The sequence below is a fragment of the Antechinus flavipes genome, chromosome 6, assembly GCF_016432865.1.
Source record: "Antechinus flavipes isolate AdamAnt ecotype Samford, QLD, Australia chromosome 6, AdamAnt_v2, whole genome shotgun sequence".
In the NCBI taxonomy this organism is placed as follows: domain Eukaryota; kingdom Metazoa; phylum Chordata; class Mammalia; order Dasyuromorphia; family Dasyuridae; genus Antechinus; species Antechinus flavipes.
In genome coordinates, this window is record NC_067403.1 from 258500502 (window position 1) to 258568702 (window position 68201).

Sequence of the window (68201 nt, forward strand, 5' to 3'; positions counted from 1 at the left end):
AACTGATCATCATATAGTATTGTTGCAGAAGTATATAATGATCTTCTGGTCCTGCTCATTTCACTCAGCATCAGTTCATGTAAGTCTCTCCAGGCCTTTCTGAAATCAGGAGGTTGCATTCTAATGGAAAACATACACATAAACATAGAAGAAAAGATAGAAAGAGGTGGGAAATGTTGTGGGGAGGAGCTGATCGGTCAGAGGAAGATGAGGAGAGGGAGAAGGAAGGAGGAGGGAAAGGACCTTCCAGGGACATGAGGGTTCAAGAGGGTACTGAGTTGAAAACAGGTACTGTGGTGGGAGCAATTGAAGGAGGAAGCTTGAGAATACCCTCCTGCTTGAGGTGGAAGGTGGAGACTGGGGAATGTTATTGGATCAAAGATTCTCAGTGTTCTCCTAGTCTATCTAGTCCAATCTACTCCTGAACAAGAACAACCTCCCTTCTTTAGCCCTTCACTGCAGAATAAGGTGGACTTGGTATCTAAGTCCCTTAGAGCTCTGCTCCTCTGAGTCCATCTTTCCAGCTTTTCCCCAGAACATTCCTCATTCCCATCACCCACATGTCCACTTCAGATGTCAGCCCCAGCTAACATCCCTATTTTCCAGCTGTCACTCATGCCTGGGATAATTCCCCTCCTCACATCTGCCTCTCTTGGAGCCCCTTCTGGCCACCATTTCCTTCCTCCCCCCAGCAATGCCTAAAGATTTCTTGGTCAGGGGCAAAGCAATAAGATCAAACTCTGCTCCTTTTCCCAATAATTCTTTGATCTGAATGGTGGCTCTTTCTTTGTAGCTTGAGTAATACAAGGCTCACAAATAATTATGAGTAATTAGAGACCTGAATGTGAGAAATTTAACCAGCACCTGCTTTCCTAGTCAGCACAAACTGAGTCCAGGGGGCAGGAGATGTCTCCAAGTAGCTTCCTCCAACATACCGGTAATGTGTGGGCCAGGCCAGGCCTTGCTAGAGGTGGGTCATTTCATTGTTATGGATTGGCACACTGGCTGAAGATTGACTGAAAAGTTCTTGAGACAATAGCTTCTTACATCGTGTGTAGTTAGAATGACCAAGCAGCCATTGGTTCATGCTAAGAAGACTGATTTGGTTGGAGTCCTACTCCCCCCCCAATGGCAACTGGGCTTCAAGTCACCAATCTGGCACACCAGGGAAACAAATGTATTTTTGAGAACTGCCTGGTCTGGTCCAGAATGAGAGGGGCTGATTCCCCACTAGTTGATTTGTTTATTTATATTGGATAGAATCACTGACTCTCAGTGGGCAGGGACCTCAAAGGCCAGCCAGTCAAAATCTACCCCCCCAAAAAAACCAAAACAAAACAAAAACAGAGTCCTGTCTGTTGATGAAGCACCCAACATGGGGTCATCTGGTCTCTGTCTCTCTGAGGGAGTTTGCACATTTTTGTGTTTTGGATCCTCTTGTGAAAAAGTCATTGGCCCTTTCTCAGATTAATGTTTAATGAATTTAATTAGTTAATAATAAGTTTAATAAAATTAATTTAATAAAATATTTTGGATAACAAAAGAAACCATATTGAAATATTATAATCAAAATATAGGTAGATGGATGGATAGACAGAACTATTGATATATTAAAGTTCATGGGCCTCTGTTAATAACTTTTATTCTACTTGAGAACCTTTGATGATAGGAATTCACTCCCAGTAGAGAGAGGACACTCAGAAACAGCGCCTATGATTAATTTTTCCAAAATCTACTTCTTGGTCATACCCCTACCTTCATTTTCTTTCTCCTATTTCTGCCCTTTGGGGCTGGCTAGAACAAGGATAATTTCTCTTTCAGGGACAGCATTCCAATCCTAAGAGATAGCTGACATGTCTTACCTGCATCTTCTCTTTTAAAATTTTATAATTAAAAAAATAAAATTTAAAATGAATAAATTAAAAAAAATGTAAACATGCATGGCACTTACTGTGTGCCAGTCTCTGTGGCACAAGCTAAAAGGGAAGATAGTCCCTGTCCTCTGGGACTTACATTTTAATTGAGGACAACAACCCCTCTGGGACAGTGGTGGCCAAGGAGGTGCACTTTGGGGAGGAAAGTCGCAAGGAAGGTGAATGTAAGTTGAAAGCAATTGGCTGACTCATTCTTTCCTGGAATGGGAGCAACAATTTGATTATAGGTTTTGGAGAAAGAGTGGGAGAACAGAAAGATGGCAGGGATATCTGGACCTGGGATGGTGGTGGGGGTGGTTCATTAGCTAGGGCTCCATTTGCCCGGGGACTCTGGTGGATGTCCAGGGGAGGAACCAAGTATTTCAAGCTCAATAAGGTTCTTTGCCAGTTCTTGGATCCCAGCCACTCATCTGGAGGTTTTCCCTGATCATTTGAGTCCTTTGAAATGCAACCTCTTGAACTTCACAGGTGTCCTGTAGGACTGTGTTCTTATATGATTCAGACATATCAGGGGCATTTGGTTCTGGACAAGACACTTTAGGAAAGACATGGACAAACCAAGATGGCGCCCACCTGCATGGCAGCTCTGCCATTTGGGAGCCTCCTGCTTCTAGTTCTTTCTCATGACACTGGGAGAAGGTTAATTTGTTTGTTTCCTGAGAGTTTGAGTCATAAGCAATGGTCACTGGGAATGGTTCTACCTTCAGGCTTTGGGGTCTCCATTGACCAGGTTTTGCCATCAGATTAAGGGAGCCTCATGTGGAAAGAGGAAAGCAGGATGGGCAGCTGCTGTGGGGACTCTACTGAGAATCCCATGGAGGAATGGGGGACTGAACACACAGCCGACCTGAGTTCTCTGTTCTTTCCTGATTTCAGACAAATGGAGGCAGGGAAGAGGGAACCTTTGATGGAGTTTCATTTAGACACAGTTTTGCTTCAGATTGGTCTGGCTTGAGAGAATGAGCCCCACGTCCAAACATCTCAAAACTTAGTTTTGATCTCTTTCAAAGCTGTGAACTTTCAAATGCAACTTGTCTAGAACCAAAGCAGGCCATAAAGAAAGGGAAAGGCTTCAGAAAATCCTGGAAGGCTTTTATGAACAGATATACAGTCAAGTGAGCAGAATAGGAAGAACCTTGTTTATAATGACTACAACACTGCAAAGGAAAAATCAAAAGAAAGTGAAGAGTGAAAGTGAAAGATTCCTCTCTGATCAGAGCACTGACCAGTCAGGACTAGATGAGCAAGGAGGGACATGTTTCTGGCCTCTTGGGAGAGATCTAGAGGGGCAAATGAGCCATTCATTTTCAGATGTGCCCGAGGCAGGGTGGATTTGTTTTGTTTTACTATATTTAATTATTACCTAGAAGAGCTTTTCTTTTGGGGAAGATATTGGGAAGATGATAATTATACTCCCCCCAAAAGAAAAAAATATTAAACATTAATGATAATCCATTAATGAGTGAATTAATTCATTAATGAGGCATTAAAATACATTGAAGAAGGCAGAGGGACATCTAGAAGGGAGCACAGATATCCTGGGAAGTGTTAGCACTCCTGGGGAAAATTTAATATATGCTTTAAAACCCTGAGCTGAATGTAATAGCGATGGATGATTTCTTTGAAGAACCTCCTTTAACTGCTTTGTATGAGGAATGTTCATGAGGGCGGACATGTATCAAGTCTGTAATCAAAGACATGATTTCTGAAGGGGAGAACCAAAGCCCGGCCCCAAATTTGGCACAGTGCCCATGATCTCCAGGTCCCAGGCTGAATTAACATGTCCTCTGCAGGGACAGTAAAATCCCATTTGGGTTATATTTAGAACTGGAAGGGATGTCCTCAGAGATTACCTGGCCCTCAGATCAGAGGACAGAGGGGTTTGTTCTATGACACACAGGTCCCTGGACTAGATCTTTCTCCAGGTATCACACTGGGCTTGGGAGAGAGTCAGGGAAAAGCTAATTCTGAGAAGACAGGATGGGGGAGCAATGGCCCTGAAGCCAGAGAGTCCATGTTTGGAGCCCAGCTCTTCCTCTCCTGGGCCTCAGCTTATTCATCTGACCTATCCAGAATCCTTCAGAAGAGGATGTGGGGACAGAAACAGAGATTTTCCCCAAGTGTCCAGGGTAATGGCAGTGCCAGAATACAGGCTCTGCTATTCTAACCCTAAACATAAGGACCTCCCCACTGGTGATTTACTCCTTCACCTTCACTTTGAGATAAGGTAAATAAGTTCACAAAATGAGCCAGATGTCATGGGACCTGAGACCTCATGCAGCGATGTGCCCTGACCCACGTGCCCTGTCCCCACTTCCCCATGCCATGCAGTACAGGAACTAACCCCATCTGCTTCTGCCCTCCAAATATCATCCAAGGGGTGACTCAAAGATCTCGAAACTTCTGAGGCATTTCTACTCAGAGAGCCTGGCAGAGCACACAGAGGTTCACAGGACTTGGACACCACACAGCCCAATCTCTGCATTTTGTGGCTGGGGAAACAGACCTTCAGGGTTAATTAACCTACAGAATTCTGAGATCTGAATACATGCTTTGAACCCAAATCCAGGCTGCTTGCATTGAACTACCCTTAGAACCGTAGAGGAGCAGACAAAATTCTCAGATGTAAGTCACTGCCTGGCCCACCCTCGCTCCCTTGGACTGCCTGGTAGTTCTGCTGTGATCCATTTTTCATGGGAATTTCCAACTTTAGTCTGATTTAAAATACAGAATTCCTGAACTCAATAAGTTGTGGAGGGAGACTGTGACTTTGGGAGAAACAATTCCCCAGAAAAAGCAACCTAGATGCCAAGCAAGAGATTTACTGGTTTGAATAAGTAGAGAGCCCGAGTTTGGCTAAAAGAGGATGAACCCACTGATTTTTGTCTTCAAGGAGGCCTTTGGCAATTGGAGAAGATCTCAGGAGAGGTCCGACCTTTAGGGCCAGAGGTTCGGTCAGAGTGAAGTGCAAACACTTCCCAGCCAACTCTGTGGGACTGACAAACAGCAAGTCCTGGGGGCAGCATCAGCTTATAAATGGACTTCTCATGGATAGGGTGGGACCTGATGGCAGAGTAGGAAAAAACTAAAGGAACTTCCACTGTAAAGGGACGCCAAGCAAAAGATGGGGATGGGGTTAGAATACCGCTGTGTGTAGGAAATGAAGGAGCCACTTTAGGAAAACATGGACATACTTACTTAAACTTATGAAGAAAGATGCTATCCACCTTCAGAGAAATGTGACAGGTGGAAACAATCAGAGTCCGATCTTACATATGTGTGTGTGTCTATAATATATATTTATACATGATTGATTACAGTCTTCTGTAAAGGGCTGAAGCTTAAGTTGATGCACTGAGGTCCCAAGCACGTGAGGCTAAATAATAATTGGACCATACTCTATTGATATATATGCTTGGAGAAAGAATGGCCCCCGCTCACTCTTTGTGCAAGTCCTGATGTATTGTATAGGAAATGACGATTTTGGTGGGTGGAGGCTGAGGGGCAGGAAGAGAGGCAGAGAGGGACTGCTGGCTGGCTTCTTGTAGCAGCTGCTCACATTGCTATGGCGATCCCCCTTCACCTCTGCTGGCTGGTTTCCTGTCGCAGCTTTGACCTCCACAAAGAATAAAGATTGAAGATTTTTCCCTTAACCTGAATTCCTGACTCCGGCTAATTTTAAAATACATGGTCATCTCATCTGGCGCCCAACATGGGGCTGTTTTTCATTCCCTGTGGCAAAACTGTCCATTCATATCTTTTATAAGTTAACACTGAGCACTGAAAAGTCAAATCTTTTCATATCCTCCTTATCCAGAAGGATAGAATAGAAACAATCCTTAATATCTATGACCCAAAGAGGCCATTCTCTAGGCAACTGAGTAGGAGATGGAAGTCCAGGCTGAAGAGTTCCCATAGTTTCCATCTGTTCATTCACCTTTCTTAAAGTAGTCAACATCCTCCATTTTCCAGATTTCCTTTTTACAACAAACACTGGGGAATTCCAAGGACTTAGAGAAGGTTGTAAGTGCCCTTGGTCAAGCTGCTCCTGTACTATATCTAATAAGGCCTGAATTTTATCACTACCTAAGGGCCACTGTTCTATCCACACTGGTGTAGTAGTTTTCCATTAGATAGGAACAGGTAAAAATATTGGCAGACCTTCAATAGCAGCCCTGCTTAAAAAACCGATGTACTCATTTTTAACCCTAATTGCTGTAAAATGTCTCTTCCCACAGATTGATGGGGATTTTTTCAACTATAAAAGGAGTAAAAACTCCTGTTTTACCTTCAAAAGTCTATCTCATAGGGGCAGCACTAACTTCAGCTGCTATTGATCCTCCTATGGCATAGCCTTCTTTAGGGTAGGGAGGACATTTAGGAGGGTGGAAAAAAAAGTGAAAAGTACACAGGGGAGAATAGAGGAAAACTAACAGGGAAGTAAAGAAAAGTTGGACAGTTCTGAAAACTATGCAAAGTATTTTTTATGTATGTTTTCTTGAAATGGAAATTTATTGCTTTATATTGAATATTCTCTTACAGTCTGCTGTGCACAGGGCAATGGGTTTTTCTTTTTCCACTGTGATTTTGCCCACTGGCAGCTGAGGATGTTGGATAAAAGTACAAACAAGCCCTGGCTAGCAGCCAGCACTGCTCAGGATAAAGAGCCAGGAGAGGCTAGGCAGGAGGACACAGCTTCACCTTTGGCTACAGACCACCATGTCGGCTCAAGGTTATCCACTGAAAACATAATCTGCTGTCAGGAGAGATTTGAAAGGAAAAATTTGTGGTTTCTAAAATTTTATATTGACTGAACTTTTACACATACACCCTTTGAATTGGTAGTTTAAAAACGACAGCAGGAAATCATTTTGACACCATTAACTTGTTCAGCTGACAAAGGGTGTCTCAGTCTTGTCTGTGTGCTTGCTTTCTCCCACTGTGATGGGTACAGGCACTGGTCAATGGCTGTGTCTTGTCCTAAACGAGATTGGGAGACACTGCACAACTCAGTTAAGTAGTAGGGCCAGAGTTCAAGATTATGGATGACACTTATAAAGCACCTACAATGTACCAAAGTGCTACTTTTTGCAACTGATCTCATTTAACTCTCACAATTTGGTGAGAAAGTTTCTCTTATCCCCATTTTATAGTTGAAGCAGACAATGGGCGACTCATCTAGGATGACACAATTGGCATCTGAGGCTGCATTTGAACCCAGGCCTTCCTGACTCCACACTCAGTACCATCCCCACTATACTACTCACTACTTGATGGTCTCTAGGGAACATGACTCCAACCCTAAACGGGGCATCTTTCTAAAAGTCTTTCTTGAATCATGTCTCTAGTTCAGGGAATTTCTCTATTTCTACCCCCTCTTAATTTTTGTTGATAACTTCTGTTGTATACAGTATCTCATGTATTTCTTCCCTTTCCTTTACCATCTGTTAAAAGTATTTTTAAACCCCTCGTTGCTAGTTTTTGACTCGATCTCTGTAACCCCTATTTCTGCTTCCACCTCCCCCCAATCGTGGCCCTCACTTCATGTTCTCCCTCATGGTGTAATGAAGTCCCACAAAAACAATGAAAAACCCCGATTCTCTTGTAGACAGCATTGTCTCTGATGCTTTCTGCCTCTTAGCTTTATCATTTATGATTTTCACCCCATCTTTTTGTGCATATACAGAAAGAAGTCTCTTCCTGATCTCTGCCCTCAATCTGTTATAGCTTTTATTCACTTCTGCATTAGTTTTTTGGGGTGTTTGAGAAGTAAATGATCTCAAGTTGGTTTTCTTTTTAAAAGTACTTCAAGTAACTCATTATTACTGAATGACCATTGTTCTTCAATTATGGTTAAGTTCAGATTTGCCCTGGAGGTTACAGCATCCTGAGCTCCAGGGCTCTCAAGAACATATTATTCCATTCCCTCTTACATTCCTGGTGGAATGTAGATTTTCTTGTATCACTAGAATTTTCTTTCCTTTGTATTTGGAAGTTTTTCTCGAGATCATTTGTAGGATTTAATTCTTTTTTTTTTTTTTAAATAACTTTTTATTGATAGAACCCATGCCAGGGTAATTTTTTACAGCATTATCCTTTGCATTCACTTCTGTTCCGATTTTTCCCCTCCCTTCCTCCATCCCCTCCCCCAGATGGCAAGCAGTCCTTTACATGTTGAATAGGTTACAGTATATCCTAGATACAATATATGTGTGCAGAACCGAACAGTTCTCTTGTTGCACAGGGAGAATTGAATTCAAAGGTATAAATAATCCGGGAAGAAAAACAAAAATGCAAGCAGTTTATATTCATTTCCTAGTGTTCTTTCTTTGGGTATAGCTGCTTCTATTCATTTTTGATCAATTGAAACTGAATTAGCTCTCTTTATTGAAGAGATCCACTGCCATCAGAATACATAGGATTTAATTCTGAACTGAACTGGTAAATTGAACCACAATATACCTTGGAATTTGCAGCATTGGGCTGTTTTCTGGAGGTGGGCTGTGAATTCTTTAAACAAGTACTTACTTTTCTATGTTCAGAAGTTTAGGACATTATGGAGTTTTGTCCTGTCATTCTTCTAGGAGTCTGATGATGCTCGGGTTGTTTTTACCCACCCTGACCTTGAGCTTAGTATGTTTCGTTTGCATGGTGAGCATTTTCTTTGGCTTCTCATCTAGATCATCCCTCATGTCCATGGATTTGCATTCCTAACACACCTATCTCTGGCTTCTCTGTTGACATTTGCCATGGCAAATTCCAGTTTTTTGTTCTTGTATTGCGCCCATTATTTCTGTTGTGTAGATTATAAATTCTGCTCTCATCATTCTCATTTTGAACCATTCAGGAATGGTGTGTTGTGGTTACATATTTTCCTCATATTTTACAGGTATTATCGGCAAGGGTAGGAAGACTTCCACTTGTTTTGCACTATTTGTCCACAGATACCAAACTCGTGGCTTTATTTTCCTCATTTATTTGTTTACTTCTATTCAGTCTTAAGTTTTCTTCTTCCTGAGATCTTTGGTAATGTCTTCTCTTGCACCACTCCTTCCCAATTCATTTTCTGACTCCTTCCCCTCTGATGGTGGTTTCCTTTTGGGTTGAATTTCAAAGCACTTCAGCTACCTCATACAAGGACAATTCATTGTACACCAACATAGGGTTCTGCCCCAAACAACAGCTGGTCCTGGCTGAAAGCTGTATTCTTTCCCTTAGCTTGTGGGAGTCCTGCACTCCCCTCAGTTCTTAGATTTCTGCCCATCTCCCACAGTTCAGAGCAGAACTGGTGCCCTTTGGGATTGTGGAGTTGGGGCAGAACGGGTGTCAGAGTAGGTGTTGTGAATTTGTTGAGTCTTTGGGTCTGCTAGTGAATCCTGGCAGTGTGGGAGGTGAGAAAGGAATGCTGAATGATGGTTCAGTGAACATCAGATCATTTTTATTTTAAACCTTCTTTTGGATTCTGGGTTATCTGAGACCACAGAGACAGTTGAAACTGTTTTATTTTTGATGCATAGTTTCTTTTCTGACCATGGATACCTTTTGATCTAACATTATTAAGTTTGTATCCCAAGAGATTAAAAAAAAAAAAAGACCTATAGGTACTAAAAATATTTATATAAGTTCTTTCTTTAGGGAAAATAATTGGAAATTAAGGGGTTGTTCATCAATTGGGGAATGAATGAATAAATTGTGGTATATGATTATGACAGAATATTTTTGAGCTGTAAAAAAATAATGAGCAGGATGCTCTCACAAAAACCTGGAAAGACTTCCGTGAGCTGACATAAAGAGAAATGTACTATATACAAAGTAGAAGTAATACTGTAAAATAATCAGCTGTGAATAACTATTCTCAGCAACACAATGATTTAAAAATTCTGAAGGATTTACGAAAAACATTATCAATACCCAGATAAAGAACTGATGGGAGTCTGAATGTAGATTGAAGCATATTTTTTTAAACTTTATTTTTCTTGAGGTTTTTTTTTTTGGGGGGGGGGAGGAAAGGGTATCTGTTTTCTTTCACAATGACTATAAGGGGAACATTGGACATGACTACAAGTGAATAATTTGTATTGAATTGCTTGTATTCTCAATAAGGGGAGGTGGAAAGAGAGGGGGAGAGAGAATCTGGAACTCAAAAGTTTTGAAAACGAATGTTAATAATTATTTTCACATGTAACTGATGATAAATATTTTTAAAAGTTCATGATAAAAAAAACAAGCTTTTTTTTTGGGAGAACTTTTGAGGGTTGTAGAAATCAGAGAATATGTCTAGTCCTCCATCTTGTTGCTCATTGTTCAAGTTAGTCCCTGGACAGTTCAGGGATCCCTATTCCTAAATGAGTTGGACCATTTCTTGGTTATGTTAAATAACTTTTCTACGAACAGTTTTATTACATAGAACCAATTCATAAAAACAATTATCAAGCGACGCACAAATAACTTAATATTAAAAAGCCATCAAATTAACCCTTCTTTAAAAAAACACCACAAAAACAACCCAGAGTTTATTTTCATACTTGGGCAAATATCAGCCAAACAATCATGACAAACTTGGAGCAATCTCTACAGTGTTTATCCGAAGGATAGTCTGTGGTCTTATAAAAACTGAAAAAGATAGAAAACAGGCCTTCAGAGTTTAATCCTCAATTATTCTTATTATTACTAAAATCAGCTATTATACAACAGGAATGTTCTGTTGGATGGTCCTAGAAGCAATGCTTTCAGATCTTTTTCATTAAAAACAACTGGTTCAGCATTTTTTTATGGGGGCTGGAAGTAACCCTAGTGTGGCACACGCTGGGGCCTGATCACTATGGGCTGCTGTCAGTAACATGCACTTTATATAATCTTAAAAAATAAAAGTGTCAGCCACAAAGCTGGCCTGAGATTATTATAATATATATATATATATTTTTTTGCTAAGGCAATTGGGGTGAAATGATTTGCCCAGAGTCGCACAGCTAGGAAGTGTTAAGTGTCTGAGGTCACATTTGAATTCAAGTGGTCCCTCTGAAGGGCGTGACATAAGGGTGGATAGTGTTTATCAGGACACATGACCAAGGCCCTGCATTAGATAATGTGCTTGAGGATGCTATAGGAGGGCCTGGAATAAAGAAACACTATGCTTTAATACAAATCAGTCATGGATGGGGGTGTTTCCTTGACCTCTTTTATTAAGAGTCTCATCTTTTCTGAGTGGTCCTAAAACTACCCTCCTCTTTCTTGATCCCTTGCCTCAGTTTCTCTGGAGATGGCACCATGTAGCCACTGGGCAGGTCAACCTTTTTCCAGCTGTCTCTGATAAAACCTGATCAGGGTTACCTCCTATTTTCTGGGGTAGAGGTGAGCCGAAGCACTGAAGATCAGAAAACAAGGCGTGTTTGGCTGAAGGCCGGAAGAATCCCCCGCCCTGGCTGGCGTTCCCAGGCCTGCCCTCACAGATGCACCGCAGGGTGCCCCACCGGGATCAGGGCTTGGCAGAGTGAATGACCTGGCTGGGTCAGGCTACCACAGGCACACCAGCTCAGGAATGCTCTTCTCTTCCCCCCTCCTATTTTTGCTCTGCCGTGGAAGGGACCCAAAGCCTTCATTCCACCTCCTGGAGGGAAGAGGGGCCATCCCCAGAACCTGCGGGCCTGAAACACAGGTCTGGGCACATGCTGTGATGACCTAGCCAGCTTATAGATTTCCTTCTGAGCTCTCGCTGCCAAACTGTCAGAAACTGTTTTCTCAACCCAGGGCTGCCATGTTGGAGAATGGAAGGGTCCTCTGTACTCCCCACTACACCAGGGACAGCATCCAAGCCCTGTGGCTTCTATAAGGTCCACAGTGGGGCTCTCACATGGCCCCTAGCGCTGCTAGTTCTGCCCTCTGGGGCCAAAAGAAGCCTCTCCTTTCCCCCATGAGAGTCTTTCAAGCAATTAAAGCTACTGAACACAAAAGCTGATGTACAGCTCCCCCAGGTGGCCATGTCCTCATCTGATCCTTGTGTGACATGAAATCTAGGCCCTCCTCGCCCCCACCGATTTTTCTCCCCATGGCACCCCAGGAGTCTGCATCCCTAGTTTTCACCCGGTGAAAAGGTCTCACTTTTCCTTGCAGTTTAGGAAGCAGGCATATCAGTGATCAATCTCTGCCTCCCTAGGATCCAGCCCGCACATAGTGCACGCTCAGTAACCACGAAGTAACAAGGGTAAGCTAAAATCTGATTCATTCAGAGGCCTGGCCTTCCTCCAGGGCCTGCCCCCTGAGTTTCCCCCCAATCCTGTTCTAGGGATCCCCAAAGGTTCAGCCCCTGAGCTCTGGGTGGGGGTGGAGCAGCCAGGGCAGAGTCCACACTCAGAACTCAAGTGCAGCTGGGCCGAGTTCACCAACAAGTTCCATTTTTTCCACTTACTTTTCTTTTTTCTGTAATTTTTCCTTTTCTTAAACTTCATGTAGATCCTCGGCCATGACTCGGTTTTTTCAATAACTGTGGCTTCTACGCGGACGAGATCCAGGCTGTAAAGCAAGCAAGCTCAGTTTATCTCCGAAGGCTCTTTCTTAAACTGAGTAACAACAGTGATGAAAGCTACGTTCACGTGTGGGACGACCCCATCGGATCCCCCATGGGATCCCCTGACAGACAGCCTGGTCAGGACTGTGCTTAGGGGCTGGGCAGTGCGCTTATACGGGCAAATACAAGAGCTGGAGCCCAGGCTGCTCCCGACTTGGCTCTGTGAGCCTGTTTCCTCACCTGTAACATGGGCCCGAGGGCCCTTCCAGGCTACAGAGGAGACAGTGAACCCAGACTAGCAACGACAGAAAAGGACGGATGGGCAAACCTGTCCCTCTGCCTCCTAAGCTAACAACATTCGCCTGCACAGTTATTAAATAAAGAGCAAATTACCCGAGGAGCGGCTTTCCAATTAAGGTGAAGTCTTCGGCACCGACCAGCAAGACCTGGAAAAGTCCGACAAAACACCCTCAGTGAGCAGCTCCTACCCGAGGCCCCAAGAGTAACGTAACACAGGCAGGCGGGGCCATGGGGTCCGACAAGCATCCTCATCCCCATTCTGTGGCTCAGCACTGCGGCTGACCTTTGCACTTCCTAGGTGATGCACAGAAGCTGGAGCCGCAGTTTCCTCTGGGAGCTGGAGACATCCCAAGAAAAGCTGCACCAAAGACCCCCAAGTTTCTGGGTCAACTTAAGTCTTTGTCAAAGGACCGGAGGACTGAGGACCCGCTTCTAAAAGGAATGTCTTTTCCTTTCAACAACCAAGTCTGAAGGCCTTCAACGCAAAGCGGGGAGAAGTAGAGGACAAAGGGTGTCTGACAAGAGGAAGGACGCCCCTAAACCTGCAGATTCACAGAAGCCCCCCGCGATGGCGCACACGCCCCTTGGAAAGCACAAGATGCGGAGTGTGATGCACCATTAATGCTGACAAAGGGGAGAAGTGGGCGTGGATACTCACCATGGGTCAAGAGGGCACAGGGTTTCATCAAATTTACAAGCACTTATTAGGTATTTACTATATGCCAAATACTGCTAAGTCCAGAGATTACAAAGAAAGGCAAAAATAGCCTCTATCCTCAAAGAGCTCCGAGGCCAATAGAAGAATCAACCTGCAAATAGCTAGAGAAAACCAAGCTTGAGCCAGAAGCCACCGGAGACGCTATCTGAGGGAAGGCGCTGGCTTTGTCAGAGGGAGGGCTTCTTGCAGAAGGAGCCCAGAAGCTGAGGCTTTTCCAGAATGTCTGCTAAACATTCACGTCACCAACCCCCAGTACCACCACCAATAGTTCTCCCAAAGTCTTTCCAACAACTGCCGTCGTTCTTTTTTAGCACCGTTGTGAATCTGACGAGTGTGAGGCTTTACTTTTTACAGTCAATAACGATTTGGAACATTTTCAAAAACATGGCCGTCGACTGCTTGGGTTTGTTCCTGAGAATTGCTTCTTCACATCCATTCACCTTAGAGGAGGACAACCGTCGTTCTTATGTGTTTGAATCAACATCTTGAAGATGAGACTTTTATCAGAGAAACCTGCTGCAGATTCCCCAGCAGAACAGCCCCGCTCCCGTGCAGTCCCCTCCCCACGCCTTGAGTTGTTTTCTTTCCTGTTTCTCCATGACCCGCGACACTGCGCTTGTTGGAATCTTTACAAACTACTAACTCGTTAGAGTTGATAGATAATTGATCTGACCTTACAAGAAGATGTTTTGGGCCAGAACCTGAAACAAGGTACTAAGTAGAACTAATTGACACAATGCTTGTGTTCACACCTTTACTCATTGGAGTTCACAAGTATGGGGGATTCACAAAGTAAACTTTGTAACTTTGTGAATTCACACCTCCCTTGAAGCTCTTAGGGCCAGAGAGCACTATGGGAGAAAACCCATAATCTCTCTCTCATATATAAGATACAGAGGCTCTCAGAGAGAATTCAGCCAAATTACACGAAGAGAAGAGTTTTCAGAGGAAGAAGCTACGAGTCGGGGAGAGTCAGAAGCCAGAGAAGGCAGGCGAGAGCTCTCAGAACCAAGATTACAAAAGGCCTCTAAGAATCTAGCTATCCGGACTCAAGGAAAGAGACAAGACTTGGAAGGAGAAATAAACATTTGTATTTTTACCAGCTGGCTGCATTTGGGGTAATTATTGATCTGAACTGATACTAAGGCTGCCCCCAGAAAACCTCACCCAAGAAACCTACTCTCGCTCCCAGAAAGAACCATCACATTTATTACATATTTTAAAGAAGGAACAAGAGCACCACAGCACTGACTACATCAAGTCCTGCAACGCTGCAGTGATTCTTGGATGACGTCTGCGATCCCTCAGGACTCTGGCCTGTTTATCCTTCCCAGAAAGACCTGGTAAATGCAGCCTGTCTAGCACCCAGGTTTCAACATGCGCCCGTTTGGACACCTCCCAGATCACTTTGGGCTAGACAACTGGACAATGAGCTGTGTGAACAGGAGAAGGGACTGGACTGATTTCAGGAAACTGCGAAGCCCTTTTGCCACTTTGCTAATTCTTGTGCAAGCTAAGGCCCAGCTTAATGAAAAGCCACCAGTATTTATAAGGTTCCGGCACTGTCACACAGTTTCGAGACATACGTGAGCTATGTGTCCAAAGCACTGAAGATGAGTAACGTGGGGGGCACCAGTGACCCAGCAGGCGTGCAACCCAGACCAAGGAGACCCTCTGCAGAACAAGTGAAGCATACACCATTGGGGCTGTATGCCAGGTGGAAGAGATGGTCATGTGGTCAAAGCCCCTCCCTGGTACCTTTGCAAGATGGGGGAGGGGGAGATGGAAGGCCTGTCTCCCCTGGACAAACACTGAAGGGTCGTGATCCACATCACAGCTGGGCCCTTCTGAAATGACGGGGCCACCAATCAAGTGAAGAGTCTGCAGTTTTTGTAACGAAGAAATCCTGCATCATATTCAGTGGAACTGCTGGGGTGAGCATGGCAGGGGTCACGGGGGAGTGGCCAAGGTCAGATATGACAATTTCAGATGGCTAAAAAGGGGAAGAAGAGGATGCTCTGGCCTAAAACTCTCTAAGGAGAATCCTCCTGGGAAGGAAGAGCAACTCTTCCTAGAGAATTAGAACATGAGGACCAGGGAGCTCCCAGCACTGTCGGCCCAGAGCAAAGGCCCTCAGGTTGCCTGGTCCCTGAGGAGTCCGGGTTGACCCCAGAGGCGCAGGGCGAAGAGCCTCAAGGTGAGCAGGTCTCCAGGGAGCTCCTGCAATAGGCCCAGGGCAGAGGCAAGAGGGGCCTGCACCTAGAGCTGGCACAGGGCTGGAGAGGAGGGGAGGGGTTTGGGTGTGAGATATGGAGCCCACGAGGAGGCTGGAAGACACCAAGCTGTGAGTCTGGGAGACTGGGAGGGTGAGGAGGAGGGAAAGTTCAGATGAGGAGAAATCTAGGGGAGACAGAAGGGGAACTTCCCACTTGGGCAAACGAAGACGCTACCTACAAAAGGACTGCACCTTTACTAGGGAAACTAGGTTCTAAACAGCTTCCGTGAAGTCCGGGAACCAAGCTGGCAGCTCAATGAGCCGAAGCTGGGAACGAAGGAAGTCAAGGACAAGCCCAGGGGCTTTCCACAGTCAGCTGGGGAAAACAGCTGAGCCGCCTGCGGTGCAGGGGACGAGTCCAGCCCAGACAGTCTCCGCAGAATTCCAATTTCCCTTCTCTTTTTTCTGCCAAGGAGAATGACCTTTTGGGTCACAAAGAACAGAACAAAAGTGACTAACTGGGGGCTGAGATAAGCAGGACAGGAGGAGAGTCCCCACGGTCTTTGATTCAAATCCCCAGGCCCAGAAGGTGGGTCTGAAAGTGGCAGGTGAGGCGATCTCTGGAAGAAGCAAAGGCAGCGCAGGCCCGCCCCTGCCCTGGTCTGAAGGGCCCTGACAGCGGAAGAGCCACACAGAGAGTGGGCAGTCGTGTAGGTGAGGGGGCCGCTCATCTAGATTTGGGGGAAGTTTCCCACAAAGTTTCTGGGTCAGGTAATTCTGCAGTGAGGGAGCCTTAGGACTGGCCGTGACCAGCCTCCAAATGCAGGCCTTCCTGGCCCAAGGCGGGTCTCTAGAGAAACAGCCCAGGGGTCTGCAGGTGGCTTGTGGAGGGAACCTTGTTACCATGGGGATATCTGGCTGAGCTGGATGGACAGTCTGGACATGAGCCTTGCTGGGCCACAAACCTTGAACCCAAATATATGAAAATGGATCAGACTCATCTGGAGGGTTTTGTGTGCCCATTTTAAAAAGATTGTTAATGAGAGAGCTCCTGTGCCCAGGGCAAGGTAACCAGGACGGGGAGAGGCCACGGGAGGATGAAGTGAAAAGCCTGGGGAGAGAACACTCAAGGGGATATTTAGCTCAGAGAATGCTCAAGGGGGACTGAACCCCGATATCTGGAGGGTATTTGTATGGGAGAAGCCCCAGCAACACAGTTTGGATGGGATCCTGCACTGATGGAGACCCAGGGAGGAAAGATCTCCCCCAGTCTTAGATCCTGGTAGGACCCAGCAGTGAAAATGGTGTTCATGGGAGGCAGGATGTAACATTGTCCCAAAGCACAAAGGTAGAGAGCTCCCCGTCCTTATGGGTCTCAGTGTTGGGTGTCTGGGTTCAGACAGGCCTTGGCCTCTGTGCCCCCTCGTGCTGCTGGGGCAGCTCTGCAAAGGGGCAGGGGCTGGCTCTGATATGAGGCAGGAAGAGACGCACAGGAAAAATAGGAGCCCTGTTTGGCCCAGCCCTGTGGCCCCAGCAGATGAGTCCTGGCCAAAAGGCCCAGCCTTGCCTGCTTGAACAAGTGGGGAAGGAATGTTCTCTAAAGCTGGAGCAAAGCCAGGCCCTCCAGGCCTCAGCCGGGATCCCTGAATCTCACCTTCTCCAATCGAATCCTTTCTCCACATTTGGCCTCCAACGTGTTCTCAATCAGAATCAGGTCCCCATCGGTCACCTTCCACTGCCGGCTGGCAAAGTGGACCACCGCGAAGAGCCGGCCATACTGTCCGGTGGCAATCAGTTCGTTCACCCGCTGGACAACCTCTGAAAATGAACCAACAAGGTCATGGGGCCCTGTGACGGCCCCCAGAGGCGGATGCCATGGCAGGCCCTGGGAAGTGCAGTGTTTAAGTGAAGGCCTTTCAGTGCGGACAATGGCAATGCTAAGAATGGGCAGCATTTTTTAAGGTGGGTGAAGCGTTTTACAAACGTGATCTTGTGAGGTGCTGGGAGACAGAAGCTGTGATGATCCCCATTTTGCAGATGAGGAATCCGAGGCTGACTGAGTCTGTGCCCAGGATCCCGCGGTTAGAATGAGTCTAAGGCTGGATTTGAACCCAGGCCCGTGGCTCTGGGCACTTTCCACAAATGAAGACGAGGACCCAAGTGCTTTTGCACGAATCCTCTAAGATGACCCCAAAGGCTCATCTCATGGGATGCTCTCCTGTGAAGACCTCTGCTGCACCACGGGCAGGGGCCACCAGGAGGCGCTGCCATGGCCAGCACTGGTCTGCAGGCAGGACCTTTGTGCAAATTCAGCCTCAGAAACCGAGGGGCAATGAGACCCGGGGCCCTTCAGGCCAGCTCCGTCTGCCTCCGGTTCTTCACCTGTAAAATGGATTTCATCAGCACGGCCTCCCAGCAGCACCTGCCCGGCACCTGATCACCCCTGGGCCGTGCGGGGAAACCCCGAGATGTGGCGGAAGCCCAGGTTCTGCTGGAAATAAACATCTTATTTTGTGAGTAAGACAACTTTTTTCACTGTCAAGAGCTCTGCGGCTGAAGAAGCCCCTCCACAGTGGGCACCCTCCTACACTGGGGAATCTGTGGGGCTCAAAGCATCAGCCCCTGCCCCCTCCCCTGGGGGTGGGTCACTAGGGGGCTGCAGGGGCCTGGCTCAGCCACTTTCTGAACACCTCGCCTCGCTCCTCTCCGAAAGGAGGCAGAAGATCAGGCTGAAGGAAACCAAAGGTTAGTGAGTCTTCAAGCCCCATTTGCCCGCTAGGCCCTGGGCACCGACCTTTCTCCCTCTCCTTCCTCACTTCTTGGCTGCCACCAGGCCCTCGATCACTCCTAGCTTTGGTGCCCCCTCCCTGTCTCCCCCCAGCACTGCAGGGTTCTTCCCCATGGAGGATCTCGATCACAGGTTGTTCACACCCACACAGCTGTCTCTCGTGTTAGACGGGAGCTCCCTGGGGGCAGGCCCTGGTTTTGCCTTTCTCTGCCTGCCCAGTGCCTGGCACAGGGCCTAGCCTACAGCAGGGGTTTAAATGTCTGCCGACTTGAAGCCTGGACCCGGCCTGGAACCCCCTGAATTGCAGGGTCTGGCCTGGAACCCCCTGAATTGGAGGGTCCGGCCTGGAACCCCCTGAATTGGAGGGTCTGCCTCTGACCCGCACAGCTCCGAGTCTTTCACTTCTCAACTTCTAGAGAAGCTTGCCTAAGAATGCTTCCGGAACTCCCTGCCCCCAGGACGGCCTGGCTCCTTCCTGTGGATGTGGGAGAGCTCATTGCGAAGATCTCAGCCCTATCTGAAGGAAACAGGCGCCAGCTCTAGGGGAGTTTTGGGGCCGTCGGGGGAGGGGGAAGGGAAAGGGGGGGCCCGCCGTACCAGGCAGACGCTTACCTTGGTGCTGCTGGGTCTCTTCCCTGGGATCAGGCAGCGTGACTGTGGTCCATGGAGGGGAAGTCAGCGACGTTTCAGCGAGGATCCTGCCGGAGACATTTGCAGGGGAAGCTGAGGTCGGTTCTGGCCTGTCCGGCACATGCAAAGGCAGATAAACATTCTGGAGGCTGACTGGGAAGTCTGGGCCCACCCTGTGGGCCTCCACCCGCCCCCTCCTCTCTGACTCTCTGCCAGGTTGTCCCCACTCGTGCCCCCGTCTCTGCACTGGCCACACCTCGGGTGTCCTTCAAACCTCCATCCAAGCTCCTCGTTCTACAGGGAGGCTGTTAGGTCGGGGCGTGTCTTTGAACAACAACAACATAAAAACCAAAAGCTGGTTCCTCTGCGTTTTGTTTGATGGGTTAAAAAACCTGGTTCTTTGCTAACAGTTTCCACAGCGGGGAAAAGCTGAGTCCCTGGTGCTAGAAGAAGCCTTTCCCGCTCCCCAGGGGCTGGCGCTGTCTCCCCACACGTGCCCCGGGCAAATGGGGCCGACAGTCTCAGGGCGACCCCCCCCCCCCCGGCTCTGTCCCGGATGCTCCTGCGGTTATTTTCTTCTCCCTCACTCGCTAAACCTGCCGACCACAGGAAGGGAGACGAGCACGGCACCGAACGGTGGTTCCCACAAAAAGGAGGCGACGATTCCTTTTCTGAAACGTGCACGTCCGGCACCACCTGCTCGCGGCAATGACCGAGGCGATCGTCACGGCCTCGGAGGCGGCAGAGGGAGGCGCCCAGCACGTCCCGGAGAGCCAGGGAGCCTCGGGAAGGGTCTGCGCGCCCTGGCTCTGACTAATGGCCCCCACAGACAGCCCCGGACCCGCCCCTCTCACGGTACCTTTCCTGCGGGCTCTGGGAACAGTGACGCCGGAGAGCCGCCCAGAGGGGAGCTGAAAGGCAAAAAACGTGGCTTACGAGAGCCGTCCCTGGCCCCGATCAGCTCCGTGGGGGAGGGGGCCCCGGACCCTGACTCTGCTCCCCTGCTTCCGGAAGCCTCACAGCCGCGGCCGCACACTCCACGGCCCGGGCCCTCCCTGACCACTCGCCTCTGGGGGGCGGGCGCAGAAAAGCACACACAGGCCCTGCTGACGGGCCCTTCCCCTGGAACAATTGGGTCTAAGCAACGCCCGCCCAGCAGCGAGGAGCCGAGGCCGGGAGCCCCCAGCGCCCCCAGACCTTCCCGGCTCTCTGCGTTCTGCGCTCCGAGGCTCCCCCTCCCCCATCAGAACAAATCCTTTTCTGAAACAGGGAGAAACAAACGGATCCGTCCTGCCCAGACCCGGTGCCACGCCCTGGGGGGTCTATCACTGGGTGGGGGAGAACTCCTAGAGCGAAACCCCCAAATTGGGAGGAGATGCCCCTCTCCCGGCTCCCCAACAGCCACATGAAGGCGCCCTCCTCCAAGAATGCAAGGACAGAGGGAGTACTCCTAACAGCACCTCCCCCCCCCATGCAAGGAATCTAGACAGATGCCAGGGGGCACCGTGCTGGGCAGCAAAGGACTCTTGTTTACTGGGGGTCTCTGGGCAATCCGTTCTTTCCCCTCCAGCTCCAATTACAGCACCCGGGGCTGCCCCGGGGGAAGCCACGTGCAAAGAGTCTGCGCCTCCTGTCTACAGCAGTGCCCTGCAGCCTGCCAGCCCCAGGACGGGCCCCTGCCCTGCGCCGGCGCGCCCCCTGCTGCCGCGCCCTGGTCTGGAGGCCCCCGCTGGGGCCTCTCACGTTAGACCGCAAACTCCCAGAGGGCGGGACCCCGTCAGTGCCGTCCTCGTTACCGCCGGCGCTGGCACTTGGCCTGCATGCCGTAGGGGCCGCATTAAAGCTCAGATCCGTGGCCTCCGACAGTGACGCGGCCGGAATCTCTCCAGGACAGCCTAAGAGGGAGCGTCCCGGGCCTGCTTCCCGGTCTGTGCTCTCGGGCCCCGGGCGCAGAATGGAAGCGCCCCGAGGGCAGGGGCGTGGCCAGCCGAGCGCGGGGACGCCTGCGCGGATGCCCGGCCCAAAGAAGGCAAACGAAGGCCGGGGGGCGCCTAAGGTCAAGAGGTCGGAGACCGCGGCCGGGACGTGGACACCCAGATCAACTGAAGGGAAAAGTGGGGCAGTCAGGAATTGAGGGAGGAGCTCACCCGCTCCAGAGGTTGTCCCCAGGCCTGTCACTGCTCCGGAGGTCGTGGGGAGGCGGAGGCCGCCGCCTGCGGGAAGGAGCCGGCGCCACACTGGGGCCCCGAGAGCGGCCCGAACCGCGGCGGCCGCCATACTATTCCCACTTCCGCTTCCGCCGGCTGCCCCGGAAACGGAAATGCGTAATGCGTGAGGGAGGAACTTCCGGTTAGGAACTTCCTGTAGGGCGGGACTTCCGGCGCTGAGGTCAGAGCCGGCGTCATGGAGTCTGTGGAGAGTTTTGTGACCCGCCAGCTGGAGCTGCTGGAGCAGGAGCGCGAGGCGGAGGTGCAGGAGAAGAGGTAGGGGTCCCGGGGGTCCTCTGCGGGGGGGTTCGGTAGAGGAGGAGACCGAAGCTCCGGGAGGACCCAGGCCCCCATTCAGCCCTGTCTCCCCTGGCCGGGGAATGGGGGAAGCTTCCCGGCTGAAGGGGCCGCTCGCGCCTGAACAGCTTCAGGAGGGGCTTTGGCGCCTTGGGCGGGTCAGGGTAGGGTGGGGGGAGGGCTGTCCTTGACAGGGGGAAACTGAGGCAGGAAGCGTGAGGTGACTTGTCCAGGTTCACTCCGTGGGACGAGTCTAAGCCCGACGCTCTGTGCGCCAAGGCGCCTCCTGGTGGCTGAGCACGGGCTAGACGCCTAAGGGGTTTCTGCACCGGCCTAGGGCACCGACCCGCCCCCTCAGGCTGTCCCGGAGGTAGTAATGGGGGGGTGGGAGGAGCTTTACCCAGGCTGGTTGTGGCTGCCCTCTGCGCTGCTGCTATTGGCAGCCAGTGTGGACAGGCAGGGCCGGCGGCCCGGGCAAATAACAGCCAGTGTAGACAGGCAGGGCCAGCGGCCCGGGTGAATGACGGCCAGTGTAGACAGGCAGGGCCGGCGGCCCGGGTGAATGACGGCCAGTGTAGACAGGCAGGGCCGGCGGCCCGGGTGAATGACGGCCAGTGTAGACAGGCAGGGCCGGCGGCCCGGGTGAATGACGGCCAGTGTAGACAGGCAGGGCCGGCGGCCCGGGTGAATGACGGCCAGTGTAGACAGGCAGGGCCGGCGGCCCGGGTGAATGACGGCCAGTGTAGACAGGCAGGGCCGGCGGCCCGGGTGAATGACGGCCAGTGTAGACGGGTAGGGCCAGCAGCCCGGACAAATAACAGCCAGTGTAGACAGGCAGGGCCAGCAGCCCGGGTAAACGACGGCCAGTGTAGACGGGCAGGGCCAGCATTCTGGGTAAATGACAGCCAGTGTAGACAGGCAGGGCCAGCAGCCCGGGTGAATGACGGCCAGTGTAGACAGGCAGGGCCAGCAGCCCGGGTAAACGACAGGCAGTGTAGACAGGCAGGGCCGGCGGCCCGGGCAAATAACAGCCAGTGTAGACAGGCAGGGCCAGCAGCCCCGGTAAATGACAGCCAGTGTAGACAGGCAGGGCCGGCAGCCCGGGTAAACGACGGCCAGTGTAGACAGGCAGGGCCAGCAGCCCGGGTGAATGACAGCCAGTGTAGATGGGCAGGGCCAGCATTCTGGGTAAATGACAGCCATCGTAGATGGGTAGGAGACCAGTGGCTGGTGTGAACAGGCAGATGGGGCTGGCCATTAGCGTAGACAGTTGGGAGACTGGCAGCTGGTATAGATGGGCAGGCAGGGGGCCCACGGCCAGTGTAGATAGACAGGAGCTTGCAACCAGTGAAGATGGGCCAATGGGTGGTTGGCAGCCAGAGGCGTAGACGGGTCCTTGCTTTGCCTTGACCCCTGACCTTGGTTGGCTTGCTTAGTGAGGGCAGAGGTCGAGGCGCGAGGGTCTGAGCACTAGGACTTAGGCTTGTGGCGAGCTCGCGCCCTTGAAGCTGAATGAGTGAGTGAAAGGCCAAGCAGACCCAGCCCCGGCCTGGCCCAGGCTCAGTGTTGGGACCTTGAGACCCCCTGCTGCTGGTGGGGTCCTGGGGGGGGGGCTTGTCCACACCAGCCCCCCAGTCCCCCCCAGGTGAGCATCCCCTCTGTGCCAGGGCCTGGCAGGAGGGCGTGTCCCCCAAGGAGCTGCAGCGCCGCGGCGTGTGCCTGCTGAAGCTGCAGGTGGTGAGCCAGCGCACGGGCCTCTATGGACGCCTGCTCGTCGTCTTGGAGCCCCGGACGTGGGACCCCGCGGCCGCCCTGCCCTCCAACAGCTTCGGGCCCGGTAGGTGCTGGGGGGCTCGGGCGGGTGGGTGAGGTCGGGTGTGTCCCCCTCCCCCAAGAGTGAGAGAGACGTGTGACTGGCCCCCTGCCCCACACGCCCACTATTCAGGACCTCCCCTTGGGGTCCTCCAGGCCGGGACTCCCAGCTTGTGGGGGGAGTGAGCGGCTGGCGGCGGATGCCGGGCTTCCTCCACGGCTGGCTCCGCCCCCACGGCTCCCCCCCCCAGGGCCCGTCTGACGGCGCCGCTGCTTGCAGGTGACATCGTGGGGCTCTACGAGAGTGCTCCGGAGTCCTCCCCGCTCGCCACCGGCGTCCTGACGCGCATCACGCAGCGGGCCGTGACCGTGGCCTTGGACGAAGCCCAGGAGGGGGCGCCGGCCTTGGACCCCGGCGGCCTTTACCGCCTGCTCCGGCTGGCCAACGACGTCACCTACAAGCGACTCAAAAAGTAAGGCCGCGAGCGCCCCCCGAGGAGGTGGGTTGGAGTCCGGCTCTCCGCTCAGGCGGGGCCCCGTGTTCCCCTCCCCCCCAGGAGCTCGCGGTCACTGATTCCAGGTCGGGGTAACTGGGAGGGTCAGATTCTGCCCCCGACGCTTCACCCAGAGGCCAGCGTGAGGTGCCTGCTGTGCCTCTGCCGGGGCGGGGCTGCCGAGGGCCTGAGGGAGGCACCGAAGGGCCAAGGGGGGGCCCAGGAGGTCACCGAGACCCTCACGGTGGCTCTAGAAGGAGATCCGGCTTCTTGGGAGGGGTGGGCGAAGGGTGGCCAGTGAGGCTGGGGGAGGGGGGATCCTGGGGGAGGGGACATCCTGAGAGGCGCAGAGCCGCCAGGGAGGGGTCGGGAAGGCCCGAGTGGAGAAAAATGGCCGGACTCTGGGATGCCCGATGGAAGCATCCAGGAGGCCGAGAGTGAGCGTTGGCCGGGTGCCCGCGGTGTGCCAGGCTGCCCTCGCTCTGAGGGGGCCCCGGGCTGTCAGGGTGGAGCTGGGTCTGGGCCTGTGGGCAGGTTCAGTCAGGAGACTGGGGGAAGGGCCATGACGTGGCACTTGTGCCCTCTGGGCAGAGAGTGCCCTGAGTGTGCTGAGGGGGCAGGGTTACAGGGAACCGCGGGCAAGCATTTATGGAGCACCTGCTGTGTGCCAGGAGGTGTAAGGTGCGGGTGATGCAGAGCAGGGAGGCTGATTCTCTGGGACAGTTTGGGGGCGGCTGGCAGCTGGCACAGTGGAAATGGGCATGGCGGGGGGCAGTGATGGGGAGGTATTAGAGAGACAACGCAGCGGGGTCCCTGTGCCCATCCCTCCTGCTTCCATGGCACCTTTTGCCAGGTTTGGTTTGGAAAGGGTCAAAGTGTGGTTCTGGCTCGTGTCCTTCCTGGAAGGAAGGGAAAGGATACAGGGAGGGCCGGGAGCCCGGGCCCGAGAAGGGGGAGCCGCGGAGCGGTCAGAGATGAGGGGCGTGGGGCTCCTCCCGCTGGGCCAGGGTCCGGCCTGCGCCATGTTCCTAATTCTGCTCTGCTCTGTTGGCAGAGCCCTCCTGGCCCTGAACCAGCACCGCCCGGGCCCGGCCGCGCCCCTCATGGACGTCCTCCTCTGCGCTTCTGAGCCGAGCAGCCCCGCCCCCCCACGTAAGGACGCTCGGTGCCCCTCCCTGGGCCCGGGTCCCCCTCCACAAAGAGACCCCGGCAGGAGCCGCGGGCTTGTCCTTGATCACTTTGGTCCTCCTCCTTCCCGGCCCCGGGGGCAAGGACAGGGTTCTTTGGGGAGGTGCCCAGAGGAGGAAGACTGTGCCCACGGGCACCGGCAGAAGGCAGAGTTGCTGTGGGAGGAGGTTGGGGGGGCGGGGAGCGGGGGCAGTGCCGTGGACAAGGGGGGCTGATGGGACCGAAGCCTGACTGCTCTTCCCCTAGAAACGCTGACGTTCTGCAACAGCAACCTGGACGCGTCGCAGAAAGAGGCCGTAGCCTTTGCCCTGGCCCAGAAAGAGCTGGCCATCATCCACGGCCCCCCCGGCACCGGAAAGACCACGACCGTGCTGGAGGTGGTGCTGCAGGCTGTGCGCCGGGGTCTGAAGGTGGGCCGCCATGGGGGGGAGGGAGAGCGTGAGCCTTGTTGTCCCCCAGACTCAGCCCTGGGTCAGCCCCGGTCTCCCCGGGGGAGCTGCTCCTGTCACGTCTCCGTCCCTCCGCTCCTGGGCGGGGCCGCACCTGCTCACACCTGTGGCTCAGACGTGGCTGCGGAAAGTGCCCGGGGCTGCCCTCCCCTCCCCCCACCCGCCGGAATCCTTGCCTTCCTCCCCCTGGCCGTGCCGCTGGCGCCCTCTGGGTCGGCTGCCTTTGCTCTCCAGTCTCGGGCAGAAGGGCCCCGTTCTGTGATGGCTCCGCCCTCCGGCCCTCGTTTCCAGCGCAGTTAAACTCCCTCAGGCCGCAGGGGCCTGGGCGTGGGGCGGCCTGTGTGTGGGGCGGCCTGTGTCTCAGTCGTTTGGGGGCTCGCGGTGGCCCCGATGTTTTGTACTTCCCTGCATGGGCCCGAGACTAGCTTTGTCACAGTTCGGGGGACGGGGTCCCCGCGTGGGGTCTCTCCTGCTCCCCACGGCCCCGCGCCCCTCCTGACGAGGGCTGGCTCCCGCTTCAGGTCCTGTGCTGCGCCCCTTCCAACGTCGCCGTGGACAACCTGGTGGAGAGGCTGGCGGCGCAGAAGCAGAAGGTCCTCCGCCTCGGGCACCCCGCGCGCCTCCTGGACGCCATCCAGCAGCACTGCCTCGACGCCGTCCTGGCCCGCAGCGACCAGGCCCAGATCGTGGCCGATATCCGCAAGGACATTGACCGGGTCCGTGGGGGTGGGGGAAAGGAGCGGACCAGGCTTCTAGAGACTTCTAAGTGTGATGTGCTGGTGTTGGGGGCCCCGGGGCCGGCAGGGATTTCCTTCTAGAGCCTCAGGAGACGGGTCGGGGGGGACAAGGGGCCTTTCTCTGATGCCCCGCGCCTCACTGTGCCCTGGGAGGTGGGCGAAGCAAGGGGGGAGGGGAGCTTCTAAGCAGAATCAGGAGCCAGGTCTTTGCCCTTGCGCCGCCTCACGTTACCTCCACGGGCATCCAGCCATCTCAGGGCCGACGCCGGGCCCGTCCTTGTGGGCAGGGGCTTCTGGTGGGCACTGACATTTTCTCAGGGAAGCCGGGGGTTCCCTCCCACCCTTCCCGTCGCCACAGGGGACACTGGCCCAGGCTGGATCACCCCATCTCTATCCGGGCGGCTCTGGGCCCCCGTGCCAGCGGTCCGCCAGAATCACCAGTGTCTGGGAAGGCTCAAGATGAAGAGGTTCTGGAGGGAAGCCGGCCCGTGGGCCAGAGAGGCGGGATTCCCATGAGCCCTCACTCTCACGATGGGCCCACGAGCTCTCGACAGGACACGTGGCAGGGAATTGTGGGGGCCAGCGTCAGAGTCCTGGCTGGGATTTTAGCTGGGCCCGGAAAGATGCCGGGTGGGCTGACGGGGTGGGGGGAGTGGTTCAGGAATTGGCCCCCTCCTCAAGGCAAATGCCTGGGGACTGGAGATGGAGGTCAGAGGGGAGCAGCAGCCCCAAGGCCAAGGTTGGCTGAGGCTCCCAGGTCGTCATGAGCCTTAGAGGACTCTGCGTCTGCCGTGATTCCTGCGCTCATGGCGGGGGCTGGGTGTGGGGGGGCTTCCTCCCGACGCTGTCAAAGACACGTGGGCCCCTCATCCTCTGCGTGATGGAGAAAGAGGCCGCGAGCCCTTGGGGAGCCGGTGGCTGGGGGGCGAGCTGTACCTGCCGAGGGGGTGGCCCTGCGAGTTTGAGGCCTTGAAGCTGAGCAGATCTGTGTGTTCCTTTAACAGGTGAAGGGCATGAAGACCTTGGACAAGAGGGACAAGAGCTGTGGCCGCAACGAGCTGAAGCTGCTGAGGAAGGAGCTGAGGGAGAGGGAGGAAGCCGCCATGCTCGGGAGCCTCTCCTGGGCCGACGTCATCCTGGCCACAAACACGGGTAAGAGACGCCTTGGCCTGGGGAGCGGGGGCGGGGGTGGGGGGGTGGGCGAAGGCTGCGGCCTGGGGGGCAGGAGGAAGATGTTGGCCTGCGGGGCTCCTCGGGATGGGGACGGCCCCTCTGCAGAGGCCCGGACAGACCTTCCGGGTCCTCGGCCCGGGATAAGGCGCCCTCTGTGCTCTGGGCTGTGCTGGGCTCCGAGGCCTCCAGAGCGTCCTCGGGCTGAGGGACCCCTTTGAACCAGGTGCCTCCCCCGACGGCCCCCTGAAGCTGCTCCCCGACAACTACTTTGACGTGGTGGTGATCGACGAGTGCGCCCAGGCCCTGGAGGCCAGCTGTTGGATCCCCCTGCTGAAGGCCAGGAAGTGCGTCCTGGCCGGAGACCACCAGCAGCTGCCCCCCACCATCGTGTCCCACCAGTAAGACCCCCTGCTCAGAGGCTTGGGGGGAGGGGCCTGGGCTGGGCGTCCTTTGGGTGCCTGGCACCTAGTGACTGTGAGAGTCGGGGAGCCTGGGGGGGTTGGGGAGGGGCTTTGGCAGGGCCATTAATGGGGGGAGGCTTATCTTAGAACTGACTGCCACACCCTCTGGGCACGTCCGGGAAGCTGGGGGTCCCCAAAAATATCATAAGAAGTGAGGGCAGCTAGAGGGAACACAGAACACATTCTGGGGTGTCCTGGGTGTCCCCTTGGCTGTGCCCATTCTCCCTCACGTGGCCCAGAATGCTTTGCTCACATCTCTTTAAGGCACTGATTGTGTCTCCTCCTGAGATCATAAGTTTTGTGGTGAGGGGGCTCTTTGCCCAGATTTTGTGACTCCCCTTCCCCGGCCCATCGCAGCCAGTTTTGCACACAGTAGGTGCTTTAGTGCTTGGAGAGTCATTGGAGTTGGCGAGGCCGGGGGTTAGTGTGGGAACGTCCCTCGCGTGCCGCGCCGAGCTCACGCGGCTCCCTCTCGGACGCAGGGCCGCCAGCGGGGGTCTGGCCCTCAGCCTAATGGAGCGCCTGATCGCGAAGCACGGGGACAAGGTGGTGAGGATGCTAACAGTCCAGTACCGCATGCACCGGGCCATCATGCAGTGGGCCTCGGACGAGCTGTACCACGGACAGCTCACTGCCCACTCCTCTGTGGCCGGCCATCTTCTGAAGTGAGTGGGCCTGGGGACGGGACGGGGACGGGGACTGCACGGCTGTCCCCTCGGGGGCGCGGGCCCAGGGAGCACTTCAGAGGTTTTAGACGGCCCAAAGCCCTTCAAGCCTAACAGCCCCAGGTCAGCGAGCTTGTTCAGCGCTCTGTGGTTCCGAGCATGTTTTAGGTATAATTTTCCTCAAAACAGCCCCTTGAGAAAGATCTCGCGTCTGTGCAGGCACTGCACAGGTGGGGAAACTGAGGCTGCCTAGGGTGCGGGGTGGAGTCTGGGCCTCTCCTCTAGTTCTTGTGCCCTTGTGCCCATCGTGGGCGGGTCAGGACAAGGTGGCCCACGCGGGCTGTGGTGACAAGGCCCCCGGGCTCAGCCTGAGCCAGACAAAAACGTAGGAAGTGGTTTTAAAAATGAGGGAAGGAGCAGCCGAGCAGTCAGGGCCTGTTCTAAAGCTGAGGACCCGCTGCTGTGGGGTCCTGACAGATGGCGTTGGGCGCCCTGGTCGTGGCTCTGCTGGGCGCTAACCCTAATTAACTTGCTGCCGTGCAGGGATCTGCCGGGGGTCGCGCCCACCGAGGAGACGAGCATCCCCCTGCTGCTAATCGACACTGCCGGCTGCGGCCTGTTTGAGCTCGAGGATGAGGATGAACAGTCCAGGGGGAACCCAGGTCTGGGCCTCCCCGAGCCAGTTTGGGAAAGATGCCCTTTAAAAACGGGTCTTTGTGTCCTGTGCCCTCCCAGGTTCTGCGCTCCCTCCGCCTCCCACAAACACCCCTTAAAGCAAAGGGGGAAAAAGTGAACAAACTCAGGAGAGCCGGCCAGTGCCCTGGGAAGGCCTGGCGATGCCCCCCGTGTTCTGCCCCTGCAGCCCCCCACCTCTGCAGAGCCCGGGCTGTGCCTCTGAAGGCCTTGCCCGCTCATCGCCATTCGGGGCCCTTAGAGGCCTTTGGGGCTTAGGAGCGCCCCTCTCGGTCAGCTCTTATGCTCAAGGTTTTGAATTAAGGATTTTCCTCCTGAGATTTTTGGTCCCCCCTTCTTGGGGTCCTCAGTATCAGGGATCCCAGCCCCCGGGGCTGGGCCTCGGAGCACGGATCAGGGATCCCAGCCCTAGGGCTGGGCTTGCCCTTTCTTTCTTTTCCCTCTTGTCCCATTTCTATTTAAAGTTTCGAGCTCCGGGTCTGTCCCTCCTCCCTGAGATGATCAGCGCTCAGACGTAGGTTATACAGGAGCCCTTACGTAAAAAAGGACAGGACCCGACCATTAGCGGGGCCTGCCTGGGTTTGGCCCTTGGTTCTCTCCTGGAGGCGGGAGGTTCAGCAGGAGCCCTCTGGGATTGTCTCCTCGCCGAGTCCTTCACAGACTGGCTTCTTTCCTTTGCACTCAGTGGGGCAGCACAGGGCCAGGGTCTCCGGGCCTTTCTCCGAGGCCACGGCCCTAGTCTGTGGCAGAGCTGGGCCGGAGTCTGGGTTCTGAGCCAGGGGCCTTGTCCTCCCGCCCACCGCCCACTGAGTGTCTGACGAGGGAAGCCCCCCCGTGCTCAGTGAAGCAACCCTGGCCACGCTTGCCTCAGTGGGCCCCTGCGTAAGAAAAGGAAAACGTTGGGTGAATGCTTTGCAGCGCGAGGCTCTGGTCAAGAATTTTTTAACAGTTCCAAACTGAACTGTGCCATGTTGCATTTAAACCCAGAACGCGTATGGCCAGAGAAAGGGGCTGAGAGTGAGAACTGGCAGACGGCGGCCCTGGGGCGGCCCTCGTCTCCATGACTGCCACCAGGACAGGAGAAGGCGCCAGCCGGGGGGAGGCGTGGTCCGGCCTCCTGGGGGACATTTTCATGAGACCTCAGGTCCAGGGGTCTTGCTGTCATGTCCCAGGCGACGCTCCCTGTGTTTTGTCACCAGGTGAGGTCCGCCTTGTTAGTTTGCACGTCCAGGCTTTGGTGGACGCTGGCGTCCGAGTAGGTGACATGGCTGTCATCACGCCCTACAACCTGCAGGTGAGACGCGTGCCGGGGCCTCCTCGATCTGCCTCCGTGGGCGAGTGAGGGGCCGGGAGTGGGGGGGGAGGGGGGGAGATGGCGTGGGCCCGCGTCTACACTGCCCTGGAGGTCTCGGCTGGAGCCCGGCTTTCCTGTGGGAATCCCGCCGAGAGCGTCGGCGCCAGACGCGGCCGGGGCCCGGCCATGGCCGCGAGCCGCCGTGACCCACTCGGCCCTTCCCGTGCTCAGGTGGACCTGCTCAGGCAGCAGCTTTCCCCGAAGTATCCGGAACTTGAAATCAAGTCGGTCGACGGCTTCCAGGGAAGAGAGAAGGAGGCGGTCATCTTGTCCTTTGTGCGATCCAACCGGAAAGGTAGGAGGCAGTTCTGGGAGTGGGAGAACCAGAACCACTTGGACCCACCCAGGACGGGTTTGAGAGGAGAGGAAAGCTGAGCTTGGAACAGTCTTGTACCGGCCCAGGAGGCCCTGCAGCCCATCCTCTGGGCACAAGGTGGGGGGGGGGGGCGCGGAGGAGAGTTGCAGTAGCTCCCCAGCCCCCACCCCAGGCCTGAGTCCCAGAGGATGTTTCTGGGCTGGTGAGTCCTTGCAGACAGTGCAGAGGCTGTGTTAGTGCCGAGGGCTGAAGCCCTCTCCTCACAAACTGATGTGTCCCCCTCCCCTACAAGCTGCCTTGGGGCCCGCCCAGACAGGCTCTCACTGCATTTGGGCCCCGTTCTGGGCTGACAGGGACCCCCCTGGACGAGGGCCTGCTGACCCTTCCCAGCTCCAGCCTTGAAGGCTGAGCCCCAGAAGCTCCACTTGGGAAGGGGAGCGCCCCCTGGTGGTTCAGTGCTGGGATGTCGAACCAGACGTTGTGATTGGATGAGTTAGGAAGTGCTCCCCTTACCTGCCCCAGGGCCGGGGGGAGGGCAGGAGTTTGTTCTAGTTAAGCTAGTTAAAGTGACTCGTCCTGAATGCCCGAGCAAGCCTCCGGGACCCCCAGAGTTCAGGGCCACCATCCCTTGTGGACGAGCTCTCACGCGGCGAAGCTTGGGGAGTGACCCCTCCCCTTCCCCCTCCTCCTGGCCAGAATGGCAGCCACGGCTGCTGAGGAGGGGCCTCGTCCCTGCTAGAGGGGGATGGGCCAGTTCCTTGGGCTGAAGCTGAGGGACAGGCCGAGGCTGGGGGATGCCCAAGGGAGGAAGTTGTGCCTTGCTCCGGGGGGCAGGAGGGGTCACCAGACGCAGACCTTGACCTTGACCCCAGAAAGCACAGGGAGACTCCCTGGAGTCACATCTTCCTTTGGCGCTCCTCCCGTCAGTGCCGGCCGCCGCTCACCCCCCACTCTGATTCTTTCAGGTGAGGTCGGTTTTCTGGCGGAGGACCGGAGGATCAACGTGGCGGTCACTCGTGCCCGGCGCCACGTGGCCGTCGTCTGTGACTCTCGGACGATCGGCAGCGATGCCTTCTTGAAGAGGCTGGTGGATTATTTCACTCTGAGAGGCGAAGTCCGCACGGCCTTCGAGTACCTCGACGACATCGTCCCTGACAACTACTGCCACGAAGGCCCCCAGAGTGGCCAGGCGGGCAGGAGGCCTGGAGACCCCGCCCGGCCCGGCCCCCGACCTCGCCCGGAAGGCCGGAAGGTCAAGGGAGGCCACAAGTCCGGCAGAAGCGGGACCCCGGGCCAGGCGCCAGAGGGCCCCAGACTCAATGGCGAGGGCCGGCCTGGGGCCCCCGAGGGTGCCGTGGACTCCTTCAGAACCAGGATCATGGACTTTCTGGAGAGCAGCGAGACCCTGCTCGAGTTTCCCGCGTCCCTGAATTCCCACGACAGGATGCTGGTCCACCAGCTGGCCGAGGAGCACGGGCTGAAGCACGAGAGCGTCGGCGAAGGGAAGAAGAGGTACATCTCTGTGCGCAAAAAGGGGGTCCCCGCCGTCCCCGCCCCGACTCCCGCCGCTGCCCCCGCCGCCACGGGGCCGCCTCCAGCAGGCACGGAGAGTGAGAGGCGGGCGCTCCAGTGCCCGGGCCCAGGACGGCCCGGCCTTTCCCCGGGGGAGCAGGACCCCCCCGGCAGCCCCGGGGCCAGTCGCAGTCAGAAGGCCCCTCACAGGCAAAGAGAAGAGACGGGGCAAGCCGGGCCTGGTCAGCGGCCCAGAGAACGCCAAGACCCTGCCGGCTCCGCGGCGCCGAAGGCGTCGGGAAGGAAGAAGGGAAAGGGGAGGAAAGGTGAGACCTGAGAGTCCCCGCAGGAGATGGGGAGCTCATCCCCTGCCCAGGATGTGCTTCGCTGGTGCCGGCCAGGAGTGACCTTGGGGCTTCCTCATGAGAGGGGTTGGGGGGGGGCAGAAGGCGGCGTCCTTTACCCCCGGCTCAGCTGGAGGGGCCTGGAGGGGCCTGGAGACGGGGACCCCTCTGTAGAGCTTCTCCTTGGGGCCTGAGATGAGGAAGGGGATCCCCTCCCCCGGACAAGAACCTGGGGGCTTGGTGGAATTGGGGTCTCCACATCAGTGTTGGCCTTCCCGCTCCTTGGGTCTCCTCGAGGACATAAACGCAGAAATGCCCAGAGCCTGATGAGGAAACTGAGGCCGGGCCCCTCGCCACTGCCTCCGCCGGCCTGCCCTGAAGCCAAGAGAGGTCCTGGGATCATAGGTCATAGGTCATAACGTCCTCACGCCCAGGGTCCCTTCGTCAGTCCTGGGGGGAGGGGAATGCCAACACTGATGTGGGCAGAGGGGCTCAGTTTGAGCTCCTTTTCTTGGGATGGCTTGCATGTGTTGACACCCAGAGGCCAGGAGGAGGCGCTGCTGAGCACACTTGTCATTGACCTGCCCTGGAGCCTCGGGCTGGTGCCCATGGGGTAGGGTCTGTGCTCTGATCCTCCCTGCCCTCCAGGGAACCGCAGCCCCCTCCCCTCCCCCCAGCCAAGGGGCCCGAGGGCCAGGGAGGGTGGGGACGGCAGCACCCAGGGGCACATCCCGATCCTCCCAGCTGGAGCATCTCTCATTGGGCATCATGGGTATGGCCGGTGACCTGTACCCTGGTGCTGTGACGTTTGTGCGGCTGAGCTTGATGCCGTGGGGGCCGCCCTGGAGCCTGCACAGGTGGGACCCTCCCCAAAGCCTGGGGCCTGATGGCGCCCGCCAGAAGCGGGACCCCCCGTGCCCACAGGAGGGCTGCGGGGCAGCCTTGGCAGGATGGGCCTTTGGCCCCCACACAGCTGAGAACCCCCCAGCTCCTCATTAAAGCGCGTTTCTGTCATTTCTGGACTTGTCCCCCCGAGAATGTGAAACCCACCAGGGAGCGTGTCGTGTCTGACCACATGGGGGCCACTGGCAGTCCCTGGGCACCGGGGCCCCTGGCAGGAGCTGTGCCCTGAGCCAGGCGGGGCCGGGGCTGCTGTCTGGCCCTTTCCCCACCTGACCATCTGCTGTTTTCCACAGGCCCCACAGGAGGAGACGGCGCAGTTGAGGAAGACTTTGACGCCCTGATCTCCGCCACCATCAAAGCCGACAACACCTGTGGGTTCTCTGGGTGCAAAGCCAGCGTGGTGACCCTGGGCCAGCTGTGCCCGCACTGCGCCCACCGCTTCTGCCTCCGCCACCACATCCCTGAGGTAGGGGACGCCTTGTCCGTGGGACTGTCACTTCCTGGGGGAGGTTTTCATCTATTTGTTAGAGGCTGGTGTCCGTGGGGAGGGGACTCGTGTCAGATGTGGGGGATCTGCTCTGCTTGGGCGCCGTGCTTGGGCCTCGAAAGGAGCCCCCGGGCAGAGGTGGAGGTGGTGCCCCCTGGGCAGAAATAGAGGTTGTGCCCTCTGGGCAGAGATGGAGGTGGTGCCCCCTGGGCAGAGATGGAGATAGTGTCTTCCCGGCAGAGATGGAGGTGGTGCCCCCTGGGCAGAGATGGAGGTGGTGCCCCCTGGGCAGAGATGGAGATAGTGTCCTCCCGGCAGAGATGGAGGTGGTGCCCCCTGGGCAGAGATGGAGGTGGTGCCCCCTGGGCAGAGATGGAGGTGGTGTCCTCCGGGCAGAGATGGAGATGGTGCCCCCTGGGCAGAGATGGAGGTGGTGCCCCCTGGGCAGAGATGGAGATAGTGTCCTCCCGGCAGAGATGGAGATGGTGCCCCCTGGGCAGAGATGGAGGTGGTGCCCCCTGGGCAGAGATGGAGATAGTGTCCTCCCGGCAGAGATGGAGGTGGTGCCCCCTGGGCAGAGATGGAGGTGGTGTCCTCTGGGCAGAGATGGAGGTGGTGCCCCCTGGGCAGAGATGGAGATAGTGTCCTCCCGGCAGAGATGGAGGTGGTGCCCCCTGGGCAGAGATGGAGATAGTGTCCTCCCGGCAGAGATGGAGGTGGTGCCCCCTGGGCAGAGATGGAGGTGGTGCCCCCTGGGCAGAGATGAGGTGGTGCCCCCTGGGCAGAGATGGAGGTGGTGTCCTCTGGGCAGAGATAGAGGTGGTGCTCCCTTGGGCAGAGTTGGAGGTGGTGCTCCCTTGGGCAGAGTTGGAGGTGGTGTCCCCTGGGCAGAGTTGAAGATGTGCCCCCTGGGCAGAAATGGAGGTCCCGTCCATTTCCCATGTCGACTTCCTGGCTCAGCTTTTAAAATTTCTGTGGGTACCCTGAAGTGTGATGGGAAATATCCTCTGTTCGAAGCACAGGGAGGAGTGAGGGGCTAAGTCTTGCGTCCCTGGCAAGGGATCTAATGAAGGCAAGCAGTTAGTGTCCGAAGCTCCCAAGGTGGAGGAGGAGGAAGGCAGGGTCACAGCCGGCGGCCCCAGCGGGGAAGGCACTGTCGGCAACCTCGGGGAGGCCCGTTTCAGACTTGCCAAGGGCTGGAGGGTCATAGGCTCACTTGGCAACACCAGGATCAAGATTCAGGACAAGAGCCTGAGGGATTGTGGTCCGAGCCAGGGCAGAGATGGGGGGAATGGGGCTGCTAAGAGAGGGGGCCAGCTTGGGTGGGCGGGGGGTTAGGACCAGGTTGAGTTTGCCTTGGTCGAGCAGAGGCAGGAGGAAGGCGGGGGTCTCCACGAAGGAGGGCCAGAGAGGGAGCTCCTGCAAAGAGCAAGGAGGCCTCGGGGGCTTGGCAGGGGCAAGGGAGAAGTTTGGGAAATGTCGAGGGGAGTGGGAGAGTCGCCTAAGGATAAAGGGGAATCTTGACGCTCGGTGTGGGAACTTGGGCAAGATGGGAGAGGAGCTGGCAGGGAGACTTCTTCCCAGGGCATTCGGGGGTCTGAGCAGGTGGGTGGCAGCGGTGATGGAGAGCGGCTGGTGGACGGGCAGTGGAGGGGAAGCAGTGTGGACTTTTGGGAGGTAGAAGGGGGTGTGGCCTCGGCCTTGATCCGTAGCTGTGTCTGCAGAGCGCCAGCCCCTGCCTCCTCCGCACTGGGCACTGCCAGGCTTCATTGGGCTTGGCGCGGGGCATGGTCAGGTTCTGGATGGGCAGGGCCAGATGTCAAAGTCCCGCAGCCTAGAAAGGGCCGTGTCTCCCCAGGTGCACGGGTGTGGCGAGAAGGCCCGAGCACAGGCGCGCCAGAGGATCAGCAGAGAAGGGGTCCTGTATGCGGGCAGTGGGACGAAGGCCAAGGGGCCGGACCCTGTGAAGAGGGTCCATCTCCAGAGGAGGCTGGACCAGAAGCTCGTGGAGCTGAGTAGCCAGAGGAAAAGCAAAAAGAAGGACAAGGACAAGTGAGACGCGGCGCCCCCAGCACCCCTGCTTTGGAGAGAAGGACCTGGGGCCCAGGCCCGGCTTCTGGGCAGTGGGTGCTGGCCCCGACACTCAGGGAAGGGGGGGTGACAAGGCGCAGCCGGACTGGGGATAGTGATGTGTGCACACATGCACGTGCGAGTGTGAGTGTGTGAGCGTGTTTCTGCGTGTCCGCGTGTTTCTGCGTGTCCGCCACAGCAGCCGGCCGGCCTTCGGCACCTTCAGGTTTCTGGGCATCATCCTCACTGCTTGGTGGGAGCTGAAGGAGGAGAAACTGCCCCAAGTGAAAGGAACGAAATAAATAAATCTCTAAAACACTTCCCGTATTTGGCTTGATTGGGGGGGGGGCGCCTGTGAAGGGTCCAGGACCCCCCATCTCTATTCCAGCCAATGCTTTGGGTTCTAGAGACTTCTCTTGGGTTGTTAGTGAGCTGCCGGCACCAGGTGGGCCTGGGGTCCATCTCCATCTCAGGCCCATCCTGAGGGCGGAGCCCTGGGCGGGCACTGAACTCTGTGGCCCAAGTGGCTCCGGGCTCCTCTGGGAGATCCCCTTCCTTTCAGGGACATGATGGGCTCTGGAGCCCGGGGCCTTCCCTCTCCTGATGCCCCCAAGGAACGCACCTTCCCTGGCAGGGCTGGCGCCGTTTCGCTGCCATTTAGTCTGTACCTTTTAAAAAGACTTTTGCGCAGTTTATTAGAATAACGTTTAACATAATTGAGTGCCATGTAGGCCCCTCCCAGCCTGGTCTCTGGAAGACTCATCTTCTGGGGGTCACCAGCCCTAACCTAGAAGGAGCCTGGGCCGTCGGTGGCTCCCACGGGCCGGGGCCGGACCAGAGACACAAGCTGTAACCGAGACTAGTGGTCGGGAACGGCACGGGAAGGGGCGACATGTGTGGAGGAGCCGGCCACGCGCCGACGCCCGCTTGCATGTCCGGGAGGCCGAGCGTGGGCCTGGAATTCCGCGGCACGCGCCTGCGTGTCGATGCCCTTTCCGTTTCTCTGTGGCCGTCTGGCTCTCCTCGGCTCTGCTTTTAACTGTGCCTCGGGGCTCACGCTCCCCGTACGGGTCATCAGGCGTAGACATCTCTGCGGCTTCCAGCCCTCGGCGGCCAAAGACATTTTGGTTGCAGGGAAGGGCCTCATGGGTAGGGGCGTCCAGGGGATGGACAGTCACCAGGTCGATGTGTTTCGCCCTCGTCCAGAACGTCTGGGCCAGGCCGCTCCGCCGGCCGCCCCTCTTTGTGCCCGTCTACTCGGTCCCTCCGACATCAGCCGCCGGCTTCGGGCTTTGTCAGAGGAGGCGCCAAACCTGTGTTTCCATCCTTGTAGCGATGCTTAATTGTCTGAAATTCCCGCGAGGACTGTTTGTTCCCAGCCTCTGTCCCCCCGTCTCTCGGCCTTCGTTACCTTGGGACGTCGTGGCTGTCAGACTCGGGTCAGAGCCCAGAAGTCACACTGGCAGTTTTGGCTGCGAGTCCGGTGGAGCTTGGGGTCCGCTGAAACGGCCACATCGTTTTCATCCGTACGGCCGACCAGCTGTCCCCGTGAAGATGATTTTTTCAAGGTTCTATGTGTGCTGATTATTCATCATGCCCTCATTTGTTTTGCCCCAAATGCAGCTTCTCAAGCTCTTTTGAAGCTGCGCCATTCAGTGTGTTACTTATCCTTTCCAGGATGATTTGAGAGGCCGAAGCAGGTCCGGAAGGTGCCCGTCAGCATTTGTGGAGGGAGTTTGCGCGGGGGAGTGAGCCCGTGTTGTCCTTTTCCTCTCTCTCGGGCTCTTTACCAAGGGCATGGCGGTGGTCATGTGATCTCCAGCCAAGCCGTTTTTGCTGAACCATTCAAGAGTCGGAGTGTGAAGTTCTCCCTCCCAAGTTCCCCGGGTTTGGGGAGGATCGTTCAGGGCCTGATGGCCAGGGTTGGGCGGCCTCTGGCCAGCCTTCCTCCTTGTCGGACACCACGCCTCGTGTGCCCTTTGGGAAGGACTGGACATGGTGCCCACGGCAGCCTCCTCCAGGGAGGGGGGCCTGCGTGCCACCTGGGCCCCCTCCTCATTTCTGGGCTGGGCCTGGCCATTTCCCAACTCTCCTTGGCTCCCACCCAGAGGCCCACTGCTGACTGCTCTTCCTCCCTCAGCCGGCTGGGAGGCACCTGGACTCCCACAGATGAGCCTCCCCTTTCCTTAAAGTAATTAGTGTCTGTGTTGCCGGAGGAGTCACTCTCAGAGTCATTCTCTAAAGTGTATCTGAGTGGAGCCGAGAGCTCACCCCCGGCTGAGCCTTTGCATGTATTAGGGAGTCGTGATGTCCTTTTACTGGCTCTGACTGCCTGCCGGCCATTCCCACCACGGACGGTCTGCTTCGAGATGTTCGTCATTGCAGAGGGGCGTGTGTGTGTGTGTGTGTGTGTGTGTGTGTGTGCGCGCGCACCTGTGTATGTGTGTGTGTGTGTGCGTGTGTGTGTGTGCACCTGTATATGTGTGTGTGTGTGTGCGTGTGTGTGTGTGCACCTGTGTGTGTGTGTGCACTTAGAGGCTGTAACGGTAATACATAATGTGTAACCCAGCAAAGAACCATGGTCATCGGGGTGAGATGCCCCAGTGCCCTTCTGATGCCATTATTAGGTGGTAGCGTACGGGGCCTTTGCTTTAACGGGAAACCAAGACATTAAAGGAGCTCTCAGCCCGCTCTTCTGTCCAAATAAATGTGTATTCAGAGTCTTCATCCACTTGGTCTTTCCCGTGTGGATGGTCAGGCTCACCCCTTCTGAGTGATTACTGATCTTTCCCAGGAGTCCGCAGTCTTCTGGGTCACAGCTCCATCTTCTCCCACGGTGAGGGCCCCCTGAGCACCCCGCTCCCTTCTTCCTTTGCACCCTCCTTGTGGGACCAGGTCACTGCAAAGAAGTTCTGTGATGTCCAAAGTTCCCCCTCCTTTCCAGCGCCCAGCCCCGGGCTCCGTCCACGATGCCCATTCAGAAAGCGTCATTAATCATCTGATGAACTGAGGCCTGGACAGTGGGAACTGCCCCCTGGTCTGGCTCCGGGGATGGGGGGGTCCTTGCTGATTCAGCGGCGGGGACAGTGTCAGGCAGCAGACAGGAGCTTAAGGGCCATTTGCCATTGTGAGTAGAGTGAGGGCCGGGACGCGAGAGCCCGGGAGAGGGAAAGGGCGGCCAGCTGCAGGCCTCTGGGACCCCTCTGCTGGAAGCTTGGTGGGACTGGGGAGCGAGGCAGAAAAGCGGGCATGGAGCCCGGGGATGGCCCGTTTAGAGGCCAGAGCAGGAAATCCAGGCCGGGCTTGGTTAAGGAGCTGCCCAAGGTAGTGGAGTCAGGATTTGCACCCAGCTCCTCTGCTGTCCCGAAAGCCTCCAAGTGGGGGCTCAGACTGTGTCTCATGGGGGCTGCTCCGCACTCGGCTTGGTTCAGCGTCCCCCGGAGCAGAGGGCGCCCCCTCCAGGGCCTGGCTGCTCTCAGGTCGTTAGGTCAGTTGTAGAAGTTCACATTTGGAGCTTGGAACTTATAGAAGCCGACTGTGAGCACAGGGTGAGGGAAGGAGAGAAAAAGAGGGAAGGAGGAAGGGACACAGGGAGAGAAAGAGGAGGGAGGGAGGGAAACAGAAGAGTAGAAGACAGGGAAAGAGAGAAAAGGGAAGAGGAGACAGGGAGGAAGGAAGGGACACAAGGAGAGAAAGGAGTAGAAGACAGGGAAAGGGAGAGAGAAAAGGGGGAAGGAGACAGGGGGAAGGAGATGGGGAGGAAGGAAGGGATACAAGGAGAGAAAGGAGTAGAAGACAGGGAAAGGGAGAGAGAAAAGGGGGAAGGAGACAGGGGGAAGGAGATGGGGAGGAAGGAAGGGACACAAGGAGAGAAAGGAGTAGAAGACAGGGAAAGGGAGAGAGAAAATGGGGAAGGAGACAGGGGGAAGGAGATGGGGAGGAAGGAAGGGACACAAGGAGAGAAAGGAGTAGAAGACAGGGAAAGGAGAGAGAAAAGGGGGAAGGAGACAGGGAAGGAGGAAAGAACATGGGGAGAGAAAGAAAGGGAGAAAAAAAGGAGGGAGGGAAGGAGACTGAGAGAAGGGTAGAAGATGGGGAAAGGGAGACAGAAAGGGGGAAAGAGACAGGGAAGGAGGACGGGACACGGGAGAGAAAGAAAGAAAGAACGGAGGGAGGGGAAAGAATGGGAAAAGAGAGGGAGGGAAGGAGACCAAGGGAAGGGTAGAAGACAGGGAAAGGGAGAAGAGAAAGGGGGAAGGAGACGGGGAGGAAGGAAGGGACACCGGGAGAAAGAAACAGAGGAAGGAAGGGGGAAAGGGAGAGGGAGGAGGGAGTGCACAGCCCGTGGCAGCCAAGGCTTTGGGGCACCAAGAACTTTGCCCTTGGGCTGCCCCCTCCCTCGGCTGTAGGCTGAGAACGCTGGCTGGGCTGGGAACCAGAGGAGGGCGGGAAAAGCAGCTCAAGGTCACTGCCATTCCCTCTCCCCCTCCCCTCGGTAGTTTCTTGCAGCCCGAAGCCCCGAGCTGCGGGCAGTGGCCCGGGGGGAGGCTGGGGGCTGGCCGCTGCTGCCTGGGAGGCCGGCCCTGCAGGAGGCTGGGAGCAGGAGGCCTTATTTGGCCTGGAAACTGGAGATAAAGAGGGGGAGGAAGTGGGGCGAGGGGGCAGCGCAGCCCTCCCCGGGGTGCAGACGGCGCTTTGGGTCTCCCAGAATCTCTGGGAATTGTTGCATCCCGTTTCTCCCCCGTTTCCTTCTGGCTGCCATGTGCCCTCTCCTAGGGTGGCGGTTCTGAGGTGGGACCCCAGGGTCCCTATATCCTGCAGAAGGGCGCCCGCTTCTCGCCCCCCCCCAATTCTCTCCCTGAGCTCCTGGGAGCCCCTTAGGGCGCCAACAAGGTCCGCGTGACTTTTTTCAGCTGTCGTTGCCAGGGCATCAATTACACGCTAGTATGAAGGTGCCCACGAGGGCCTGCCCGCCGCTGTTGCCTCGAGGGCATTTTTATTCCTCTCTTTAGCCGGTTTTGGGTCGGCTCCGCCTGTGGCCGGCCCACGACGCGCCCTCGCTCGGGAGTGCCGTGATCCCAGCGCCCTCCGAGGCTGAGTCACCTTCCCCTGGAGCAGCCCCAGAATTCCAGGGCGGAGCAGCCAATCCTCGTCCTCCTCCCGGCTGGGCTGTTCCTTTCTCCAGGAGTCCGGATGAGGATGGTGATAACAGCTGACCCCTCCAGCCCCAGAGCTCTTCCTATTGGTCCAAAGCTCGGGGCTCCCATCAGCCCCCGGGCTGGCTGCCCTCCCTCCGCATGTCCACCAGCCCCCGCTGAAGGGCCAGCTGCCAAGCCCCTGCGGGGGGACCCCTCCCCGGCCACTCCCTTCACGTGGGGCCGGCTTTGGTTCCCCTCGGTCCGTCCCCATTTTATAAATGAATAAGTGGAGACCCAGACCTGTCCAAGCTCAAATGGGTACTTGGTGCTCCCCCAGCATAGACCTTGGGGCACCGTGTCCAGCCCTCCCTCCCCCAGAGGGACTGACACGAACAGAGGAGATCCCCCGAACGAGTGCCCAGAACCGAGTTCAAATCTGGACCAAATCATTTATTAAGTGCCTATTGAATACCAGGAGCTGTGCTTGGGATAAAAGAGCAAAGACTGCCTTTTCTTTCCAGGAGCCTCTATTGGAAAGGCTGGTGGGGTAGTATATATCAATAATCAATAAGTAATAAGCATAACAAAAAAATCAATAAAGTATTTATTAAGTGCCTACTGAATACCTGGTGCTGTGCCAAGCCTTGGGATATGAGCAAAGACTGTCTTTCCTCTTAAGGAGCCTGTATTCGAAAGGGTGGGGAAAGCAATGCAAAACAATGAGCTCAATAATCAATAAAATATTTATTAAGTGCCTACTGAGTACCAGACACAGTGCCAAGACCTTGGGATATAAGAGCAAAGAATGTCTGTCTTCTTAAGGAGGCTGCATTCGAAAGCATGGATAGGGATAACACATATCATAATCAATAATCAATAATTATATCAATAATATCAGTAAATCATTTAATAAATGCCTACTGAATACCGGTAGGTTCTGTACCAGGGTGCTGTGCCAAGTCCTTGGATTATAAGAGCAAAGAATGTCTTTCCTCTCAAGGAGCCTGCCTCCGGAGGCATGGATAGGGATAATAATAATAATAATAATAAATCACTGATTAAGTGACTACTGAATACAAGGTAGTATGTATATAAGAGCAAAGATTGTCTTTCCTCTCCAGGACTTTGCATTTTGCTGGGGGAGATGATGCATATAAATAATCAGTAAACCAATAAATCATTTATTAAGTGCCACTGTGTACCAGGCACTGTGCTCAGCCCATAGGACACAAAAGCAAAGAATGTCTTTCCTCTCAAAGAGTTTGCTTTCTAATGAGGAGGATAGTGTATGTTGATAACCAATAAATCATTTATTGAGTGCCTGCTGTATGCCAGACATTCTCAAGGGCAGTGGTGGCTAGGGAAGGGTATTTTGCTTGGAAGTTACAGGGATGGTGGGAGGGAACCAATGTGTGACTTGTGAATGGGCCTTCGGTTTGGGCCGAGGTAGTCCGCCCTCCCCCCCACCTCCGCAGGGAATTGGCGTCTCCGACCCTGCAGGCTTTGAATGGCCACCGTGCGTTTGGGCATCTTGGCATCCAGGTACATCGACACCTCGGGCAGGCGGGTCTGCAGCCAGCCGGCCCCCACGCCCCGAGCGGTAAGAAGGGACTCCCAGCCCGGGCTAGCTGAGAAGGGAATCATCTGGAAGTCACTTCACATCTGGCCCGGACTTTGTGGCCCATGTTACAGAGTCTGCGCTAAGTCTGAGCTTATTCGGCCCAGAGGCTTGTGGGATAGGGCCCAGCCAGCCTCCCGCTGCCCTAGGGAGCCGGCTGTGCTTCGGCTACTGCTAGAACTTCAAGGTTTTCTCCCTAATTAATTTTCATAATTAATTAGAATAAATTATCTATTAACCTTCTCTGTCCAGACCAACCAAATTTTCCTTCCAAAGAGCAAGGGGGGTAGAAGGCAGCCCTTGCTGTCATCAGTCGTGTGGCCCTGGGAAGGTGATCTCATCTCCATAAACCTCAGTTTCTGTGTCTGTGAAGTGGGCGTAACAATTGCTCCTACCACTGCCAGGGTCCTTAGGAGGCTCAAATAAGATGGAGCCTTACAGTGCTGGGGGATGTATTGAGCGATCATTAAGCTGTTTTGTTGTTCTTCTGCCTCTTTGCGCCCGATGGGCCACAGCACGCCAGGAAGAAGGAGGTTTTCTTGGCAGAGATAAGGAGGGGTTGGCCATTTCCTTCTCCAGCTTATTTTACAGATGAGGAAACTGAGGCAGACAGGATGAAGAGACTTGTCCAGGGGCATCCAGCTAGGCAGTGTCTGATCCCGGATTTAAAGTCGTCCTGATCCCAGGCCTGGTCCACTGTCCACTGAGCCACCAGCCGCCTCCGGGAAGCGATTCACCTCCTAATCGATGCATTTCTTCGGATCTTTGGATTTCCGAGTTTTCCCAGAGCATCTGACAGCCTCCGAGATCACTCCAAGGGGAGGGGGGAGCGCGGCTCGGGGCAGGGCTTCTCTTGGCAAGGGCCTCGTTTTGTTTTTCCAGCAGTTGTGTTGGTGCCTTAGTCACGGGCTTGGTCGCCTTCCAGGAGCTGAATTGTTGGAAGCTCGGGAGGGTGAACGTGCCTTTTGGCAGAGCCCGCTGGGAGAAGTTCCCCGGCCCGGCCGGGCCGCACGTCCTGGGAACGGTGTTTGGTTCTGGGGGAGAGAGGCCGGGCCGGCCCAGCTGCCCAAGGGCCTGACTCCCCCGACCTCTGGCCCATTATTTATTTCCCTCAGCGCAGAGTTGGACCCGGATCAGCAAAAAGCTGCCAGAGTGATCCTTGCGATTCCCAAGTCGTAGCTGGGATTCTGCTCGGGCACTTAAAAGGAATTGTTAGGGCCCAGAGCGGGCCCAGCTCCGGCCTTATTTGGGATTGAAACGGCTTCTCTGGAAAGCGGGCCAGCGCCGGGAGCCAGGCCCGGGGCCTCTGGGAGTTCTCCCGATGGCGTCGGGAACGCTGAGGCCGAGGGGGCCCCTTCCCCGGCCCCCGCCTGAGCCCCGTCCCGGAGGAGCTGGGGATGTGGATTTGGGAGTACAAGGATCCTGAGACATCGGGCCGTCAACGCTTCCCCCTTTAGAGCTGAAGCCACTGAGGCTGGCGCAGGGACTGGCCGGGCCGTGGAGCTCCCAGGGTGCTGTCCCACGGTGCTTCGTAGGGACCCCGGCCCGGCAGGTAAAGCTCGCAGCTTTGCCTGCCTCGGTGAAGGGGAGGGATTTCCATCGTCCCGGCCGGCGTGAGGCTTGCTGGGTTGTGGGCGGAGCAGGGCTCCTTCCCACTCTGATTCCGACCCGTGTTCTGTGAGGACCAGGGGTCGGCCCCCCGGGCCCCAAACTCACCGAGGGGCTCTGAGCCTGCAAACCTCAGACCAGCCGGGGCCCCGCTCCCCTCACTCTCTGGGCAGAGCCGGGCCGCGGCTCGTTTAACCCGGGCTCCGTGCGGGCTCCGCCCTGTGGCGTGGGGAAACGTAGGGGGGTCCAGGCTAGGCTGGTCGGGCCTGGAGGGTCCTACCACCAACCAGCTGAGGAGAGGGAAGCTGGCTCAGAGAAGGCTCGCAGGGGGCCACGGCCAGAACCAGGGCACTGTGGAAACAAAGCAGGGCAGGCTAGGCTGCTCGGGCTCGTCCCACCGAGCTGAGTTCTGAGCCCTTGAGACGTGGGAAGAGGGAACCCGGCCACCGGACCCAGGCTTCGAGAGCAGGGTCTGCAGTGACCAGTCTGGGGTCTAGGACAATGCCCGGGCAGGTGCCCATGTGTGGCAGAAGGCTTCGAGCCGAGGCATCAGCTGCCAGAAGGGAGGGGCTCTCTGCTCCCCTTCCTGCCCCACCACTCTCATCCCTCCCCGGCCCCCTGCCAACCTCCAAGGCTCCCCATTCCCACAGGCAGCTGAGGCTCCTTGGCCAGGGAGGCCTCCTCCTCTCCCATCCTCCACCACAGATGGACGCCTGCTTTGCCCGACCCCTCCCTCTTTGGATCCTCTGTCCCCTCCAAGTTCAAAGGCCCCCTTCCCTATGGCCATCCCGCCCTTCCCTGGCCTCCGATGGAGGCAGCTCAGCCGGTCCTCAGACACTGCTTTGTGTGCTGGGTTATGTCTGAAAACGTAAACTCCCTGAGTCACTAAGGAGGCCCCCAGGGAAAAGTGGGGACCAGGAAAGGCAGCCTGGAGGAGGAGGCCCCTGGGCCCGGCTGAGGGGGCCACAGGTTCTGAAGTGGGGAGGGAGGGAGCTCAGGACGTGGGCACCACCCGGGCAAAGGTGTGGCAGGGGGAGATGGGATGTGGCCCAGGAGGAGCTAGCCCAGAAACGGGAAGAACGAAACTGTGAAACAGGCCAGAAAATCGGGGGCATCCAAGGGTGGCGAGAACCTTTATTCACAGCGAGCAGCTTTTTGTCAGGGTCTCTATCCTCAGTTATTGAGAATAGTGTGTGTGTGTGTGTGTGTGTGTGTGTGGTGTGTGTGTGTGTGTGTGTGAGTGTGAGTGTGTGTGTGTGAGTGTGAGTGTGTGAGTGTGTGTGTGTGTGTGTGAGTGTGTGTGTGTATGTGTGTGAGTGTGTGTGTGTGAATGTGTGTATGTGTGTGAGTGTGTGTGAGTGTGTGAGAGAGAGTGTGTGAGTGTGTGTGTGTGTGAGTGTGTGTGTGTGTGAGTGTGTGTGTGAGTGTGTGTGTATGTGTGTGAGTGTGTGTGTGTGAGTGTGTGTGTGTGTGTGAGAGAGTGTGAATGTGTGTGTGTGTGTTGTGTGTGTGTGTGTGTGAGTGTGAGTGTGTGTGTGTGTGTGAGTGTGAGTGTGTGAGTGTGTGTGTGTGTGTGAGTGTTGTGTGTGTGTGTGTGAGTGTGTGTGTGTGTGAATGTGTGTATGTGTGTGAGTGTGTGTGTGAGTGTGTGTGAGAGAGAGTGTGTGAGTGTGTGTGTGTGTGAGTGTGTGTGTGTGTGAGTGTGTGTGTGAGTGTGTGTGTATGTGTGTGAGTGTGTGTGTTGTGTGTGTGTGTGTGTGAGTGTGAGAGAGAGAGTGTGAATGTGTGTGTGTGTGTGAGTGTGAGAGTGTGTGAGTGTGTGTGTGTGTGAGTGTGTGTGTGAGTGTGTGTGTGTGTATGAGTGTGAATGTGTGTGAGTGTGTGTGTGTGTGTGTGTGTGTGTGTGTGTGTGTGTGAGTGTGAGTGTGTGAGAATACATTGGAAAGGGGTCCTCCTCGTCCCGGTGAACTACACCCTGCCATGCGCTCGCAGCTCTGGTCCTGGATCTGGGCTTTTTCCCTAAATGTTTGTTGACTGATTCATCCTTGGAGAAGGGAGAGGGAGGTCCCGTGGAACATTGTGTTCTGCTCTTGGTAAGGGAGGGCGTTCCTCTTGGGAGATCCTCAGCTCTGCCCTCCCTCTGCCCTGCCTCCTTGCTGCCTGCACAGGCTCTGCCAGTCCCCCGGAGGCCTCCTCGGGGGCTTCATCCCAGCCAGAGAACAGGACGGATTCTGTGGGGTGTGGGAGCCCCTGGATTTTGAGGGGCAGGGCCCAGATGAGGCACAGTGAGCCCGAGGGATGCTCAGAGGCTCCTGGGGCTCAGCTGAGTCACCCTGGATTCACCAGTCTTAGGAGGGAGGCCTGGGAAATCCACACCCTCAAGAACTCACTTGGAATCCTCACTGCCCTACAGCCCTCTTCTTTTCCCTTCCCTCCCTCCCTCCCTTCCTTCCTTCTTTTCTCCCTCCCTCGCTTTTTCTTTCCTCCCTCTCTCTCTCTCTCTCTCTCTCTTTCTTTCTTGGACAAGAGCTATAGGAGTCACTCCTGGGGACCTTGTCTTGAATGCTGGGAGTTCTGTCCCTCAGCGTAGCCCACCAGAGCCCAAAGTCATTTCCATACATGATCTGAGAGCCTAGTGGAGGGAAAATTCTCAATATCAGGGGATTTCTCTTCCTCATTTATGGTTTAATTCAGAGAGCAGGGATGCAGCCGAATCACACTTGTATCCTGCTGATACGGTGAGCTGATATCATAGATAAACACCAAAGTTGTGGGTGCTCTGGTAACGAAAAGATGGGAGGGAATCATAGCAATAGAGCTAAGGTTTATATAAATAGCATTTTTTATGTCTTAAGTATTGTGCTAAGTACTTAACACACACACACCCTGGGAGGTGGGTGTTATTATAAGCCCCATTTTACAGATAAGGAAACTGAGGTAGACAGAGGTTAAAGATCACACATCCAGTGAATGTCTAGGTCAGATTTGAACTCGGGTTTTCCCGGCAGTCCTCTATCCACTGTGCCCTAAGCTATCTCTAATAAGAAAGTTCATAAGGTTGAGCACTCTAGTCTCTCAAAGGACTGTGGGATAATAGACTAGAATCAAATCTACGTGCTTTAAATATTGCCAGTTTAGGGGAATAAGATGTTCCAAGCGAAATAAGCTTCTCCGGTCACCCGCCCTTAGCTTACATATGTTGGTTCAGTCCCTTCCCAACAAGTGCTGATTAAACAAAGGGTCATGGCGCTGACTATTGAGCAAAGCTGTTTATTGCAGTAAATCAGCGGACAGGAACTGGAGAAATTATTCAGATGAGAACATGACCGAAAAATATGCAAGAGGGAATGAACTCTTCTCCATTACAATCAGCTCAAATCAAGAGAGAGAATCTGAGGTCAACTAAGAGGATGTTGTCTGAGATCTCCAAGGACAGGACGAGGTCTCCAAGAAAGGCTACATCTCACTTAAAGGAAGTTAGGGGTATTCTACAAGAGTAGGTTTTCTCTGTGTCCCAGACTAATCTTGTCTTTTCCCCAATATCAATTGCTAGTGATTAATTAATTTCCAACACTGGAATCAGTTTCCCATATTTTTTTTTGGTAATAACTTTTTATTGACAGAACCCATGCCTGGGTAATTTTTTTACACCATTATCCCTTGCACTCACTTCTGTTCCGATTTTTCCCCTCCCTCCCTCCACCCCTTCCCCCAGATGGCAAGCAGTCCTTTACATGTTAAATAGGTTACAGTATATCCTGGATACAATATATGTGTGCAGAAGTGAACAGTTCTCTTGTTGCACAGGGAGAATTGGATTCAGAAGGTAGAAATAACCCGGGAAGAAAAACAAAAATGCAAGCAGTTTATATTCATTTCCCAGGGTTCTTTCTTTGGGTGTAGCTGCTTCTGTCCATTCTTGATCAATTGAGTTTCCTGTATTTTTAACCAATGAATATCAATTAGCTTTTTAAAGGTGAAAATACTGTGCTTTGATCCATATTCAGTCTTTCTGGGTTCGGATGGCACTTTCCAACAATTAAAGGAATTGCCTTTAATTGCCCCATTGTTGAAAAGAGCCAAGTCCATCACAGTTGATCATCACATGATCTTGTTACCGTGTACAATGTTCTCTTGGTTCTGCTCCCTTCGCTCAGCATCAGTTCCTGTCAGTCTCTCCAGCCTTTTCTGAGATCATCCTCCTGATCGTTTCTTACAGAACAATAATATTCCATAACATTCGTATACCATCACTCATTCAGACTTTCTCCAACTGATGGACAGCCCCTCACTTTCCAGTTCCTTGCTGCTACGAACATTTTTGCACACGAGGGTCCTTCCAGTAGACCCCCTGTTGGATCAAATGCACAGCTTTATAGCCCTTTGGGCATAGTTACAAATTGCTCTCCAGAATCAATTAGCTTTTTACTATTTACTGAAACATATAGCAATAAACAGAAGTACAAATATTCCCTTGCAACACCCCAGGACGCACCCTCTCCTCTACCCCTTCAGTCAAAGTGTACTCAAAATTAAAGCTACAAATTAATCCCATATCCCCTGGCCTCAAATAAATTTACTTCTGCAATGCGGCAGCGTGACTTGTGGATGCCTTGCTTTATTGTGGGTTAAGTATTTTGATATCAGGGCACTGCGCCGTTGGTCAAGGTGCCAGTCACTCCTTTGGTTGCTCGGAACTTCTGGCAACCGGGAAAACCCAGATGGAGAGTGGGGCGGGGAGATCAAGGGTCAGGGAAATCCCCGTGGGATGGAGTGGGCACAGGCTGGGGCCGTCAGATGGGCTGGGGGTCTCCATATCTGGCAGTTACCCCTGGGAACTTCTCATTCGTGTCCTCGTCTCCATCCTGAGCCCCGTGACGGTCCGACCTCAGCTCCATCATTTCTGTGGGGGATGTCTCTTCATCTCCCAGAGCCCTCGCTAGCCTGACCCTGAGGGGCTCATGAACCCTTTTGTCCCTCTGACTCCCAACCATGAAGTAAATGATGGGGTTGGCTGTGCTGTTCACACAAGAGAATATTTTAGCCACATCATAGAAAATCATTTTTAGTCTCTTACTCATGTTGAGCCAGAAAAGAATAAACCAGTGGATTGCAAGGGGGAGGGCACAGATGAGGAACACTAAGATAGTGACCAGGATGGTGATGTAGAGCCTTGCCGGCCGGCGTTTTGAGGAGACCCTCCGGACTTTGATGAACAGGATCAAGCCGGATACACACATCATTGGGGTGAAGACCCCAAAAATCAAAAACACAAAAAACAAGTCTACTTTTTGACATGGATTCTTAGTTTCCTTTTGGATGACACAGAAATAGATAGCTACCAGATTCTCCAGGATGGCCAGAAGCCACAGTACTGCACACACCAGGGGAGACAGCTGCTGGGGGCGGTGATATCGGTACCAGATGGGGAAGAGAACAGAGAGACAGCGCTGAGTGCTGATGGCGGCCAGCAGGCTCAGCCCCAGGGTATATGCAAGGTACGTTATTCTTTTAAAGGCCTCAGAAATGGTCTGGGACCAGGGACCAAACTCGGGCCTGTTAAGAACATTCGAGAGAGCCATGCAGAGGAGGAAGAGGAAGTCAGCCATGGCCAGGTTAAAAATGTAGATAGAATAGGGGTTCTTCTTTACCCCGAACTTGAGAAACCAGACGATGGTCCCATTCCCTGCCAGGCCACACAGGCTCAGCAACACAATGATGGTGACTATTCCCAGAGGGGTCACATTCTCTCCCTCAGTGGAGTTGGTAGTTGCTGCTATTGTCATCATCGTTGCTGCCTTGGGAGGCTGGACCGTGAGACCGAGGTGCGAGATCCCTGCTAATGAAAAATAAAAATAAATGAATTCTACCTCCATGTCCTAGGAGACTGGACAAGGCAGTGAGCCCCTAAAAAGCTCCTTAAAAGGGGCAAATGTACTTAAAATCACAATTTCAAAAATTTTTATTTTATTTTATTTTCAGTTCTAAGTTCTCTCCTTTCCCCTTTCTCATCCACTGAAAAAGCAAGGGGAAAAAACCATTACAAATATGTGTAATCATAGACAAATAAGGAAAAATAAAGAGAAAGGAGGGAAGAAAAATAGAAAGGAAAGAGGGAAGGAAGGAAGAAAGGAAGAAAGAAAGAAGAAAATGTGCTTTAATCTGTTCTCTAGGTTCAACAATTCTCTATTGGAAGGTAGGTAGATGGCATGTTCCAGCAGGAATCATGGTCAATCAGAAGAGCCAAGTCTTTCACAGCAGATCATCGTTAACAATATTGCTGCTATTGTGTATAATTTTCTCCCAGTTCTGGTCATGCATTGGCTCATCCAAGTCTTCCCAAGTTTATTTGTACTCTGAAACCATTTTCCTACTGAGTAGATGCCCATCAGCTGGGGAATGGCTGAAAATGTTATAGCATATGAACGTTATGGAATATTATTGTTCTATAAGAAACAACCAGCAGCAGGATTTCAGAGAGGCCAGGAGAGATTCACATGAACTGATGCTGAGAGAAGTGAACAGAATCAGGAGATTATTATACACGGCAACAACAAGATTATATGATGATCAATTCTGATGGATGTGGCCCACTTCCACAATGAGACGATTCAGGCCAGTTCCAATGATCTTGTGATGAAGAGAGCCATCTGCACCCAGAGATACATAGTATTCTCACTCTTTTTCGTGTTGTTTGCTTGCATTTTCTTTTCTTTCTCATTTTTTTTTCCTTTTTGATCTGATTTTTCTTTTGCAACACAAAAATTGTAGAAAAATGCATAGAAGAATTGCACATAATCAACATATATTGGATTACTTGCCATCTAGGGGAGGGGGTGGGAGGAGGAAGGGAAAAAATTTGGAAGGTTTTGCAAGGGTGAATGTTGAAAATTGTTCCTGCATATGTTTTGAAAATAAAAAAGCTTTAATTAAAAAAAGAAAAAAAACCCATCTTCCTCATTATCTCTTAAAACACAGTTATCTTTGTTAGGATTCGTACAAGGTGCTAAATCGGTTATCTAATTTTAGCATCGTGCTTAGCAGTTCTCTGGTTCACTAATGTATTTAGTATTCATTGGAGTTCTACAAGATTCACAAATCCAGGGGATTCACAAGTCAGGATTCATTCTGGAGATTCACAAGTTCAGTGGAGGAGATTCACGAGTCGGGAGTCAACCTTTGAGTTCACACCTCTAAAAGAGCTTCTATTCTGCTATTGTTATTTTGCTAGTTGCTATTGTTAGCATTTCTAATACAATATTGAATAATAGTGGTCATAATGGGCGTCCTTCTTGTTTGCCTCTGATTTTATTAAAGACTTCTCGTTTATCCTCATTACAAGTAACACTTGGGCTTGGATTTAGATAGCTACAATGTAGGGACCGCGTGGTGCCATGGTGCGCAACTCTCCTCGAGTTCAAATCCAACCACAGACACTTATTAGCTGTGAGAAGCTAGGTAAGTCACTTATTCTTGTTTTCCTCATTTGTAAAATGAGTTGGAGAAGGAAATGGCAAACCACTCCATTATCTCTGCCAAGAGCAATAAAGCATTTCATTTTAAATTAAGCTCCATTTATTCTGCTTTCATGTTATTTTTTATTTAAAAAGAAAATGTATTATATTTATTCGAAAGCTTTTCCTGCATCTATTGAAATAATCATAGCTTTTGCTGTTTTGTTATTTTGTTATTAATGTGGCTTTTGGTGTTTTGTTATTTTGTTATTAATGTTTTTGTTATTTTGTTATTAACGTGGCTTTTGGTGTTTTGTTATTTTGTTATTAATGTGGCTTATGTTTTGCGGCCTAATATTGAACCAGCTCTGCATCCCTTGTATAAACCCAGGCTGGCCAAAGTGTGTGATCTTTGTGATATATTTGTGCAATTTCCTTGCTAGTATTTTATTTAATTTTTTGGCATCAACATTGATTAATTTTTAAATTTAATTAATTTATTAATTAATTTCTATTATCAAGACCACATTTGTATCATAGAAGGAATTTGAATATCTTTGCCTATTTTTTCAAGCCAGTTTATATCATATTAGAACTAATTGTTCTTTAAGTTTGGTAAAATCATCTGGGCCTGGGAGTTTTTCTTTGGGAATTCATTAATGGCACGCTTAATTTATTTTTCTACTTAAGATAATTTAAGTAGTATATTTTCCGTCCTGTTGATATTTTTGTAAATATTCACCCATTTTTTCCATTTAGATCATCAGTTTTATCGGCATGTGGTTGGGCAAAATAGCTCCTAATAATTATTTTTATTTTCCCTTTATTGATTGTGAATTCATTTTTTTGTTTGTTTGTTTTTGAGACCAGTAACTTGAGGCCAATAGCCTTTCTGTTTTATCATTTTTTTCCAAGCCAGAACCCATTTTTATTTATTTGTTCAATGGGTTTTTACTTTTAATTTTAATTAACCTTTCTTTTCTTTCAGAATCTCTATGTTAGTGTTGAGTTGGGAGATTTGAATTTGTTGGTTTTCCAGTTTTTTAATTGCAGTCCAGTTTGTTGATCTGCTTTTTTGGTCTTTAATTGCTGTAAGCTTTTAGAGATTTACATATTTTCCTAGACTGCATCCCACCAATTTTGTATGGTCTCATTGTTGTCATTCATTTTGAACAAATGATTATTTCTTTATTCATCCATTATTTCATTTACAATTAATTTCAATTTTGCTTCCAAGCTTTATTGACTATAACTTTTATTTCATTATGGTCCAAAAAAAGAAATATTGAATTACTATTCCTGCCTTTCTGCTGTGTGACTTTGGATGAGACAATCTCTCGGAACCTCAGTTTCCTTATGTGTAAAATGGGGATGATGTTGACTGTCAAAAAACATTCAAGCAACTATTATGTGCCAGAATCTTAGCTAAGTACTGAGGATACAAAAAAAGTAAAAGAATTTGCCCTTCGGGGAGATAACAAGGGAACAACTATGGACAGATAAGTTTGATGTAGAAAAAATAGCAAATATTCTGCAGAAGGAAGGCACTCACATTAAGTAGGATTGGTAAAAGCTTCTTTGAGAACATGAGATTTTGGGTAATTTGTTAAATGATTCCGGAATTAGCTTGCTGGTTGATCTGCCTCTAGAATCTCCCCACTCCCTCCCACTCTCGGTTTAGCTATTAAAGTCATCTTCAATGTCGATTCCCTACTCAGTAACCTCCCATGGCTCCCTATCCCCTCCAGAACCCAATCTCAAACCCTCATAACCTGACCTGCCTCCTCACCCTCCCATTTTTCCAATCTCTTTCCACCTCACACCCACCTACCCACTCTTCAATATTCTGTCCTGAGCTCTCCCCCAAGCCTCTGAATTGCTTTCCCTTCTCCTCCTCTTCACTTCCTGGCTACCCCCAGCTTCCTTCAAGTCCCTGCTAAAATCCCAGCAGAAACTGTCAAAGAAACCTTTCATTGTTATCTCCAGGGCTTAGGACAATACTTGGCACGCAGTGTGTGTTTAGTAAAAGTTTCCTGGCTGAACCCTGGAGGTGGAGCTGGGGACGGAGACCATTCCAGACATGGGGAACCAACAGTGAGGATGCTTGAGTCTGGAGATGGAGGGTCATCTCTGAAGAACAGTAACATGACCAGTGTAGCTGGGTCACAAAGTATAGGAGGGACAGGAGGGCATAAAACACAAAAGAACTAGAAAGAGTTTATGAGACCTTTGGATGTGAATAGATGAAAACCTGTTTTATAGAAAGTAATTGTCTATTTTACAGATGAGGAAGCTGAGACTCAGGGAAAAGGAGCTTGGTGTATAGACAATTTTTAAAATGTCTTCTTCCTCTAATATGACCTTGGAAAAATGTCTTCATCTGCCTTCAATAAAGGACAGAATCCCTCTTTTATTTGCTCAGCTGGGCTCCCAGTCACCCTACTCCCCCACTCCCAAGAGGCTTTGGTCGCTGTCAGGCTTAGACATTCTTGATTTGTGGGTTCTTGAGGGAAAGGCAGCCCTTGGGCTGGACTGGTTAGTGGTCATGTCCCATTCTCTGGGATATCTCTCTCCATGCAGGGGGATTTCTCTAAACTAACTTCCCACCTGAGACCATTCATTTATTCAAAATCCATTTTAGTTTCTTTTGATGAGATTAGAACTCAGCATCTGAAATCTGTTGCTTTTAGCCCAGATTTGGTCCACTTCTTGTAGTGTGGCAAAACAACAAGTATTTATTCATCAGTCAGCCCCCGCTGTGCCTCAGTTTACCTTTTTCTAAGTAGGAAGGAGGATTGTGCACATTTCTTCTCACCATTCACCTAGGTCTATCAGCTGGGAGAATTCATGAGCTTTACTTAAAAAGTTCTCAGCCTCCTTAGGGACACACTAATTAGATCGCTTGGTTCTCACCCTAGGGATGTTGAATCCCTTATTCCCCAAGCATTTGGCTGAGGATGGTTTTCCCCAGCACACATTCGCCAGCTCCCCCAAGCGCCCTTCATATAGTGTACCTGACAAATGGAATACACCTTCTGGCCAGTTTCAGTTCAACTCATGGATCATCAGTGTCAGAAGGGTCTTCAGAGATAGCTAGTCCCATCTCCTCAGAGAGCTAGTCCCATCTCCTCAGAGAGCTAGTCCCATCTCCTCAGAGAGTTAGTCCCATCTCTGCAGAGAGCTAGTCCCCTCTCTTCAGAGATCGTTAGTCCCATCTCTTCAGGGAGCTAGTCCCATCTCCTCAAAGAGCTAGTCCCATCTCTTCAGAGATCGTTAGTCCCATCTCTTCAGAGATTGTTAGTCCCATCTCTTCGGGGAGCTAGTCCCATCTCCTCAGAGAGCTAGTCCCATCTCTTCAGAGATTGTTAGTCCCATCTCTTTAGGGAGCTAGTCCCATCTCCTCAGAGAGCTAGTCCCATCTCTGCAGAGATCCTTAGTCCCATCTCCTCAGAGAGCTAGTCCCATCTCTGCCGAGATCCTTAGTCCCATCTCCTCAGAGAGCTAGTCCCATCTCCTCAGAGAGCTAGTCCCATCTCTAAAGAACTCCACACGAACCCAGGGCTGTCAAACTCTCAGAAGGAGCCCCTTTACATGGTCCATAAGGGACCCTGTGGCCCCTGGATTAACTGAGAAAACCACTTATTAATATCCAAAATTTAATTTTTTTATCTCATCAAATATTTCCCCATTACATTTAATCTACTTCCCTGGGTTTGAGACCTCTGCTGTCACCTTTTTCGATTGATTTCCTTCTATGAGGGGAAACACTGAATCTGTAAAGCTTTCTGGAGCTGGGAAACTCCTAAGACAAATCAGCCTGGGACATAAGGAGATGGGAGAAAAACCAAAGCTATTGGAAGTTGTCTCTCACCTGAACCTTCCCTGGTCCTTATTGGAGTTGAGAAGAAGAGCTTCCTTGGGGGGCCTGGAAATCCTCATGGGGGTCTTCACCTTCTGCGTCCTGGAGATGATGGATATCCCAGTCTGGCCAGCGAGGGATGGTCCATCCCTCATCAGTCCAGCAGCCTCTGAAGCCCGGCCCCGATCAGCCTGGGAGGGGAGGCCCTTCAACCCAGGGCAGGGACCTCATTTGCCTTTCTTTGTCCAGGGTTTATTACTGGGAGAGTGTGGGATGTTGATTGACTGAGTGAGTGAATCTATAAACTAGGAAACGGGCTTTACTTTCCAGGGTGAGGAAAAATGAGTTAAATGGACGATGTAATGGAGGGCATCCAGAAAGTCCATCCCAGAGGAGGAGGAGGGGGAGATGCTTTCTGCATTAGGCTTTGGGCGATTACAGGAAATCAGGGACTCAAGTGTGGCCTAATGGATCAGGCTCATTCCTCCCTCCCCACCTTTCCCTGCCCTCCAGAAGCCAAATGGACAAAGGGGAGCTTTCCTAGCTGGCTGGGAAATGGGAAAGAGGGCAACGGCTTCTCCTACCCTTTGCTCCCGAGGCCCCGGCTGGAAGGGCCCTTTCCTGAGCACTCAGAAAACATCAAAACATTAGCCCAATGGGTGGGGCCAGGAGAGAGGGTGATGAGCACAGGTGGTGGAGGAGGAAAGAGCCTGTTCTGTAAAGCTGAAAGATGTGGGGGGTGGGATTTCAGTGACTTAGAAACACTTCCTCCCGAGGTCGGGCACAGTGCTTGGCACATAGTGCTGAATAAATGTTCATTCATTCATTCATTCATTCATGCAGCCTCAGTAACTGAAATCTCCCAGAACCTGACGGCAAACTCTCTGCCTTAGGTTTTTCTTATATTCCAACCCCAGTTATCATTAATTTTCCCCAAACATCGTAGGGCATATTCATGACTTCCCCTAGGGCTGCTGTCCCTCAAACTGGACAATCCCTCTGCTCTCTGGGTTTCCTTTCCCAGGCTGTGTCCAGTATCTGGGAGATCCTTCTCCTTTTGTCTCTTGAAGTCTCTGGCTTTCTCCGTAGCCACATGATTTTTGCGTGATTTTTCTTCCTGTGATCTTCTCTTGAGTTATCTGACACTTGGATCCCCTAGAAAGAATCTCCTCCTGGGCAGACCCTTCCTTTTGTCTACATTTCCCATCCTCAGTGCTTGGCACGTAGTAGGCCCTCAACAAATCATCCATGAATGAATGAAGTCTAGTTGAAAGGCATAAACCCTTACTAACTGGAAGCTCCTTGTGGACAAGGAGGGTCGGATTCTTTTTTGTTTGTTTCCCATTTATTTATTTCTAATACACACTGCTTTATGGATCATGCTGGGAAAGAAAATCAGAACAAAAGAGAAAAACCATGGGAGAGAAAAAACAGAAAAAAGAAGGGAACATAGCATGTGTTGATCTCCATTTAATCTCCATAGTTCTTTTTCTGAATACAGATGGCATTTTCTATCCAATCTATTGGGCTTTGCCTTGGAGGAGGGTCTGATTCTTATGGATTCATTTTAGTGCTAGCACTATCCTCCCTATTTGCCCTCTTTTCTCCTTTGACTCTGCCCCTGCCCTCAATGTCTGGACTATGGCAATCACTGTTTTTTTTGGGGGGTCCTCCTGCCTCAGTCTCTCCCCACTCCAGTCCGGCCTCCATTCTGCCACCAAAGAGATCTGTCTTTGAAACAGAACATCTGAACATGTCACCCTCTATTCAGTAAATTCCAAGTAAATTCAAGTAAATTCAGTAAATTCTAGCCTCCCGAATCAAATACAAAATGCTCTGTTTGGCCGTCAAAGGCCTTCCTAACTTGCCGCCTTCCTACATTTCCAATATGTCTATATGTTACCCTGGCCTTCTCTCCCCACCATATGCTTCAGTGACATTGCCCTCTGGCTGTTTCTTGAACAAGACCTTCCATCTTCATTCTAAGCATTTTTTTCCAGTCTGGAATGCTCTCCCTTCTCCTCCTCCTCCTCCTCCTCCTCTCCTCCTCCTCCTCCTCCTCCTCCTCCTTCTCCTCTTCCTCTTCTTCCTTCTTCTGTTCCTCCTCCTTCCAGTCCCTCCTACAAAACACTTTCCCCCATGACTCTCAAGCCAGTACCTTCCCTCTGCCAATCATTTCCACTTTCTTCTGTCTATAGCTTTTCCTGCACAATTGTTTACATATAGTGTGTCCTGATGTTTGAGAACCTCGAGACCCACTACGCTAGATCATACTTGAGTTTTGTGTGGAGAGCAATTCACAAACCATCATTGGAGGTAGCCTGAGGTCTTATACAGTCAATAAACATTTATTAAGCCCTGACTAACAAGCCGTTGGTCTGTACCTAAGGAATCCTGTGCAGTGCTGACTTAGTTAAAATGGGATATTACCTGTGCTTTGTTGCATTTTTCTTTATTTCATTAACTATTTCCCAACTGCATTTTAATCTGGTTCCTTCCCATTGCAGTGTTGAGGGCTCTAGGCACCTGTGGGCTGTGATCGGGAACTCTGAGGTTCTAGAATGCATCAGAAGACAGTTTCAAACTGGCTCTTTCTGGCTTTGAGTCCAGTTATCTTGGCCATCAGGCTGCTCCTTACCAACCTAGAAGCATTATATCAATGTCACATATCATTATCATTTCCCCCACAGCTTTAAGCTCGGAACAAGGAGTGTCTCCATGGAATTAAGGGGAAAATCGAGGGATGTGAGCGATGTTGTGGAACTATCAAGATGCGGTGGCTGACTGGCTGTTGTTAGAGGACCAATGACATCATGAGGCTGACGACTTTTGTTTCAGGCTTTTGGGGCTGAGGATGATGATTCCTGGTGTTTCTCTGGGTGCCTTTTTTCCCCTTAAAAAGTGTAAAGTCCTACCACGGAGTTTGGGTGTCTAATTAGATCTGTTTGGTAAGGATAGTTGGCCCAATTGGATCATTCAGTGTTTTGAGAGGACATTTTTGTGTGGGTGTGTGGGTTAGACTTCCAGAGTAAACAGATAAAGACCCCACTCCCATCATTTGGTCCTCATCTCATCCTTGTCCTGAGGATTAACACACTTTGTTACAAATTTAGAAACAAGCAAGGCATTCTCTCACCTGTACCTTCTTTGTTTTGTGATGTTTTAAAAGTTTGAGAGACTGCCCAGGCAAATTTGTAGTTATCTTGGCCAAAAATCCATCCCCCCAGGCCAAATTGGCCAGGAAGTCAGAAGTCGGGGCAGCAGCTTCTCAAATGTAGATTCCCCACCTGGGAATGGATGGGAATCTCTTCTGGCTTGATTGTGCTCACCAGAGTTCTGGCCTCTCAAGCCTAGCCTGGAATCCCGGTGGATGCCGGGAGAGGAAAATCCCTGATTTGGGGGATTTCCCTTCTTCCTTCCTCTGAGTAATATTTGTAACTGGTACTGGGAGCCTGGTAGATAGTAAATGCTTAATACATGCTTCCTTCCTTCCTTAGCTTTCCTCACCTCCTCCCCCCAAGTCCTGTCTGTGTAGCAGGGATTGCAATGAAAGCCCGTTACTAGGACTTCCATTGAATCACCAAAAGAAGCTGGATGTGGCCCAAGTCAAACCGAGACCTGGTGAAGACTTTAGCATCCAGGGCCATCTCTATCTGGCCACTGGACCCCAGATAGCTCTGGAGCAAAAAGTAAGGCAGGCAGCCTTGCACAGCCTTCCTCCCTTAAATCCAGTTCACTTGCATGTCATGGTGACATCTTTCTGATGTCCTGATCTTCAAGAACGAAGGGCAAACAACTACCTCTATGAGTAGAGATGGGGACCCATCTGGTTGGAAAACCCTTTCTTTCTTTCTTCCTTCCTTCTTCCTTCCTTCCTTCCTTCCTTCCTTCCTTCCTTCCTTCCTTCCTTCCTTTCTTTCTTTTCTTTTCTTTCTTTTCTTTCTTTCTTTCTTTCTTTCTTTCTTTCTTTCTTTCTTTCTTCCTTTCTTTCTTTCTTTCTTTCTTTCTTTCTTTCTTTCTTCCTTCTTCCTTCCTTCTTCCTTCCTTCTTCCTTCCTTTCTTTCTTTTCTTTTCTCTCTTTCTTTTCTTTTCTCTCTCTCTCTCTCTTCTCTCTCTCTCTCTCTCTCTCTCTCTCTCTCTCTCTCTCTCTCTCTCCCTCCCTCCCTTCTCCTGTCTTTCTTTCTTCCTCCCTCCCTCCCTTCTTCCCTCCATTCTTTTCTCCCTTCCTCCTTCCCTCTCTCCCTCCCTCCTTCCTTTCTTTTCTTTCTTTCTGAATATCATTGTCCAGAGCAGTGAGAAGAACCTTGCACTAGGGTCAGGAATGGTAGGCTTTAATCATGCTTCTGTCATTAACCAGCTGTGGGGCTTGGGCTCCCGTGTCCCTGCTTGCACCATGTGGACAAGATGAATTCCAGATTTCTCCCTCTGAGTCTGTGGTTCTTATGGGGAGCTCAGCATACTGGAACACTCAAATGTGGGAGGCTGGGTTTATTTTGACTTCAGGGACAGAAGGCGAAGCATTGCCTCTCCCGGAGCAGAGGGCAGGAGCCGCCGGCTGTGGGCAGGGGCAAGCAATGTCAGACGTGACCAGTGTTTGTCCGGCTTAACCATACTTTATTACAAAAAGAATGTGGGCACGTGGGTCATTTTGGAAATGACAACATTGTAAAATAATCAATACAACATCAAAAAAAAAAAACCCAAGAGGATACAGGAAAAGGCAAGAGTTCTCAGAGCTGCTATCTGTGACCGCAGAGAGCTGTAATCTGCCCTCAGGGAGCAGAGAGGCCTTGAAAACACTTAGGAGAGCCTTTCAGCTGTGAGCCTGTCATGATCTCGATGGGCAGAGATGGAGAGGTTGCCTTGGCCTGTGGGAAAGAGTAGAAAGTCCAGGGTAGGGGGCCCCGGCCTGGCTGGTTGATGGGACAGGTCTAGACTAGAGTCCATTGGAACTTGCTGCAGTTTTCCTGGAGCAGACTGAGGTTGTTCAGGGAGACCTCCCTTGGTGGCAGGCCCTGTTGGGCTGTTGGACTCAATGGTTGGCGGCTGGACTCGATGACCTCAAAGGTGTCTTATGCCCTTGATCTTCTGTGATCCTTGGTAGGAGAGCTCCCTGGGGGTGATGTGATGGAGGCTGAAAGGCTCCTTCCCATGAATGTCCACAAAAAATCTCTTCTTCATGTTAAGACATGGTCAGCTCTGGGATTCACTTTTTAAAAACTGCAAATGGACTCGGAAGGACTTGGGAAGAACAACAGAATCAGCTTTAGTCAGTTCTCAATTTTCTCCTTTCATCTCTAAATTAATGATAGTTTACTAGGTTGGGGATAGTCAGAGGCTGGAGCCGAGTCTTGCTCGACAAGGCAGAGGACAATGAGACCGAAGGGGAGAGAAAGCCTTTTCATCCCCTTCTGCCAAGTATGTTTAGAAATTTCCACCATTTTAGGTACCAAGGGGCTAGGCCAGAAAGGTGGGGCCACTATCTCCAGAAGGCTCTGGTTAAAATGTGTTTTACCTGTTGCTGTGTGAAGGGCGTGGGGCAACTGACATCAGATCAGTCTCACTGCCACTTAGGCTGCTTCTATAAGGCACTATGGAAGGGAAGGTCCAAGGAGGGCAGACCGTGGGGCAGCCTCGCTGTCACTTTGGGCTGTTCTGTGGGACACTGTGGAAGGGAAGGACCAAGGAAGCCAGACCATGGGGCAGCCTCGCTGTTACTTTAGCTGTTCTGTGGGACACTGTGGAAGGGAAGGACCAAGGAGGGCAGACCATGGGGCAGCCTCGCTGTTACTTTAGCTGTTCTGTGGGACACTGTGGAAGGGAAGGACCAAGGAGGGCAGACCGAAGCCAGCCCAGTGGGGTTCCGGAGGTGAGTGCTGGGAGGAGTGACGGGAAGGCAGTGCCATTTTTGGGGAAGTTACCAGGATTCTAGGGGTGGGACGCACTTCTCAACTTCACAACGTTGTCCAGGGCTGAGCCCCACTTGGAAGGAGGGGAGAGCTTATGTGAGACCTGAGGATAGCTTGAATCAGTCATTTGAGGAGACAGACACCAGTTGGATGAGACAAGAAGAACCCAAGATCCCTCCTGGGTCTTCTGGAGAGCTGCCTTTCGTTAGTCCCCGCGGCAGTGGAGTGTAAGCTCCCGGAAGGCAGGGACTGCTGGTTTTTGTCTTTGAGCCCCCAGCTTGGAGCACAGAGCCTGGTACTGAGTAGGTGCTGCGGCCACGTTCTTGAAGGAAGGGATGGATGGACGGATGCGGATCCCGGAGCCTCCAGCCAGAGGACGGGTGCAAATACAGTGTGACTGGTGCTGGGGGCCTGACGCAGCGCCCACGAGGCCCAGGAAAGTTCTCCGGCTCGGGGCCACCCCCAACTTCTCAGGAAGTGGCCGCCGTGGGCTGCATCTCCATGGTGACCGTGTTAGGGGTGTCCCCGCTCTCCTTAAGCTCGGCTCCATCTCGGAGGGCTCTCTGGAAGACCACGCGGAGGGGCTCCCAGAACCTCTGCTTCTTGTCCCTCCCCACCAGGAAGTAGACCACAGGCTTGGCGCTGCAGTTGACGCAGATGAACGCGTCCGTGACGTACTCGGGGAAAGGCGCCGGGATCTCGAAGATCCAGAACAGGAACCAGTCGACGGCCAAGTAGATGGAAGACACGAGGAAGACAGCCACGATGGCCAGGATGACGTTGTTGAGCTTGGAGGAGTGGTGCCGGCGCGGGGCATGGCACTCCACCCTCAGCAGGAAGACCAGGCAGGTCAGGACCATCAGCGGGGCAAGGACCAGGAAGAGCAGGATGCCCAGGAAGATGTCCATGTGGGTGCAGTCCCCCCACGAGGGCCTGGGGCTGACGTAGACGCAGAAGTAGGTGTGGATGGTGGTGATGAGGAAGGCCAGGGCCCAGAGCAGGGCGCACACCAGGGCCGACATGTGCTTGGGCCGCCGGTAGCAGTACCAGGTGGGGAAGAGCACAGAGAGACAGCGCTCGGTGCTCACGGCCGGCAGCAGGCTCACGCCCGTGAGGAAGGCCGCCAGGCCCAGGATCCTCGACACGAAGCGGATGTAGGTGGGAAAGGCCCCGGGAAAGGCCCCGGCCTGCAGGATGGAGAGCACGGACTTGCAGAAGAGGTAGCCGATGTCGGCCACGGCCAGGTGGAGGAAGTAGATGGAGAAGGGGTTCCGCTTAATGGAGAAGCCGAAAAACCAGAGCACCACTCCATTGCCCAGCAGCCCACACAGGCAGATGAGCAGGAAAATGTAACTCATGATAACAGGTGGGGGGAAAGCCTCGATCTGCTGCATGGTCAGGAAGCCGCGGCTGTAGAGTTCCGGGGCTTCGTTCACCCCTGGGCACACCTGTGGGCAGAGAAGGAGACGGGCATTAACCCACCTTGGCTGCTGGCTTACGTTTCAAGGCCCCACTCACCCCCCAGCCCCTGCAGCTGTCTCCAGCTTGGGTAAACAGAGACAAAGGGCTCAAGTGGACAAAGGAATCGCCAACTTGCAGAACACAAGCTGCCTAGAACGGTTCCGACGAGCCGTCGCCTGTTTGACTCTGTGGAGTTTTCTTATGTCGAACCTAAATTTGTGTTATTGTCCCTACCCTCATAGTACCTGGTCGGGTGCTGCCTCCACTGGAGAGGCTCAGAAAACACGGTTACATTTTGTTTTGCCTTGAAGCTTTCGTGAAGAAGAGGGAGTTATGGGGCAGCCCCAGGGGGGACGGGAAGAAGGCAGGAGGGATTGCCAGGGAGGTAAAGTGAGGCAAAGCAGACACATGAGTTGGGGTAAGAATGACAGGCGAGTCCTCATCTCTGAGGGGATCTCACCATCTAGTAAGGAAAACTTGGGTTAAAAGCCCAACTCCCCAGCAATTACCAGCAGGAGAAAGCCACTTAATTTCTTCTTTATCCGTCAAATGGAGATACAATCACACTGATCTCGCAGAGTTGCTGAGAGATTCAAAGGAGCTGATGTATATTGAGCATGTGGCAAATTTTAAAGCACAATAGAAGCATCAATGATGATGATGGAGGCCGAGACTCGGTCCTTTGGCGGACAAACATGGCCACAACAGCCAGACGGAGATTCAGCTCCTGGCACAAGTAGAGCTTTGCCAACCCCTGAGCTGATCCTTACTGACCTGAGGCGCTGGGCTCTGTTCACTCTAAAATCCAGTTCCATTTCATTGTAAAACAGGAACATTCGGGGCAATGAGCATATGTCAGTGAGAGGTAACTAGAGCCTAAAGTCCTAGAGTCAGGAAGACCTGAATTCAAAACTGCTTCAAATGTTTACTAATTGTGTAACCCTGGGCAAGTAATTTAAATTTTTGTGCCTCAGTTTCCCCATCTGTAAATGAAAGGATGTAGACGTGTTTATCTCTAAGGTCTCGTCCTCCATGAAATCTGTGCAGTTTTACTTCTCAGGACAAGAACAACATCAAGAGCTGGCATTGTAGCATAGGGGGGGCCTAGAAGTACGTGCCTGGGTGTGATTGGGAAATGTGTATGAGCACAGCTATTCCTAGAATGGTGGGTAGCTCAGACCCCCCCCTCCCCTCCCCTCAATTACCCTCAGGAGACATAAGCCGCCCTGCAGGCCCGCTGTGAGTCAGTCTGTCCCTTGGGATTTGTGTGGGTTAGTTATGTTAGTGATGTTCTTAGAAAATGGCAGACCACTCCAGCCTTGCCAAGAAAAACCCCAGTGGGATCAGAAAGCGTTGGACATGACGAAATGAATGAACAGCAGCACAATCTCCTCCCACAGGTCTTCCCACCATTATTCCTTATCCCTCTGCACCACACCCTCAGAGGATTGCAACCAAAGTGTTCTCTGCATTTAACATCCCATCTCATGTGTCTCCATTCCCAGAACACCCTCCCTCTCAGGATCCATGCGTTCCTTCAGGGCCCAGCCCAGCTTCTCTTCTCCCACCCCTTCCTCCCAGCGTCACAACTCAACTCCCACTTCCTCAAATCTGCCCGCCTTCACCCGCGTTGTAGCGCTCCCCTCTCCCCAGAGTAAGCCCCTCGAGGCCAGTTCTAGCTTCATCTTATGTCTTTGAATCTTCAGTACCTAGGACAGTGCCTGGGACGTTAACTTTCTGAGCTTTGGACTTGCTATTGCAAAGCCTTTAGGGAATTTTCTGCGTGGGCTTCCCTCTAAAGATTTAAATCCTCTCTTCTCTGCAACTGAAAGCTTTGGAGGGTTGGTGAGCCAATGAAGATTAAGTGATTTGCCTGGATCATAGCTGAAGTGTGAAAGTCAGGACTGAGTAGAGGAGTCTATGGGAATCTTGGAAATTCACAGCTCCTTCCTTGGAAAGACTTTTTTTTTTTTTTTTGGTTAAGCCATTGGGGGGGGGGGGGGGGAGAGAGAGAGAGAGAGAGAGAGAGAGAGAGAGAGAGAGAGAGAGAGAGAGAGAGAGAGAGAGAGAGAGAGAGAGTCAATCTCAATCCCTGGGAGGAACTTTCATATTGACCAGTTACATATTGGCTTTTAAACTTCTTTGAAATCTTTATCTCCGGTTTGTCTCCAAACCCAGCCCGTTTGCCCTAGTTTCCTCTTCTGTCAAATGAGTTGGAGAAGGAAATAACAGACCTCTCCAGTATTTGCCAAGAAAACCCCAAAGGGGTCACAAAGAATTGGACAAGACTGAAATGATTGAACAACAAATCCACAATACATGCACACACACATGCATCCCTAAATACATGCTTGTCAGTCATCCTTCTCAAAGAGGATCCATGATTACTAGGTGCTTATTGAATTAAAATTGAACAATAAACCTAAAATAAAACAGAAGGGTTAGACCAGAGAGTTACTTAGATCTTTTCCAGTGGTTGTAATTTTAGGATGTAAATCCAAGGGTTGGTAAGGCTGAAAATGAAGAAAGTGATGACTCCAGAATACTGGATTTGGAGACCTGGGTGCAAATCCTAACTCTGCTGGTTTTCCTGGTTTTCCTTCTGATTGTGTGAATTCTCCTCCCTCTGGGATTCAGCTTATCTATAAAACAGGGGGATTGGAATAATAGGCCTCTAAGGTTCATTTGCAGCTTGAAATGCCCCATCTGAATAAATGGGCTAAAAGGGGAGGTGGTATTTTGGTCACCGTGAGCGGTCATGGCCCAAATGAAGGCAGAAGTACCAGGCAGACGATTCCCCATCAGTCTGGATGGGGAGATCAGCCTGAGAGGGAGACTAATGGACACCTCGATGCTGAAATAGTTGGAATAAAGAATACAGAGCGAGGAGGGATGCAGGTGGGAAGGAAGTTGCAGTTCCTGCCTTGCAGAGAGGGAGTAAATGTCTTGCTCTCAGTGACCTTCCAGCTGGAAGGGACCCATCATGGAACCAGGACATTGGTTCTGAGAAGAGAGTCATCAGAGGATCCTTGCTAGATCTAAAGTGGAAGGGTCTTCAGAGGAGATCTGGCCAAGTCCTCCATTTTACAAAGGACAAATTGAGTCAGGGCAGTGAAATGATGTAGCCTACATCACCTGGGTAGAGGATGTTAGAATCAGGATCTGACCCACCTCCTCTCACATCAGGCCTCCTCCCCAAGTTCACACAGCATGTCCGAGGCAGCGCCAGGACTAGAACTAGAAGCCATTAAATGGCTAGAGAGCCAAAAACGGGGATCAAGCTGAAGATGGAGATGGAGCTATCCCCTCCAACAAGTGGATTTCCTGCCCCACCTGCCAAGCTGGGCTGGGGACTGAGACCTGGGGATGGTCAGGACAGGCGCTCTCCCCGGCGGAGCTGGCGGATGCTTCCCAACACTTGCCTTATTCCTGTTCTGGGCGTGGACATCCCACGAGCAATTTCCGGCCATCTTGGGGGTGGATTGGCCAACGATAGGCAGACTCTTCACGGCTGACCTCTGCAGGTTCTTCTCCCACACTCTGGCAACCTGTCAATCACAGAAAGAAACAGCCTTAACTGGAGTTGGAATTTGAGGCGAAATGACTGTCCTCCAATCCACTGCTATTAGTCCAAAACAACCCAACCCATCCAACAAGCATTTATTAATCCACTTTTGAGTCCAAGACACTGGAGGCAGAAAAGGAAAAAGCAAAACAAAACAAGGACCATCTCAAGGAATTACATGGTTCTGGGATAGGGGTATGACATGTTGTTTGTCCCTCATTCTGGAAGAGCACCATGACATGATGGGCAAGGCCGTGACATGAGAGGGAAGTGCACCTAAGTGAGGGAGGGTTGTGCAAAGTCACTCTCCCCTGGAATTGTCTGGGTTCAGTGACAAGATTTAGATCAGGACATCATGATATAGCACGTAAACACAAGTGCATGCATGATATTTGGGGGAAGGAGCAAACACCCAACAGCCGGGGAGATCATGAAAGGCTTCCTGGAGGAGAGGGCCCATAGCACTTGAATGAAACTAGGAAGGAGCAGCAACCCTCCTCCCTATCACCTGAATTCCACTTCCTTGTTTCCTAGATCTCAAGCATGTGGGACCGATTGCATCTCTGGGCTTAGCCGCCTTGCCCTCTCCATGTGATCTGGGGCCAAATCCTGTCATATGAGCCTTCCCAACATCTCTTCCCCCTTCTCTCCATACACCTGGATGCAGGCTCATGTCCTCTCTTGCTCCTCTTAGGCTGTGGGGTAGCCCCAGCCTCAGCTCTCTCCCCACCACAGCCATCCTCTCTTCAGCTGTCAGATTGACCATCTTTAAGCCCAGGTGGGAGCAGGTTATCTCCAAGGGTCCTCCCAGCACCAAATATAACCCACCATTGAGTGTTTTTAGCCCTTTAAAAACTGCTCCTTCCAACCTTTCCAGTCTCCTTTCCATGTATTCTAGTCTAACCACGTTGACCTATTTGATCTTCTTCAAGTGAAAAATTTCATCTCTCGACTCCATGCCTTTGTGCTGTTTGTCTCTCACACCTCTTTCATCACCCCGAGCTCCTGACTTCATTTAACACTAAACTCAAATCTCACAATCTGCAAGAGTCTTTAGAGGTGTCCTCCACTGCTCAGGGCTTTCTCACTGAGATTATCTTCCACTTGCCCTTTCTAGAGCTTCTTTGTTTATAGTTTGGGCGTGTTGTCTCCTCCATTAGATTGTAAGCTTCTTGACATCAAGGATTCTTTGCCTTTCTTTGTATTCACCATGTTTGGTGAATAGTAGGTGCCTAATAAATGCTTGTTGCCTGACCGACTCATTGTGCTCCACACCATGTGAAATAGTAGAGTGTTAGAAGTGGAGACCACTTCCAAGCCCAACCTCTCATTTGTCAG

The 68201-nt window shown here is 52.7% G+C and overlaps 4 protein-coding genes across 7 annotated transcripts in view; 1 reads left to right on the top strand and 3 right to left on the bottom strand.

The window, feature by feature from the left end:
* Positions 1-10412: 10412 nt before the first annotated feature.
* Positions 10413-21391, bottom strand: MRPL21 (mitochondrial ribosomal protein L21). 2 transcript variants are annotated; one of them, XM_051964869.1, is made up of 7 exons: positions 21237-21391; positions 19949-20000; positions 19072-19157; positions 17326-17489; positions 12832-12884; positions 12340-12443; positions 10413-10547 (listed from the first exon to the last, which is right to left on the bottom strand). In XM_051964869.1, the coding sequence occupies exons 1-7, from the start codon at positions 21364-21366 to the stop codon at positions 10483-10485; spliced, it is 654 nt and encodes a 217-aa protein (XP_051820829.1). In that variant the 5' UTR covers positions 21367-21391; the 3' UTR covers positions 10413-10482. The 2 variants fall into 2 exon arrangements, with proteins under 2 accessions (XP_051820829.1, XP_051820830.1); XM_051964870.1 differs by having other exon boundaries at positions 19072-19199; positions 21237-21384.
* Positions 21392-21483: 92 nt separating this feature from the next.
* IGHMBP2 (immunoglobulin mu DNA binding protein 2) lies at positions 21484-36569 on the top strand. Of its 2 annotated transcripts, XM_051964861.1 has the most exons (15): positions 21484-21572; positions 23261-23430; positions 23686-23878; positions 24954-25051; positions 25334-25497; positions 26058-26252; positions 27278-27425; positions 27670-27844; positions 28390-28572; positions 29116-29234; positions 30465-30559; positions 30791-30914; positions 31901-32773; positions 33988-34160; positions 36040-36569. In XM_051964861.1, the coding sequence occupies exons 1-15, from the start codon at positions 21493-21495 to the stop codon at positions 36235-36237; spliced, it is 2988 nt and encodes a 995-aa protein (XP_051820821.1). In that variant the 5' UTR covers positions 21484-21492; the 3' UTR covers positions 36238-36569. The 2 variants fall into 2 exon arrangements, with proteins under 2 accessions (XP_051820821.1, XP_051820822.1); XM_051964862.1 differs by lacking the exons at positions 21484-21572; positions 23261-23430 and having other exon boundaries at positions 23807-23905.
* A 12643-nt stretch (positions 36570-49212) lies between these two features.
* On the bottom strand, positions 49213-50405 carry LOC127540257 (mas-related G-protein coupled receptor member D-like). Its single transcript, XM_051964867.1, has one exon. It carries the CDS (start codon positions 50402-50404, stop codon positions 49409-49411), a length of 996 nt encoding a protein of 331 aa, XP_051820827.1. The 5' UTR covers position 50405; the 3' UTR covers positions 49213-49408.
* Positions 50406-60521: 10116 nt separating this feature from the next.
* MRGPRF (MAS related GPR family member F) overlaps positions 60522-68201 on the bottom strand; it is a 13643-nt gene continuing 5963 nt past the window's right edge. For both annotated transcript variants that reach the window (XM_051964864.1, XM_051964865.1), the window contains exons 2-3: positions 66721-66846; positions 60522-63285 (exon numbers count right to left, since the gene is read on the bottom strand). In XM_051964864.1, coding sequence (XP_051820824.1) covers positions 62308-63285; positions 66721-66768 — 1026 coding nt within the window. In that variant the 5' untranslated portion in view covers positions 66769-66846 and the 3' untranslated portion in view covers positions 60522-62307. The remainder of the gene's footprint in view (positions 63286-66720; positions 66847-68201) is intronic.

Bases quoted from the DNA above. Each gene is read 5' to 3' on its own strand.
- MRPL21 (XM_051964870.1), bottom strand. From the start codon at position 21,366: ATGGCGGCCGCCGCGGTTCGGGCCGCTCTCGGGGCCCCAGTGTGGCGC. The intron at 12,885-17,325 runs GTGAGATTCAGG...GGACTTTTCCAG, and splicing joins AAAGGATTCGATTGGAGAAG to GTCTTGCTGGTCGGTGCCGA. The intron at 12,444-12,831 runs GTAATTTGCTCT...CTTGCTTTACAG, and splicing joins ATTGGAAAGCCGCTCCTCGG to CCTGGATCTCGTCCGCGTAG.
- IGHMBP2 (XM_051964861.1), top strand. From the start codon at position 21,493: ATGGAGTCTGTGGAGAGTTTTGTGACCCGCCAGCTGGAGCTGCTGGAG. The intron at 23,431-23,685 runs GTAGGTGCTGGG...CGCTGCTTGCAG, and splicing joins CTCCAACAGCTTCGGGCCCG to GTGACATCGTGGGGCTCTAC. The intron at 25,052-25,333 runs GTAAGGACGCTC...CTCTTCCCCTAG, and splicing joins GAGCAGCCCCGCCCCCCCAC to AAACGCTGACGTTCTGCAAC.
- LOC127540257 (XM_051964867.1), bottom strand. From the start codon at position 50,404: ATGATGACAATAGCAGCAACTACCAACTCCACTGAGGGAGAGAATGTG.